This window comes from Bufo gargarizans, chromosome 5 (genome assembly GCF_014858855.1).
Source record: "Bufo gargarizans isolate SCDJY-AF-19 chromosome 5, ASM1485885v1, whole genome shotgun sequence".
Classification (NCBI taxonomy): Eukaryota; Metazoa; Chordata; class Amphibia; order Anura; family Bufonidae; genus Bufo; species Bufo gargarizans.
In genome coordinates this window covers 445,035,640-445,107,728 of record NC_058084.1, presented here as the reverse complement: position 1 = coordinate 445,107,728, position 72,089 = coordinate 445,035,640, and positions in this window count along the sequence as shown.

Below are 72,089 nucleotides of genomic sequence, written 5' to 3'. Positions count from 1 at the left end.
AGTATTTCCAGGAGTCTCAAAGATTTGAATGGTGCTGCGGACACACATGTGCGTGCAGTTCTATTCAAATGGAAAGCACTGGTCCCCATTTTTGTGATTGATGGGAACCCCATCGGTCGGACCCACCAATCAGGTGCTTATCCCCTATCTTTGGATGGGTTAAGTAGGATAAGTTGAATCCTTGAGACAAATCTTTTAAAGGGTTGCTGGGTCCCGGAAATCCCATTTAAAGAGGTATGGTATGAAGAAAGAAAAGGAGAAATATGCCAAATAATTAGCCTCAGTAAAAAGGATACAAAAAAATAATTAAAAAAATATTTTTTTTATATCCTTAGCTTTTCATTATGTCAGATTTAGGTCTAAGAATACAATGTACCCTGTGTTAGACAGTGGAGAAGACTGTAGGGACATGGAGCCTGTGGTTTATCGACACAGAAGCCTTTAACTCTACAGCTGCAAATCCGTACATGGGAGCCAGTAAATGTGCAGTCCTTTCCGTTTAGATGTGTATAGTCAGACAATAGTTGGAGGACCACTCCCTTCATCTTTAGAATTACCAAGGGATATTCAACAACCAACAATAACATTTGAACAGGAACTCACTTTAATGTGTTTTCTGGCCCGTTGTGAAAAGTCACAGCCCACTACTTTCTGGGTCAGATGCAAAATTAATCCAATAAAACTGAGCATCTGGTTTCTATCAGAAACAATTAGAAAACTTGATGTAAAGTGCATGTCACAGTCTATGGGGAGTTGTTTTTTTGCAACTGGCCTATCTCTAACAGTAAAAAAGCCTAATGAAGGGAAGAGAAAACTACTGTAAATTAAATCCAGTGAAAATATAAGCCAGAGATATGGGACAAAATTTTGGAGTATCCTTTTGGAGAATGAGACTGGGACTAGAATGATCTATAACGGGGGGGGGCGGCAGTTTTAACTCCTACACCACCATTCCCATTGACAGTGTGAGCCTAGATAAGAGTCTCACAATTTTAGACAACAAAAAATAGTACCCAGCCTCAAGTATTGTCTACCCTTTCCCTTCTACAAAGTGAAATTATGGGAGAGGGCAAGCATCTGCTAAGAGCTCCACTTTATACTTTAACAACTGTATTATTATAAATTGTGTTATATAGAGGCATGTGGATGTCATAGAGCCAGCAAATGTATTCCCCAGCATTACTGATCTCCATGGGGTTCTGAAGCCTTACACATGATGGTCAGGTGGCCACCTTTTCGCCATCAAATTATTTAAAAAGGGATTGTCTTAACAAGATGGTAATAAAATGTTAATACTGGGTACTTTCTTTGGACATAGTAACATATTGGGTTATCAAGTACTTGAAATTCTCTGAGGTTGCCCTGTAGATTCACCAGTGGCATCAGTAGACCTGAAGCTGCCACCAGTTAATAGATGTTGCAGCAGCAGCTTGTGGCTGCCATTGTTTCCCTTACCTTCTGGACCTGACTCCCACTGTCATCCTCCCGGCGGGTCCAGCAGCTGGGTCTGCCCTTGTCCTCCGTCCTGGCTGCTGGCCACTCCTCCTCTGCCCATATATACTAATAGTCTCCATCTGATGGCTTGCAACCTTGAGGTACTTGAAGTGCCTTCCTCTGTGGGATAGTGCATGAGCAACAGGTTTTCTAGTGTGCTAGTATCCTGGAAAGGTGTCTGCTCTATTGTCTGCCCATGTATCGACCTTGTCCTGTTCCTGTTCCATGGCCTGGTAGTTCCTCAGTGGCAAAGTCCAGATCCATGTATAGGGGTTAAAAGTTGAATACCAGGGGACTACCACAATAACACCCTTAGGATTAACCCAAAGTCAAATCTTTTGGTTGACACAGTGGTTCCACACCCACTGACATAATAATGAATCTGCAGATACCCCATACCATGCATTCCTACAGCTAAATTTACTAAGCGTAATGTGCCAATGTTTGTAAGCGTAATGTGACGTAATGAGTTATTATGTGTTTTAGATAATTTTTTGCATCTCAGCAGACAAGGAGCGTTGCCTAAAGGAAATGAGGTCTTTTTAGTGGAACAAGCGTGGCTTATAATGTACCACATTGAGGCAAAAGTTTGGTGCAAAACATTGGTCTAAAGCAATACAATGAAGAAATTGCATAAAGTTAGACAAAAGTGTCAAAAAATTAGCCATATACAGTGGATATAAAAAGTCTACACACCCCTGTTAAAATGTCAGGTTTCTGTACTGTGGAGAGAAGAAAAAAAAAACATGTTATGTGGTTGCATAAGTGTGCACACCCTCTTATAATTGGGGATGTAGCTGTGTTCAGAATTAAGCAATCACATTCAAAATCATGTTAAATAGGAGTCAGCATACACCGGCCATAATTTAAAGTGCCTCTGATTAACCCCAAATAAAGTTCAGCTGCTCTAGTTGGTCTTTCCTGAAATTTTCTTGGTCGCATCCCACAGCAAAAGCCATGGTCCACAGAGAGCTTCCAAAGCATCAGAGGGATCTCATTGTTAAAAGGTATCAGTCAGGAGAAGGGTACAAAAGAATTTGCAAGGCATTAGATATATCATGGAACACAGTGAAGACAGTCATCATCAAGTGGAGAAAATATGGCACAACAGTGACATTACCAAGAACTGGACGTCCTTCTAAAATTGATGAAAAGACAAGAAGAAAACTGGTCTGGGAGGCTCCCAAGAGGCCTACAGAAACATTAAAGGAGCTGCAGGAACATCTGGCAAGTACTGGCTGTGTGGTACATGTGACAACAATCTCCCGTATTCTTCATATGTCTGGGCTATGGGGTAGAGTGGCAAGAAAAACATCCAAGCCAGGCTACATTTTGCAAAAACACATCTGAAGTCTCCCAAAAGTATGTGGGAAAAGGTGTTATGGTCTGATGAAACCAAGGTTGAACTTTTTGGCCATAATTCCAAAAGATATGTTTGGCACAAAAACAACACTGCACATCACCAAAAGAACACCATACCCACAGTGAAGCATGGTGGTGGCAGCATCATGCCAAGGCGCTGTTTTTCTTCAGCTGGAACTGGGGCCTTAGTTAAGCTAGAGGGAATTATGAACAGTTCCAAATACCAGTCAATATTGGCACAAAACCTTCAGGCTTCTGCTAGAAAGCTGAAAATGAAGAGGAACTTCATCTTTCAGCATGACAACGACCCAAAGCATACATCCAAACCAACAAAGGAATGGCTTCACCAGAAGAAGATTCAAGTTTTGGAATGGCCCAGTCAGAGCCCAGACCTGAATCCGAGGGCTGTGCACAGGAGGGCTGTGCACAGGAGATGCCCTCACAATCTGACAGATTTGGAGTGTTTTTGCAAAGAAGAGTGGGCAAATCTTGCCAAGCCAAAATGTGCCATGCTGATAGACTCATACCCAAAAAGACTGAGTGCTGTAATAAAATCAAAATGTGCTTCAACAAAGTATTAGTTTAAGGGTGTGCACACTTATGCAACCATATTATTAAATTTTTATATTTTTCTTCCCTCTACCTAAAAGATTTCAGTTTGTTTTTCAATTGAGTCGTACAGTTTATAGGTCACATTAAAGGTGGAAAACGTTCTGAAATTATTTATCTTTGTCTCATTTGTTTGCATCACAGAAACCTGACATTTTAACAGGGGTGTGTAGACTTTTTATATCCACTATATATCATACACCATGAGCTGGTGTGATACATTTGGGGCATCTAGTCTTTTTCTAAGTTGTCTAAATTGTAGACAGTTATTAATAAATCTGCCTTCCTTTTATAAGAAGGAGCCAGATTTTTTATTTGCTCTCTTGATGCAGTTGGTTCTTCATTTAGGTTGCAGTCTGTTTACCATGTTTGTGTAGGCTTTCTCTTTTATAAACGTACAGCATTCTTGTAGGTCCATTCATGGCTTTCCGTAGACTTGTGACTAATGAGTATTTTCTACCCTAACGACCTTAATGGAAGCAACAATAGAATCAATGGAGAACAAGGATTTACGTAAGGCAGCACATCCACACTTCACACGGCCGGCCAGTTGGCTAATGAAGGGACCTATCTGGGGAAAGTGTTAACAGATAAGTGGACAGATCTCTCCTTATTCATGAAAGTTCAGCCTGCAGCTCATAAAATGTTCCATTGACTGAGCTGGAATGCAGACGTAAGCAGAGCCATGATCTCCTGGCACCTGTATTGTGAACGTTTCATAGAGGAGAACTTCATTTTTTTCCACTGTCTCGTCAGCACAATGTGTGTATTGAAACAACTGTACAGTTCCTGAACCTGCCGGCCCAGGATACCTGGGGAAGGCAAACAATGGAGGCATTTCTTAGGAAACATCAGAACTTTCTGCATTGCAACTTTTAAGCATTTGTATTACCTTTTGATATCCTCCGGACAAGACCTGTATTCTACACGTAGACCTATAGAATTACATGGGTGAATTGATAGCTCTTCACCTCTGCCTTGTTCTGTGGTATAACTTAAACTTGTGGCCCAATGCAAAAAAATTTCCAGGGCTTCTCAACTATCACCAGCAACACTCGTGTCTTCTTATGTAGCAGAGGGGCCTTTGTGCTTTCTCTATCAGTAAGGTTCAGGTAAAGTGTACCTGTGCACTAAAAGGTGTTGTCTGGCCTAAGAGCTAACCTATCCAATTCTCGGAACCTGTGCCCAATTAAAAGAAAAAAAAACTCACCTGTTTCCAGTCGTACCCTCATTCCCGGCCACCTCATGTCTCCGCAGGACTGAAAGTGGCTTGACTGCTGCAACCAGTCACCAGCCTCAGGGGCCAAATTTGCTAGAATGGCACATCACCGCTATCGATATGTTCTAATGACATATGTGTTAGCACGTGTGACCACTAAAGCCAGTGATTGTCACTGCAGTCCAGCAGGAACCTAAAACTGCTGGGAATGGGGCAGCAGCACAGGAACAGGAGGGCTAAGGACAAGTGAGTTTTTTTTAATATTAGGCACTGGTTCCAATGATTAAGTTGGCAGGATCCTAGGATGGACAACTCTTTTAATTGAAGCCTCAATCTAGCAAAGTAATTTTTGGGATGTAATTGAATGCTACATGACACAATAATCACCATCATGTATCAAGTAAAGGATTGTCCAAGTGCCAAATGTTGGTGCACCAGATAAGACAATTCTACTTGTACTATATTTCATCCACTTTCCAGATGGGGTTGTCATCTGCTGGACTTTATGGTCCCTGTCTGGTTGAGACTAAGAGGGACTAAGACGTCCCTGTAGACTGTGACATGCACTTTATATTAAGTTTTCTAATAGTTTTTTTAATAGGAACCAGATGCATACACATTAGATACATATTATCCCAACACAACAATTTCGGTCCGATATGTAATGTGTATCTGGATGTCCTGACTTTCCTCAGATGGTAGGTGTCAGTGAGAAAGTTGGAATTCAACCTTTTGTTTTTAAGGTTAATAAGATGCCACAAGAGGTATCTGGCAGCGAGTAATTATTATTATTATTATTATTTATTATTAAAGCATCATTCATTCCATAGTGCTGTACATATGAAAAGGGGTATACATACATAATACAGACAATTGCACTAATCATAAACAAGACGCGTTACCAACTGGTACAGAATAAGAGAGGGCCCTGCCCGTGGTTGTAGGCTTGTCTGAAGAGGTGGGTTTTCAGGTTTCTTTTGAAGGATTCCACTGTAGGTGAGAGTCTGATATGTTGGGGTAGCGAGTTCCAGAGTGTGGGGGATGCACGGGAGAAATCTTGGAGGCGATTGTGGGAAGAGGTGATAAGAGGAGAGGAGAGAAGGAGGTCTTGTGAGGATCGGAGAGTGCGTGTGGGGATGTATCGGGAAAGTAGCTCAGAGATGTAGGGAGGAGACAGGTTTCGGACGGCCTTGTATGTATTTGTTAGTACTTTGAAGTGAATTCGCTGGGCAATAGGGAGCCAGTGAAAGGATTGGCAGAGGGGAGAGGCAGAGGAGTAATAGGGTGAGAGGTGGATTAGTCAGGCAGCAGAGTTGAGGATAGATTGGAGGCGTGCGAGAGTGCTAGATAGAAGGCCACAGAGGAGAGTGTTGCAGTAGTCTAGGCGGGAGATGATGAGGGCATGTACAAGCATTTTCGCAGATTCAAAGTTAAGGAAAGTGCGGATGCAGGAGATGTTTTTGAGTTGGAGGCAGCAGGTGGTGGAAAGGGCTTGGATGTGCGGTCGGAAGGAGAGGGCAGAATCCAAGGTCACTCCAAGGCAGCGGACTTGGTTGACCGGGGAGAGTGTGCAGCCATTGATCGTGATAGATACAGTCATGTGAAAAAATTAGGACACCCTTTGAAAGCATGTGGTTTTTTGTAACATTTTTAATAAAAGGTTATTTCATCTCCGTTTCAACAATACAGAGAGATTAAAGTAATCCAACTAAACAAAGAAAACTGAAGAAAAGTCTTTTCAAGATCTTCTGTAAATGTCATTCTACAAAAATGCCTATTCTAACTGAGGAAAAAGATAGGACACCCTTGCCCCTAATAGCGAGTGTTACCTCCTTTGGCTGAAATAACTGCAGTGAGACGGTTCTTGTAGCCATCTACCAGTCTTCGACATCGGTCTGAGGAAATTTTACCCCACTCCTCAATGCAGAACTTTTTCAGCTGTGAGATGTTTGAGGGGTTTCTTGCACGTACAGCCCTTTTCAAGTCACCCCACAGCATCTCAATGGGATTCAAATCTGGACTTTGACTTGGCCATTCCAGGACTCTCCATTTCTTCTTTTTCAGCCAATCTTTGGTTGATTTACTAGTATGTTTTGGGTCATTGTCATGTTGCATGGTCCAGTTCCGCTTCAGCTTTAATTTTCTAACTGATGGTCTCACATGTTCTTCAAGCACCTTCTGATACACAGTAGAATTCATCGTGGATTCTATGATGGTGAGCTGACCAGGTCCTGCTGCAGCAAAGCAGCCCCAAACCATGACACTTCCACCTCCATGCTTCACAGTTGGTATGAGGTTCTTTTCTTGGAATGCTGTGTTTGGTTTACGCCAAACATGTCCTCTGCTGTTGTGTCCAAATAATTCAATTTTGGACTCATCTGTCCAAAGAACATTATTCCAGAAGTCCTGGTCTTTGTCAACTTTATATCTGGCAAATGTCAGTCTGGCCTCGATGTTTCTCTTGGAAAGCAAAGGTTTCCTCCTTGCACACCTCCCATGCAAGTTAAACTTGTACAGTCTCTTTCTGATTGTAGAGGCATGTACTTCTACATCAACAGTAGCCAGAGCCTGCTGTAGTTCTCGAGATGACACTTTAGGGTTTTTGGAGACCTCTTTTAGCATCTTGCGGTCTGCTCTTGGGGTGAACTTGCTGGGGCGACCAGTCCTGGGCATGTTGGCAGTTGTTTTGAAAGCCCTCCACTTGTAGACTATCTTCCGGACAGTGGAATGGCTGATTTCAAAATCTTTTGAGATCTTTTTAAATCCCTTCCCAGACTCATAGGCTGCTACAATCTTTTTTCTGAAGTCCTCTGACAGCTCTTTTGCTCTCACCATGGTGCTCACTCTCACTTCAACAGTCAGGAGCACACCAAACTAAATGTCTGAGGTTTAAATAGGGCAAGCCTCATTCAACATGCAGAGTAACGATCTACTAATTATGTGCACCTGGTGTGATATACCTGTGTGAGATCTGAGCCAATTTAAGAGGGAATACATGTGAGGGTGTCCTATCTTTTTCCTCAGTTAGAATAGGCATTTTTGTAGAATGACATTTACAGAAGATCTTGAAAAGACTTTTCTTCAGTTTTCTTTGTTTAGTTGGATTACTTTAATCTCTCTGTATTGTTGAAACGGAGATGAAATAACCTTTTATTAAAAATGTTACAAAAAACCACATGCTTTCAAAGGGTGTCCTAATTTTTTCACATGACTGTAGGTCTGTTGGGAAGGGGTTGAGCAAGATGGAGGAAAGATGATTAATTCTGTTTTATCCATGTTAAGTTTTAGAGAGCGAAAGGAGAAGGATGATATAGAAGATATACATTGTGGGATTCTGGATAGTAAGGTGGTGATGTCTGGGCCAGAGAGGTAGATTTGTGTGTCGTCAGCATAACAGTGATACTGAAAGCCATGGGACGCTATGAGATGTCCAAGGCCAAAAGTGTAGAGAGAGAAGAGCAGGGGTCCTAGGACAGAGCCTTGCGGGACACCAACTGAGAGGGAATGAGACGAGGAGGTGGTGCGAGAGTGGGAGATGCTAAACGTCCGGTCTGTGAGGTATGATGTGATCCAGGAGAGGGCCAGGTCAGTGATGCCAAGACATAAGAGAGTTTGCAACAGAGGGTCAACAGTGTCAAAGGCAGAGGACAGGTCAAGGAGAAGGAGGACAGAGTAATGTTTTTTGGTTTTGGCTGTTAGTAGGTCATTAGTGACTTTGGTAAGGGCAGTCTCAGTTGAATAGTGGGGTCGGAAGCCAGATTGTAGCCGGTCAAAGAGGGAGCAGGAGGAGAGGTGAGAGGACAGTTCCGAATGGACATATTGTTCAAGTAGCTTTGAGGCATACGGAAGAAGTTATATGGGGCGATAACTGGACAAAGAAGATGGGTCAAGTGAAGGCATTTTTGAGGATGGGTGTAATGGTAACATGTTTAAAAGCAGAGGGGAAGACACCAGAGGTTAGTGATAGGTTGAAGAGATGCGTTAGGGCTGGGATAAATACTGTGGTGAGGTTAAGGATCAGGTGGGATGGGATTGGGTCAAGTGCACAGGTGGCGAGATGTGATCTGGAGAGTAGAGTGGAGAGTTTTTCTTCTGTAATGGTGGAGAAGCGGGTTTTGGGAGAAGAGGACTGAGCAGTTGTGTAGAGGGTCTGTGGGGACTTTGTACTAAAGCTTTCTCTGATGTTGACTATCTTTTGTTTGAAGCATTTGGCAAAGTCCTCATCTGAGATGAGAGGGTGGGGGCACTGGGGGACGGAGAAGGGAGTTAAAAGTGTTAAAAAGTTGTTTAGGGCTGTGGGCCAGGGAAGATATGAAGATATGAGAGATGAGAAGTAGGTCTGTTTTGCATCAGCGAGTGAGGATTTGAATAGGAGGAGGGATTGCTTGTATGCGGTGAATTGAGAATGGGATTTCTTCCATCACCTCTCAGCAGCCCTGGAAGCTTGATTGAGTTTTTTCGTCAGGTTGGTGTGCCAGGGTTGTCTGTTAATTTTTCGGGTTTTGTTGTGTGTGAGGGGAGCGACAGTGTCCAGAGCTGTACTTATTGTGGTGTTATATAGGGTGGTGGCAGCATCTGGGTCTTGGAGGGAACAGATGGTAGAGAGTGGTAGAAGAGAGTCAGAAAGCAAGAGAAAGTCGAGATGTTTAAGGTTCCTGCGGGGGGGTGCTAGTGTGTGGACCGTGGAAGCAGCAGAAGAGACCAATGAAGAGAAGGCGAGTAGGTTGTGGTCGGATAGGGGGAGAGGCGAATTAGAAAGGTTAGATAGGGAGCAGAGGCGGGTAAAGATAAGATCCAGAGTGGTACCATCTCTGTGGGTGGGAGCTGAAGACAACTGTGATAGGCCGAAGGAGGAAGAGAATCACTCTCTTCCTCCTTCGGCCTATCACAGTTGTCTTCAGCTCCCACCCACAGAGATGGTACCACTCTGGATCTTATCTTTACCCGCCTCTGTGTTTAGAGGTGGCTGAGTGGCAGGTGTCAATAGGGATGTTGAAGTCACCCATGATGATAGTGGGGATGTCGGCAGAAAGAAAGTGTAGTAGCAAGGTGTTAAAGTGGTCAAGAAAGATGGTGGCTGGGCCTGGGGGGTGGTGGTAAATGACAGCTACTTGAAGGTTGGAGGGAGAGTAGATGCAAACAGAGTGTACTTCAAATGAGGTGAGCGTAATGGAGGGTGGCAGTGGAGTTGGGCTGTAGGAGCAGGTGTCTGATAGGAGAAGACCAACTCCTCCACCGTGTTTGCAGCTGGGGCGGGGGGGGGGGGGTGAGTGAATTGAAATCCACTATACAAGAGTGCAGCAGGGGAGGAGGTGTCAGAGGGTGTCAGCCATGTTTCAGTGAGACCCAGAAAGGAAAGAAAGTTTTTGAGAGATGAAATGTTCATGAATGTAGGACATTTTGTTACAGACAGAACGTGCATTCCATAATGCTCCTGCATGAGGAACCAAATGAGCAGGGGTCAGAGGAATGGTTATTAGGTTTAAGGGGTTGCAGAAATTTGTAGAAGGAGATTTGTAGTGGGACATGGAGGTGATAGTAGGGATTTGCTATGGGGGGGCTGGATTTGGAGAGATATCATCAGCAAAAAGGAGAAGCAGAGAAAGTGTTAATAAATGAGAATAATAGAGGGCAGGAGGTATCTGTGTGTATTTGGTAAGGAAGTATTTTATGTTACCAAACAGGTTTGTGCAAGCAGTCAGATGAGAAGGTAAGATGGCGGAAGAGATGAATAGTTCCTTGCTCGGTGAATGGATGTGGGGGTATTTCAGGAGGTTTTGGAAAAGTGGGAAGAGTAAGATCAAAAAGTGAAACATTGTTTGCAGTAACTATTTCTGTAATTACCTGTGGCCCCCTTCTGGTATAATTCTGGTATAATTCAGTATGTGCACTTAGAGAGTTGCACTTAAAGGAGGTTGCATTGAAAAGACCAAGGTCTTAAAAGACCTAAGGACTTAGATTTATACCACTCAGTGTTCCTTCACGTGTGACCAAGAGGGGAGGCGGCTACATTTGGCCTAATCAAGGGAGATTCAGATACAGGGTGAAATAGTCAATGTAAACAAATACTCAATAAATCCATCAGGGAAAGAGACATTAAAGTTCAGTGCAGACATACCAGGGATGAGATGGAAAGATGAGAGGTGTGGACAATATCAGGCTGTGGAAAAGTTGGGTGCAGCAGTTAGCTTCAGTGCAGACATACCAGGGATGAGATGGAAAGATGAGAGGTGTGGATAATATAAGACTGTGGAAAAGCTGGGTGCAGCAGTTAGCTTTATTGCAGACATACCAGGGATGAGATGGAAAGATGAGAGGTGTGGACAATATTAGACTGTGGAAAAGCTGGGTGCAGCAGTTAGCTTCAGTGAAGACATACCAGGGATGAGATAGAAAGATGAGAGGTGTGGACAATGTCAGACTGTGTAAAAGCTGGGTGCAGCAGTTAGCTTCAGTGCAGACATACCTGGAGAAGAGAGAATTGGGTGATGTTCAGTAGTCAGTGATGACAAAGTGGATTCCATATCCATAATATTACATTCTGGTAAAATTCAGTATGTGCACTTAGAGAGTTGCACTTGAAGGATGTTGCATTGAAAAGACCAAGTTAATTGGTTCTTCTTATTGAGGACATATACTCAAGTGAACAGTGCTGGCCACTCCAAGAGCAGGGCTAGGCAAGTAAGGGAGTGTCTTGGGCTGTCGATGCACAATGTGTCATAGGCCTATGGAATATACACTTACCTAAACAATTATTAGGAACACCTGTTTTATTTCTCGTTAATGCGATTATCTAGTTAACCAATAACATGGCAGTTGCTTCAATGCATGTAGGGTTGTGGTCCTGGTCAAGACAATCTCCTGAACTCCAAACTGAATGTCAGAATGGGAAAGAAAGGTGATTTAAGAAATTTTGAGCGTGGCATGGTTGTTGGTGCCAGACGGGCCGGTCTGAGTATTTCACAATCTGCTCAGTTACTGGGATTTTCACGCACAACCATTTCTAGGGTTTACAAAGAATGGTGTGAAAAGGGAAAAACATCCAGTATGCGGCAGTCCTGTGGGCGAAAAATGCCTTGTTGATGCTAGAGGTCAGAGGAGAATGGGCCGACTGATTCAAGCTGATAGAAGAGCAACGTTGACTGAAATAACCACTCGTTACAACCGGGGTATGCAGCAAAGCATTTGTGAAGCCACAACACGCACAACCTTGAGGCGGATGGGCTACAACAGCAGAAGACCCCACGGGTACCACTCATCTCCACTACAAATAGGAAAAAGAGGCTACAATTTGCACGAGCTCACCAAAATTGGACTGTTGAAGACTGGAAAAATGGTTTCTTGAGCATGACAATGAGTTCACTGTACTAAAATGGCCCCCACAGTCACCAGATCTCAACCCAATAGAGCATCTTTGGGATGTGGTGGAACGGGAGCTTCGTGCCCTGGATGTGCATCCCTCAAATCTCCATCAACTGCAAGATGCTATCCTATCAATAAGGGCCAACATTTCTAAGGAATGCTATCAGCACCTTGTTGAATCAAAGCCACGTAGAATTAAGGCAGTTCTGAAGGCAAAAGGGGGTCCAACACCGTATTAGTATGGTGTTCCTAATAATTCTTTAGGCGAGTGTATATCAGACAGGGGAATAAGAGGTTAGTTAAGGCCAAAGTGGACAGAGAAAAAAGGTAAAGAAGGAGGTATGGATAGGACAGGGAGGGGCTGGAGGGGAGTGAGTAATGTATTTAAGGTATGACAGTTGAGGGAGGGAATGGGTTAGGGAGTAGGTAGAGAGAGTGACCCAAGTCTAACGTGCTTCAAAGCGATTAGTTAGGGTAATTTATAATACTGAGCCAGTCTCTATGGGGTTAGCTGTATATTCCTTCGCTTGGATCTCTGCGACTTTGGAGTGCGAGGAGGTTCCAATGGCAAGACTTCGGGAAGCTCTGGTAACTCTAAGATGTCCTTGTATAGCTCCCAGTTCTCCACTTCCAGTGGAGGTATCTGCAGGTGTTCAAACACTCCGGCTAGGTCGGCATATGCGGAAATGGAAAGGCGGCGCCCAGCGTCGGAGAAGGTGAGTCCGAATGGGAAAGTCCACCTATATAGAATCTTGTTGGATCGGAGCCAGTCGGTCAGGGGCTTCAGGGAACGGCGTTTTTTGAGTGTTGAGGGTGCCAAATCCTGGTAGATCGAGACTGGTGATCCCTCACATGTTAGGTTCTCTTGATTCCTGACAGCCTCCAAGACTGTAGCTTTGACTTGAAAATTGAGGAATCTGCAAATCACCTCTCTGGGGGGTTCAGAGGTTTTGGGTTTAGGTTGCAGCGCTCTGTGAGCGCGTTTAATAGTTATGTCCATTTGGTGTTCCAGGCCTAATAAGGACTCACATAACGCCATCACTGTAGCTGGAATATCAGTGGCTAGGACTGTTTCGGGTATCCCCCTGAATCACAGATTATTTCTGCGTCCTCTATTCTCTTGGTCCTCCAGAGCGCAGTGAAGGTCGTTAATGTGTGTACGACATTTCTGCAGGGAGGACACAGTGGCTGTTTGGTGAGCCAGAATCGCGGTCTGGTGGGGGAGTTCACTTAAGATCGGCTCTAAGGCTTTGCCGAGCGTTTGCTTCAGGAATCAGCGGGTGATCGGGAGGGCTGTCCTGCTATGGGAATCTTCAGTGTCGGATTCCCCTTCAGAGAGGTCAGTGGCGCGCTCACTAACCTTAAGAGATGGAGTCAGCGCCATCTTGGGCTCTCGCGCCGCTACAGTAGCGGCCGCTTTTCTGATAAATTTGTCCATATCCCCGCCGGAGTTTGCAGGTTTGCTGGTGTTGGATGAATCCCCAGACTTAGGGTGGCCTATTTTGACAATTTTCCCGGCTGTCAGCTTGCGTAGGCTGGTGCTTTGTGGGATCTGTTACGGAGAGCTCCTGACTATGCTGCCATCACAGTCCGGCGCAGGCTCTGCCCCCCCCATGGAATATACATCAACTATGGGCCTAATGGTATCATTTGTACCTGGGGGACTAAAATTGGAGTTCAGATAATGGTACCTCCCCTCCTCTCCCCTCCTCCCCATTATTATTTTCTTTATTTCATGTTTCTTATCTGTCATCTATAGGTAAGCGATAATGTCATGTGCAAAACAACATGTTGCCACCAGCAACAAGCATGCACGGCAAAAGTGTCATGGTCCACTACATCAGACCATGACACAGCCATGACATAATCTGAGAATGTTCGGTTTACCTGAAGGCTCTGAAGAAAAAAATCTTGCTGAAATGATGCAGACCTTAATTCAGGAAAAGTTTGGGAAGGATCACTTTTTCCCCTCTGTTTCTGGTGGAAAGGGCACACCGGGTTCCAGTGGGAAAACCTATCCCTGGGAGGCAGCCATGGATACTCTTGGTGAAGATACTGACGTCAAGAGACAGAGACATGGTTTTGAGAAGGTCAAGGGAGTGTCCTCCTATTGTATATAATGGAAGTAAATTGCTTTTCTTTCTAGATTTGGCGGCAAAAAAATGTTTACATCAAAAGGATATTAAATATTAATTTGTCCATCCAGTAAAACTGCGAATAATATTCAATGGGGAAACTCATTTTTTTGATACCTCGGACTGCTATAGATTGGCTGGATCGGAAAAATATTTAAGCAGTTTTCTGCACGATTACTTTTTCCTTTTTCTTGTTCTCTTTTTCTACTTTAGATGGCGGTGGGAGAGGGGGAGAGGCGGTCTTAGGTGAGCGATCTGCATAGTGATGTGGCAGATCAGGAAGTGTGGGGGGGGAGGGTTGTGGGAGGGGCTGCAATGCGTCTCCTAGGATGGTGGGCTTGGGGGCGGAGATTTGGAATTTATCTATATTATGGGAATCTGTTGGCTGGTTTGATGACAGTTTTCACTTGGAATATGTGAGGTCTTGGGGATAGGGACAAAAGACAGGCGGTTTTTGACCAGGTCCAGAGACATCTACCAGCGATTGTTTGCCTGCTTGAGACCCATGCTACTGAGGAGTCGTTGTGACTCGGTAGGGGATGGGCTGCACAGACTTATCATTCTACCTTTACTAGTTACTCCAGAGGTGTTACAGCTTTGATTCATAGCAGGATTGATTTTGTCTGCAAGGCATCCTCTATGGATAAGCATGGGAGGTCTGTTTTTCTCTATGGGAAACTCTCTGGGAGACTGGCTTAGGTAGGTTTAGCGTAGGACCCACCTGACCTGAGACCACCTCGGCAGGGGTAGGTGGGCACAGATGTGTTTTGATCAAAATATATTGGCTATGAGTCTCAGAATTTATTACATCAGAGTGAGGGCTTAGTCCATATATAATGCTTGCATCTATTTTTTTTGTAAAAGTGGCCAGGGACATCCGCATATTTATTTACCATACCATGCAGGATGTTTTTATCTTAGTTTTTTTTGTGATTTTTTGTTCATTATGTAGTATATGCTTGAGGGAGTGGCACCGCCAAGTGTGAATGCGCTCCTATTTTATCTTGGGAGTAGCATTCCTGTGCACTTTTGCCCTTCCTATCAAACAAACCACCTTAATTAAGTGGTACATATAGGTGTGCTTGCTCCTCCTCCCATCAGTTTCTTGATGCACATAGAGGTGACTAGGAGCAGCACACTATATGTGCGGGGTCTGCACTCCTGAACATAGAAGCCCAAAGGCTTAGGTAGGTTTAGCGTAGGACCCGCCTGACCTGAGACCACCTTGGCGGCGTTGGTGGGCACAGATGTGTTTTGATTAAAATATATTGGAGTATATACAGTCAGGTCCATAAATATTAGGACATCGACACAATTCTAACATTTTTGGCTCTATACACCACCACAATGGATTTGAAATGAAAGGACTTTAACTGCAGACTGTCAGCTTTAATTTGAGGGTATTTACATCCAAATCAGGTGAATGGTGCAGGAATTACAACAGTTTTCATATGTGCCTCCCACTTGTTAAGGGACCAAAAGTAATGGGACAATTGGCTTCTCGGCTGTTCCATGGCCAGGTGTGTGTTATTCCCTAATTATCCCAATTACAATGAGCAGATAAAAGGTCCAGAGTTCATTTCAAGTGTGCTATTTGCATTTGGAATCTGTTGCTGTCAACTCTCAAGATGAGATCCAAAGAGCTGTCACTATCAGTGAAGCAAGCCATCGTTAGGCTGAAAAAACAAAACAAACCCATCAGAGAGATAGCAAAACATTAGGCGTGGCCAAAACAACTGTTTGGAACATTCTTAAAAAGAAGGAACGCACCGGTGAGCTCAGCAACACCAAAAGACCCGGAAGACCACAGAAAACAACTGTGGTGGATGACCAAAGAATTATTTCCCTGGTGAAGAAAAAACCCTTTACCACTGTTGGCCAGATCAAGAACACTCTCCAGGCGGTAGGTGTATGTATGTTTAAGTCAACAATCAAGAGAAGACTTCACCAGAGTGAATACAGAGGGTTCACCACAAGATGTAAACCATTGGTGAGCCTCAAAAACAGGAAGGCCAGATTAGAGTTTGCCAAACTACATCTACAAAAGCCTTCACAGTTCTGGAACAACATCCTATGGACAGATGAGACCAAGATCAACTTGTACCAGAGTGATGGGAAGAGAAGAGTATGGAGAAGGAAAGGAACTGCTCATGATCCTAAGCATACCACCTCATCAGTGAAGCATGGTGGTGGTAGTGTCATGGCATGGGCATGTATGGCTGCCAATGGAACTGGTTCTCTTGTATTTATTGATGATGTGACTGCTGACAAAAGCAGCAGGATGAATTCTGAAGTGTTTCGGGCAATATTATCTGCTCATATTCAGCCAAATGCTTCAGAACTCATTGGACGGCGCTTCACAGTGCAAAAGGATAATCACCCAAAGCTTACTGCAAAAGCAACCAAAGAGTTTTTTAAGGGACAGAAGTGGAATGTTATGTAATGGCCAAGTCAATCACCTGACCTGAATCCGATTGAGCATGCATTTCACTTGCTGAAGACAAAACTGAAGGGAAAATGCCCCAAGAACAAGCAGGAACTGAAGACAGTTGCAGTAGAGGCCTGGCAGAGCATCACCAGGGATGAAACCCAGTGTCTGGTGATGTCTATGCATTCCAGACTTCAGGTTGTAATTGACTGCAAAGGATTTGCAACCAAGTATTCAAAAGTGAAAGTTTAATTTATGATTATTATTCCGTCCCATTACTTTTGGTTCCTTAACAAGTGGGAGTCAGATATGCAAAATGTTCACCGTTCACCTGATTTGGATGTAAATACCCTCAAATTAAAGCTGACAGTCTGCAGTTAAAGCACATCTTGTTCGTTTCATTTCAAATCCATTGTGGTGGTGTATAGAGCCAAAAATGTCCCAATATTTATGGACCTGACTGTATATAAGAGTCTCAGATTTTATTACATCAGAGTGAGGGCTTGGTCCATATATAATACTTGCATCTATTTTGTTAGTTTGTTTATATTCACCCCCTCCCCCATGTATACGTTCTCAACTGTTTATTAACCTTTGTGGATCAATGGCCTGATTGTCCCTCGCCAGTTATTGGGGACTTTAACTGTGTTATGAATCCAGAAATAGACAGGATCTCATTGAGGGAGATACTTATACTCCAGCCCAAGGGTGCCCTTTGGCATATTATTGTTTGGAGTCAGAAAATGTGGATGTTTGGGGATGGGTTGGAAAAGGGAAAAGAGCTTACTCTTGTAAAAGTAAATCTGGAAATTCCATGTCTAGGATAGATCTGGCCTTGATAAATAAAAACCATCTTAGATTTATTAAATCGATGAAATATGAGGCCAGGTCGCTATCGGACCATGTACCCCTATCTCTTGAATTAACCATGGAGGGATAATGATCATAAAGTAAGAACTTTATTTAGACTGAACCCCCATTGGATTTTTATAATGGATAAGTATACTCATGTATTGGTAAAACAGGAGATGGGTTGCTTCTGGGATAGTAATGATGCTGGAGTCCAACTGGTGTGGGATGCATTTAAGGCCTTTATGAGGGGAATTTTTGTTAGTAATATTTAAAATCTAAAAAAGGGATATGGTAAGAAGGAGGGGGAGTTAAAAGAAAAGCAGTGTTAGTAGCCATGAATGAGGTTTCTAGGAATAAAATAGCAGGAAATAGGGAAATATGCAGGATGCAAGCCAGGCGTATGCTGACTTTCTCTTGGAAAAGGCCCAGCAGAGGCTCTTTTTTAAGGGACAAAAATATTTCTCTGAAGCAGGGAGACCTGGTTAACTTCTGGCGAGGGGGATCTTGAATCAAGAACAAAAAAAATGAGATATTCAGTATTCTGTCATCTGAGGGTATAATTATTGAGGCAACCTTTTTAAAGCATTTTGCTGAATTATATAATTCAGATAAGGTTATATCAGATGAAGAGGTGAATTCATATTTGGACTATATTTCTCTTCCAGTGAAGCAGGCCGGACTGCAGGGGCAACACGTGAGGCACAGTGGGGGGCGATGGGGGTAGTAGTAGTTGGTACTCACTGTTAGCAAAGCCTCCCTGGGCCGGCATGTAGTGATGAGGAAGACAGCACTAAATCCTCCGGGGCACTCTCTATTGCAGGGAACACCAGCCAGATGGTGGTTGAGGTGCCCTTGATGGTAATGGGTATTTGGGTATAAGGTGCTTTGGTGGCTGGGCCCCTGTGTTGTTCACAACGCCAGCACCGTAAGGTGCAAATGTTGAGGGTAGTAAAAAGGATGAGGAGTCGGTCGTTGTAAACAGTTGAACATTTACTTAAATCAAATGTCTCAAGACCGTTGGTACAGTTCATCAGTACAGTGCACTCGTATGGCATAAAGGAGGATTCAGAAATTAGTTTAGCTGTAATCCTTACAACAGGTCTGGCAATTGTCAGTTGAGGAGTTTTCCTAATGCTGTTACTTTTCAGGCAAGACAAAAGTTATCTTCTTAAATAGTTCTGCTTTAAGTCCAATCTCTAGCACTCAGGTACTGAATATAATGGTTTCCTTACTTTATATTGAGTAATCCAATAAAGGCATTCTCCCTCGGCAGGCATCAGTCTTTTGCTACATTATATGCTCTCCTGAAGTATTCAGGTTCAGTATGTCCTGGAAGGCATTTAGTGAAAAGGGATAATTATAGCCTTTAATCATCCAGGTGTGTCCAGGTACCTTTAAGTTCCTCCTGGTCACTGGTGCTTGTGAAGTCCCTTGGCTAGACTCAGCTCTAATCTTTATTAGACTTGCTCTATATTCGTACATAGACTCATTGTCTTGTGCTGGGCTGCAGTAACTACTTGGTCTGTCATCTCCAGGCTTGATCAGGGCCCAGAGGAAAGAAAGGCAGCTACGGTACCTTTACAATCCAATGGAACAGGGAGGGCTGAACCTTTCCTATTTTAGGGGTATGTTATAGCTATGGCTTTGTAACCATCGGGAGGAAAGTCTACTCTACATATGATAATATGTTTACATTATTAGAATCAGGGTTATTATCTAGAGTTCTTCAGGATTATAGGGAATCTAGAAAGTTATTTATTAAGACGTGGAGCACTATTAGAGATTAGAAATTTATTTTACAAATAGATTCTTTTACACTTTTGAATGATTTGATGGGAAATTTGGGGCAGAAGTTAAAAATTTCTCAACTTTGTAAAGTGCTTCTTGAAGCACTATTTAACCCCTTAAGGACTCGGCCCAATTTTACCTTCTGGACTTGGCCATTTTTTGCAAATCTGACCAGTGTCACTTTAAGTGCTGATAACTTTAAAACGCTTTGACTTATCCAGGCCATTCTGAGATTGTTTTTTCTTCACATTTATTGTACTTCATGACACTGGTAAAATGAAGTTAAAAAAAATCTTTTTTATTTATAAAAAAATACCAAATTTACAAAAAAAAATTAAGAAATTGCAAATTTCCAAGTTTCAATTTCTCTACTTCTATAATACATAGTAATACCTCCAAAAATAGTTATTACTTTACATTCCCCATATGTCTACTTCATGTTTGGATCATTTTGGGAATGATATTTTATTTTTTGGGGATGTTACAAGGCTTAGAAGTTTAGAAGCAAATCTTGAAATTTTTCAGAAATTTTCAAAAACCCAATTTTTAGGGACCAGTTCAGGTCTGAAGTCACTTTGCGAGGCTTGCATAATAGAAACCACCCAAAAATGACCCCATTCTATAAACTACACCCCTCAAGGTATTCACAACTACGTTTACAAACTTTGTTAACCCTTTAGGTGTTCCACAAGAATTTATGGAAAATAGAGATACAATTTCAAAATTTCCCTTTTTTGGAAGATTTTCCATTTTAATAATTTTTTCCAGTTACAAAGCAAGGGTTAACAGCCAAACCAAACTCAATTTTTATGGCCCTGATTCTCTAGTTTCCAGAAACACCCCATATGTGGTCGTAAACTACTGTTCGGGCACACGGCAGGGCGCAGAAGGAAAGGAATGCCATACGGTTTTTGGAAGGCAGATTTTGCTGTACTGTTTTTTTTTACACCATGTCCCATTTGAAGCCCCCCTGATGTACCCCTAGAGTAGAAACTCCATAAAAGTGACCCCTCCTAAGAAACTACACCCCTCAAGGTGTTCAAAACAGATTTTACAAACGTCGTTAACCCTTTAGGTGTTCCACAAGAGTTATTGGCAAATGGAGATGAAATTTCAGAATTTCAATTTTTTGGGCAAATTTTCCAGTTTAATCCATTTTTCCCAGTAACAAAGCAAGGGTTAACAGCAAAACAAAACTCAATATTTATGGCCCTGATTCTGTAGTTTGCAAAAACACACCATATGTGGTCGTAAACAGCTGTACGGGCACACGGCAGGGCGCAGAAGGAAAGGAATGCCATACGGTTTTTGGAAGGCAGATTTTGTTGGACAGTTTTTTTGACACCATGTCCCATTTGAAGCCCCCCTGATGCACCCCTAGAGTAGAAACTCCAAAAAAGTGGCCCCATTTTAGAAACTACGGGATAGGGTGGCAGTATTGTTGGTACTAGTTTAGGGTACATATGATTTTTGGTTGCTCTTTATTACACTTTTTGTGAGGCAAGATAACAAGAAATAGCTGTTTTGGCACCGTTTTTATTTTTTGTTATTTACAACATTCATCTGACAGGTTAGATCATGTGATATTTTTATAGACCATGTTGTCACGCTTGCTATTACACTTTTTGTGCTGCAAAGTGACAAAAAAAATGGTTTATTTAGCACAGTTTTTATTAAATTTTTTTTACAGTGTTCATCTGAGAGATTAGGTCATGTGATATTTTTATATAGCCAGTCGATACGGACGCGGCGATACCTAATATGTATACTTTTTTATTTATGTAAGTTTTACACAATAATATCATTTTTGAAACAAAAAAAAATCATGTTTTAGTGTCTCCATATTCTGAGAGCCATAGTTTTTTCAGTTTTTAGGTGATTACCTTGGGTAGGGTATGATTTTTGCGGGATGAGATGACGGTTAGATTGGTACTATTTTGGTGGGCAAACGCCTTTTTGATCACTTGCTGTTGTACTTTTTGTGATGCAAGGTGACAAAAGGGGGGGTTAGGTCATGTGATAGGTTTATAGAGCCGGTCGATACGGACGCGGCGATACCTAATATGTATACTTTTTTTCCCCCCTATTCTTTACCAATTTTTTTTACTTTATTTGGGGAAAATTACATTTTTGTTTATTTTTACTTGAAACTTTAAATTTTTTGGGGGAAACACTTTATTTTTTCAACGTTTTTTTTCACTTTATTTTTTGTCCCACTTTGGGACTTGAACTTTTGTGGGTCTAATCCTTTACAATGCATTTTACTTTACTTCTGTATTGGAATGCATTGGCTGTATGAGTAATACAGTGTGTATTACTCATATAGCTTCCGGCCTGTGAGATGCAGGGGGCTGTATCTGACAGGCTCTTCACCGGAAGGCAGCGTGATGCCTTCCTTAGGCATCGCACTGCCTTCCATGCCATCGGGTCCCCTCCACAGTCCCATGGGGACCCGATGGCACCGCCGCCGCTCCAGGTAAAAGCCGCAAACCGCAGGTCTGAATTGACCCCGGGACCCCCCCCACGCATTTAGCCGAGGTGCCTGCTCAATGATTTGTACCGCTACGTCATGGGTCCTTAATGACTCGGGAACCATGCCGTCCTGGGTCCCTAAGGGGTTAAAGATATACATTCCTCCGGACAAAAGGTTTGGGGATCTGCTTTAAGAATCCAACCAAATGATTGGGGGGGAGAAATGACTAATTTAAGATTATTGTCACACATTTTTAATCATGTTTTGGTTCAATTTAATATCATACATAGAATTTATGTCACACCAGTATGGCTTAATAAATGTGGGTTGAGAAGTGCGTCTAATTGTCCACGGTGTAATTCACCTGGGGCTGATGTCAAAATAGCCTAAAAAAAATAAAAAGTATGTGCTCTGATGAGCCGAAGTAAGTTATTCGCAAAGCCGAGTTCAGTTTCAAGTTTCAACTACCAAAGTTCTTCAACGAAGTCACGTGCGGCTTCACAAATAACTTACTTCGGCTCATCAAAGCCCATACGTTCTAATACTGTACAGAGACGAATATCCATACAGTATTATTCCGAAGTTTTGAACAAAGCAACTTCGGATAAGGCATTGGAAGCTCGTTTCACTCAACTCGAGATATGACTTCATGGCTGAGCAGCCTAACAGGAAAGTACCAGAGCATAGTGTGCAGTGAGGACTCGCCCTCTCACACCCCTAGACAGGTCAGCAAATGGAGGCAACCAGTCCTGCTTACATTCTAGGACAGGTTTCTGGCGGCCATTCTAAATTATTCCAGAAGAACCCCTTTAAGGAAGTGAAAAGAGCAGGAAGTGCTCATTGAAGAGAGGAAGTCAGAAGTGCCCAATCCCCCCACCCAGGCTGTTTTGTTAGTGGGTAGCCGCTCAGCACGTGCTGGGTTGACAAGGTCCTCCAGGTGGTTTTTAATGTATTTTTGGGGACTTTTAAATGGTTTATTGATTATTAATTTCTTAATATTTATGTATTAATTCATGATGTGTTACCCACAATAAGGCATTGTTACTTTTACCTCCATATGCAGATCTCTTTGTTGTTATTTAAATAAAATTGGTAATTGTTTTATTGGTTTATTTTATGGGGCATAAAATACCATGCACCAGACATTTAGAGAAGCGGTGCGGCCATCATAGATGGCAGAAGCGGAGCTTGGGAATAAGCTGATCTGCAGCTAAGACGATGAAAAGGAGGTCACCAGGTAAGTGTTCTGTTCGTTCCCCAGTTAATTTGATTTTTCTTTTCTTGAACTGAAGGGTTACTTTAAATATCATTATAGCAAAAAACCTCCCCATAATATCTGGTGTATTCAATCAACTCAACTGGGAGACAGAAGTCCTGGTTATCAAGATATTTGCATCACTATGCTAAAATGAATCAGACCTGCATTTAACAGTGGTTTGAGTCATCGAATTATCACTTTTATAGATACAAGCCCCTCTTTGGCCCCACCACATCTAAATGTTACATTTCGTAAAAAAATATTCCAAAACCAAGAAATAATACTGGAATAATGTGGTGAATAACAAAATACTGAGAAATAATACCGCCAATATATGAGTGAATAATACCATTATACAGCAACTGAGTAACAACTGCAATACAGCGATCACATAATACCTGAAATCTTAACTGAATAATGCCACCATACACTGGCTGAATACAACCACCATAATGTGATGGAATCAAACGACCAAGGAGTGAACAACTTATGCATTCCCAAAATACTGCCTGATCAGAATTTAAAAAGGTGATCACGGGTTGATATTCGTGGGGTTTAAGAAGCAGTTTAATTTAAAGGGGTTTTCCGCGACTTATATACTGATGACCTATCCTTTGGATAGGTCCTCAGTATCTGATGGGTAGGAGTCCAGCACCCAGGAGCTCCACCGATCAGCTGTTTGAGAAGGCAGTGGTGCTCACAGCTTTCCCTAGGCTATGTGATATCACGTTCATTGGTCACGTGGCCTAGGCGCGGCTCAGCCCCATTGAAGTGAATTGGGCTGAACTGCAATACCAAACACAGCCACTAAACAATGTACGGCGCTGTGCTTGGTGAGCTGCGAGAAGGCCACTACTACAAGCACCGATGCCCTCTCAAACAGCTGATCAGTGGGTGTCCCGGGCATTGGACACTCATGGATCAGATGCTGATGACCTTTCCAGAGGATAGCTCATCAGTATTGAAGTCTCGGAAAACACTCTTTTAATCAATCCTCCTTTGTATTTTTTTGCACCCAGCCTTCACACCTGACAGTTTACATAGCATTGCTAATTACTGCGAAAATGTGAATATCCTGTTTAATTTTACACCTTTTTTATGTATTTTACACAGGGTTAAAATGTACACGAACACAGAACCAGACCAAATGAATAATGATCTTACCCCATGAAGGGGGGGAGGGTTACATTTCAAGAATAGCGGTTTCTCACAGTGGTAGGCCCATGGGTAAGGCTACTTTCACACTAGCGTTCGATCGGATCCGTTCTGAACGGATCCGCTCATATTAATGCAGACGGTGGCTCCGTTCAGAACGGATCCGTTTGCATTACCATTTTTTGCATTTTTTTTGTTCATGATAGTGCAAACGGATCCGTTTTGACTTTACATTGAAAGTCAATGGGGGACGGATCCGTTTGAAAATTGAGCCATACTGTGTCAACTTCAAACTGATCTGTCCCCATTGACTTACATTGTAGGTCTGGACGGATCCGTTTGCCTCCGCACGGCCAGGCGGACACCCGAACGCTGCAAGCAGCGTTCAGGTGTCCGCCTGCTGAGCGGAGCGGAGGACAGACGGAGCCATACTGATGCATTCTGAGCGGATCCGCATCCACTCAGAATGCATTAGGGCTGTACGGATCCGTTCGGGGCCGCTTGTGAGAGCCTTCAAACGGAACTCACAAGCGGAGCCCCGAACGCAAGTGTGAAAGTAGCCTTAGATGCATCAGAATTCATTTTTGCAAAGTAGAGCTCTCAATATCTACCGATACTTTTGTTTCCAGATTATTAACCTATTTCTTTTCTAACAAGAAAACAGACTTGCAATTTATTTATTTATTTATTTTAAAAATCTGACCTTTTAAAGGTATAAAATGAACTGTTCAGAAATCTTCCAATGCAACATAAAGACCTTTGTTCCGAGCTGGCAAAGCTTCGTCACACAGTATGATGGGGAAGTATCTGCTTAGCCGTGTGAGTGTAAATTAGGTAACCAGAAACATGTATGAGCTATATTGAACTCTATTCTATAAATTGTGTCATGTGCATTTAAAGGGCTCCTCCACACAAAAAAATTGTATAAGCAGTAACATGGTATAGTCCTTTTATCATTAGCTCAGATCCTCTTTTATAACAATGGAGCTCACAGTCCAATTTCTATTATTTCCCAGACACATATATGGGCCACAATTATGAGGCTTGTCCCCATCACCGCCTGCCATTGGCTGCCCCCCCAACACTGGATGTTTTCATCCACGCACGAGAAGAAGCAGTGGCGGCTGTGCGGGAACCAAGAACAACATGGGTGCCGGGGAGTGAGGTAAGTACATTGTGTGTGAGGGTCCTGGGCAGTAGGGGAGGCATTTCAGGGGTCGGACAACCCAAAGGTGTTGTCTTTTTGCAATCACCTCTGTGATCAATTGATGTCAAAACAAGTGATGAGGAGAAGGGGCATCAGGAGCAATATACAACCTTAAAGTCAATTGTAAGGATTGACAGCTTCCTTCTGCTGGCATTGACGAGCCCTGACTGCTGGAGAAGGGGTGCAGGCCGGTTGGAGATGCATCAGGCTGTAACACTAAATGAGTGGCACAGTTTTCCCATGCCACTTTACAAGTGACACTCCATGTGCTGATGGGCCGTTGTGCCAACATTAGCACCCTGGCCGTGCCTCACCTTCTGCTCACACATCCTGCATACTGCCACTCTAAAATCCCCCAGTGACTTGGTGAAAAATTCCCACACTGGTGAGTATGGCATTTTCCCTCCACCACTGCATGATGCCTGGCTGCTGCTGCTTTGATGAACCTGTGCACTGCTAGTGTGTTCCTTACACGTAATGGCAGGTTCAGTAGAGACAGGTTGTCACGGACATTCCCGCCACAGGTGGCAGGAGATCGGTGAGACTGGCAACACGTGGTTTGAGCTGACAGGTTTTACTTGTGGATCAATAGTTGCTTCTCCCACAATGCTGTGCGATTTTATAGCTTCAGTTTCAGTTGTGGATTGCTGGTGTGAGGATCTCGACGGAGTTCCTAGAGCTTCCATAGCCCATTGGAAGTTAAGTCTTTCCTTTCCCTTTTGTATTTTGTTTGGGTTCTGTGTGTTTCATTTCCCTATTGTTTGTATTAGGCCTGAAGGAGACTCCTGTTCGTCCTTCCTTTTGGAGTAACAGGTAGTCTTGTCCCTGCCATTAGCACCAGGGTCCTATAGGGCTAGATAGGACTCTAGGTATTGCTGCGTATGAACACACCTATCTCTGGGATCTGTTCATACTGGTAGTCAGTCAGGATTTTGGTTAGGGTTTTACTAGGAGGTGTCCATTTTCCTTCCCTAGTTCTCAGGCCTGATTCCCTGTTCCCCCCTTACCTCTTATGCTCGGTGTGGTGTTTCCCTCCCACACCAAAGTGTAACATTATAGACCGCCTAAGGGTCCATTCACACGTCTGCAAAATGGGTCTGCATCTGTTCCATAATTTTGCATAACAGGTGCGGACCCATTAATTTCTAATGGGGCTGGAATGTGCTGTCCGCATCCGCATTTCCGGATCCGCACTTCCGTTCCACAAAAAAATAGAACATGTTCTATTCTTGTCCGCAATTGGGGACAAGAAAAGGCATTTTCTATGAGAGTGCCGGCGATGAGCGGTCCGCAAAATGCGAAACACACATTGTCGGTGTCCGTGTTTTGCAGATCCACAATTTGCGGATCACAAGCCAATTCTGATGGGACCATACAGGCCTTACAGCTGCTACACTGACAGAATCTGTTGTGCATCTCATTTTTCCTTCCTTCTGACAGATCAGGAGAAGGGTCAAATAAATGATGATGTCCGCCAGGCCGAAAGGCAAAATAGTGGCCCAGTCATGAAGGGGGGAGGGTGGGAACAGCATGAGAATTCCACAGAGTGGCACAATGACAGTGTGGAGGTGGCGGCAGCAGCATCTGTGGCAGAGTGGCACAATGACAAAGTGTGGAGGTGGTGGCAGCATCAGCATCAGGAGGAGGTCAGAGAGTGGCACAATCACAGTGTGGAGATAGCAGCAGAATCAGAAGACTACAGAGTGGCAAGGTGACACAGTGTGGAGGTAGCAGCAGCATGAGTATGCCACAGTGTGGCAAGGTGACATAGTGTGGAGTTGGCAGCAGCATGAGGAGATTACAGAGTGGCAAGGTGACATAGTGTGGAGGTAGCAGCAGCATCAGGAGACCACAGAGTGGCACAATGACATAGTGTGGAGGTTGCAGCAGCATGAGGAGGCCACAGAGTGTCATAGTGACATAGTGCAAAGGTGGCAGCATGAGGAGGCCACAGAGTGGCAAGGTGACATAGTGTGGAGTTGGCAGCAGCATGAGGAGGTTACAGAGTGGCAAGGTGACATAGTGTGGAGGTAGCAGCAGCATCAGGAGACCACAGAGTGGCACAATGACATAGTGTGGAGGTGGCAGCAGCATGAGGAGGCCACAGAGTGTCATAGTGACATAGTACAAAGGTGGCAGCATGAGGAGGCCACAGAGTGGCAAGTTGACATATTGTAGAGGTGGCAGCAGCATGAGGAGGCCACAGAGTGGCAAGGTGACATAGTGTGGAGGTGGCAGCAGCATGAGGAAGCCACATAGTGGCAAGGTGACATAGTGTGAAGGTGGCAGCAGCTTGAGGAAAGCCACAGAGTGGCAAAGTAACATAGTGTGGAGGTAGCAGCAGCATCAGGATACCACAGAGTGCCAAGGTGACATAGTGTGGAGGTGGCAGCAGCATGAGGAGGCCACAAAGTGGCAAGGTGACATAGTGTGGAGGTAGCAGCAGCATCAGGAGACCACAATGTGGCACAATTACATAGTGTGGAGGTGGCGGCAGCATGAGGAGCCCACAGAGTGGCAAGGTGACAAAGTGTGGAGTTGGCAACAGCATGAGGAGGCAACAGAGTGGCAAGGTGACATAGTGTGGAGGTAGCAACAGCATCAGGAGACCACAGAGTGGCACAATGACAGTGAAGAGTTGGCAGCAGCATAAGGAGGCAACAGAGTGGCAAGGTGACATAGTGTAGAGGTGGCAGCAGCATGAGGAGGCCACAGAGTGGCAAGGTGACATAGTGTGGAGGTGGCAGCGGCCTCATACAGGTGAAACTCAAAAAATTTGAATATCGTGCAAAAGTCCATTTATTTCAGTAATGCAACGTCAAAAGAATTGCATTAATGCAGTTTAAAATTTGAATTTTGCAAAAAAGGTTCAATATTCTAGGCTCAAAGTGTCACACTCTAGTCAGCTAATTAATCCATACCCCCTGAGCAAAGGGTACGTACCTCAAAATTAAGACTTTGGGGTTTCATAAGCTGTAAGCCATAATCATCCAAATTATAACAAATAAAGGCTCGAAATATCTTGATATGTCTATCTCATATATTAGTTTCACCTTTTAAGTTGCATTACTGAAATAAATGAACTTTATACAATATTCAAATTTTTTCGAGTTTCACCTGTAGTGTGGAGGTGTCAGTGGCATCGGGAGACCACAGAGTGGCAAGGTGACATAGTGTAGAGGTGGCAGCAGCATCAGGAGACCACAGAGTGGCACAATGACAGAGTGTGGAGGTGGCAGCAGCATGAGGAGACCACAGAGTGACAAGGTGACATAGGGTGGAGGTGGGTGGTAATACCAGTACCCGCTGATGATGGTGGGTGAAAGAAGGAGCACTTGGCATCATATGTGTGGCATCAGGTGGGTGGCAGCATCTGAATAGTAGCTGAGGCAGGTAGCCAGAAGAAACCGGTCTCTTTTGTCAAAGTGTTGGTGTGGCACCATGGATGATCTAGTCTGATGCATCAGGCATTGGTGGGTGGAAATTCTGGCTGATCCACGCCTGATTCATCTTAAGAAAGGTTAGTCTCTGGGTGGACAGGCGAGTCCTTCTTGGGGTAACTATGGCCCCCGCCGCACTAAACACCCGTTCTGATGCCACACTACTGGCCGGGCAGGACAGCTTTTCCAGGGCAAACTTGCAGCGTCCCAAATATGTGTGTAAATGGGACACTTCAAACATCTGAATATATACTTCATGTATTGAATTGCAATGTATGGTATTCTCTATTATCTGGCTGGCAAGTTAATTTACATCCATTCGTCCCTAGGTGGTGCTGGCACCACATAGTATATATAGTGGGGGGGGGGGGGTGTCTAGCTCAGAGCAGAATAAAGGAGGATTAGAATGTAGTCAGAGTAAGGAGAAGCAGGTTCATGGAGGAGAGAGACAGGCTAAAGTCACCATGTAGCTGTGTTCCTTTCCTCTGGGCCCTGATCAAGACTGGAGAAGATAACTACAGAAACCAAGCACCAGACAGTAAGTCTATACACCAAGATGCAGAGAGCCTAGCGAGGGTAAGAGCTAAACTGAGCTTATGGACCTCATTAGCACAAGTGACCAGGAGCAGCTTTCCAAGTGCCTGGACACAACTGGATGATTAAGGCCATAATTGTCCTTATCCACTACACAACCCTTCCGGGTCATAGTGGAAAAACCTATTTATAAGAGTATCCTGCCAAATAATAAAGCAGATGTGTTTGTCTGCCACAAGGGAGTTCGCCCTTAAAGGATAGCACATAGTAACTATAGATATATCAGCATCTTTATTGCCAGAGTGCTGTAAAGAGTGAACTTAGGATTACCACCGGGATCCTTGCCTGTAAAGTATCAGCATTAAAATAATCCCTCCATTGACAACTGCCATTGCCTGATAATAGGATTACAAGTCAACTTAGTATTACTTATGCTATGCAAAACGCTTTCCATTGATGAACTGTACCAACTGTCCAGAGACTATTGATTCTTCAGTAAATGTTCAACTGGTTTACAACAACCGACTCCTCATTCTTAAAACTACTACTCTCAACATTTGCACCTAACGGCGCTGGCGTCACAAACCAGGGGCCCAGCCGCAAAAGCACCTAACACCAATTACCATCAAGGGCACCTCAACTTCCATCTGGCTGGTGTTCCCTGCAACCGAGAATGCCCCGGAGGATTTTGTGCTGTCTTCCCATCCAACTTACGCCAGGGAGGCATCTGCTAACCGTGAGTACACGAACTATTGCACTCATCGGCCCATGACAAACTCTTCCAGTTGTGGCCACGAATCTAGTTTGACTGCCCAGTAGTCCAGAGGATCTTCAATGTGGGGTGGCAGGGTGCTGTTAAAGTATGCCACCACCTGCTGGTTCAGGTCCTGTAGCTGCTGCTGATGAGTAGTTTCTTCACTAGGCTGGTGAAGAAAGCTGCTCATCAGCAACTGTACACTCAAGTTGCTGCTGATGGAACTGGATCTGCTCCTACCCCCCCCCCCCTTCCCCCACCATAGCAGCCATGGCAGAGGGAGAGGATGGACTATGGCACAGATAGGCAGCGGCCAACTGACTACATAGGATGTCTCTATAGTAGTTCAGTTTGTCCTCCCTCTCAGCGGGTGTAAAAAAGGCCCCCATTTTGGACCGGTTGTGAGGGCCCAGCAAGGTGGAGAGCCACAAGTCATCCCCCTGCTGAATGGTGACAATTCGGCTGTGAGTACGCAAGCAAGTGAGCATGCATCGGCCCATTTATGCAAGTGACTCGGAGGAACTCCCTGCCTCAAGCTCAGCTGCATACTGCCACAGGTGTGTCTGGGTCCTCTGCATTGTCTTCCTCATTTCCCCGTAGCTCCTCTGGCTGCTCCTGCTCCTCCTCTCCTGTCACCTGTGTGTAAAAACCACCCATTTTGCTACACATTGCTTGTGCTCCAATGTCCTCCTTCTCCAGTTCAGCCCCCACAGGGCTCATGTGGCCATGAGATCTAGGCGCCACGTCTCCAGTCCCCTGACCAGCCAGATTTACCAACATCTGTTCCAAGACATGAAACAGTGGAATGACGTTGTTCATCCCGTAGTCCTGGCAACTGACAAATTACGTGGCCACCTCAATCGGCAGGTGTCACACATGAGCTGCCACTGGCTGACATCAAAGTTACACATGGGGGTACTCCTGTCTTGGATTCCTGGAGAACTGGGCCGACTTCTCTGTCAGCTACAGGCTCTATCGTAGGGACGGGCTGCACCACAATGGGGAAGGGGCAGCTGTGTTTGGGGGGAAAGATGGCTAGAAGGTTTAAGGAGTGTTTTAACTAGGGATTGGGGGGGAGGGTGTTTACGTTATAGGATGGGAAGATAGTGCAGATAGAGACCTGTGGCAAGGTAGTGGGACTGGGGGAGGAATGGAAGGAGGGACTAGAACAGTTCAGAAGGAAAGGTGTAGGGTAAAAAATATACATAAACCTCGTAATTGTATGTATACTAATCCCAAAAGCCTGACTAATAAAATGGGGAACTGGAATTAGTAATGTGTGAGGCGGACTATAACATAGTGGGAATAACTGAGACATGGCTGGATGATAGCTATGACTGGGCAGTTAATGTACAAGGTTACAGTCTGTTTAGAAAGGATCATCAAAACCGGAGAGGCGTCTGCCTTTATGTAAAGTCCTGTCTAAAGCCCACAGTTCGAGAAGATATAAGTGAGGGACATGAACATGTGGAGTCACTGTGGGTAGAAATATATGAAGGCAATAATAATAATAAAATACTAATAGGAGTTTATTATAAACCACCTAATATACCAAAGTCCACAGAAAATCTACTACTAAACGAGATAGAAGAGTCGGCAAATCATAATGAGGTGGTTATTATGGGGGACTTCAACTACCCAGATATAGACTGGGAAACTAAAAGCTGTACATCTCATAAAGGAAACAGGATCTTGGCAATAACCAAAGACGATTACCTTTCCCAACTGGTTCAGAACCCGACTAGAGGGACGGCCATACTAGACTTAGTATTAACCAATAGACCTGACAGAACTACAGATGTGCAGGTTGGGGGACACCTGGGAAATAGTGACCATAAAGTAATAACCCTCCAATTATCCTTCAAACTAGCGTTTCTACAGGGAGGAGAGGAACAAAAATACCAAACGTCAAAAAAGCTAAATTTAGCCAACTAAGAGAGGCTATAGGCGTAACTAACTGGGACAAAGTCCTCAAAAATAAAAATACAGCCACAAAATGGGATATTTTTAAAAGCATCCTAAAATCTAATTAGAAGAACATACCTTATGGGAATAAAGGGTTAAGGAACAAGAAGAAACCAATGTGGATAAATAGAACTGTAAAGAAAGCAATAAATGACAAAAAGAAAGCATTTAAATCGCTAAAACAGGAGGGTAGCACGGAAGCACTGAAAAGCTATAAGGAAAAAAATAGAATATGTAAAAAACAAATAAAAGCCGCCAAACTAGAGACCGAGAGATTAATTGCCAAAGAGAGCAAAACTAACCCTAAAATGTTCTTCAATTATAAAAATTATAAAAAGGATTAATCTGAAGGTGTCGGCCATCTACAGAGCAATGAGGGGGGAGTTGCAGAGAGCGACGAGGAGAAAGCAAAGCTATTAAATATTTTTTTTCCCACTGTATTCACGGAGGAAAATAAACTGTCAGATGAAATGCAGAATGTAAAAGTAAATTCCCCATTATAAGTGTCCTGTCTGACACAGGAAGAAGTAAAACAGCGCCTTAAAAACATATTAAAGTAGACAAATCGCCAGGACCAGATGGCATACACCCCCGTATCCTAAGAGAATTAAGTAATGTCATAGCCAGACCCTTATTTCTGATATTTACTGACTCTATACTGACAGGGAGTGTTCCACAGGATTGGAGCATAGCAATTGTGGTGCCAATATTTCAAAAGTGCCCAAAAACAGACCCCGGAAGTTATAGGCTGTTAAGTTTAACATCTGTTGTGGGTAAACTGTTTGAAGGTTTTCTAAGAGATGCTATCTTGGAGGATCTCAATTAAAACAAGCAAATAACATCATATCATGAGGCTTCATGAGGGATCAGTCGTGTCAAATTAATTTAATCAGTTTCTATGAGGAGGTAAGTTCTAGACTTGACAGTAGTGAATCAATGGATGTCATATATCTGGACTTCTCCAAAGCATTTGACACACATTTACCACATAAAAGGTTAGTATATAAAATAAGAATGTTCGGACTGGGAGAAAACGTCAGTATGTGGGTAAGTAACTGGCTCAATGATAGAAAACAGAGGGTGGTTATTAATGGTACACACTCAGATTGGGTCACTCACTGTCACTAGTGGAGTACCTCAGGGTGGAGTACCTCAGTATTGGCCCCTATTCTCTTCAATATATTTATTAATGATCTTGTAGAAGGCTTGCACAGTAAAATAAAAATTTTTGCAGATGACACTAAACTGTGTAAAGTAATTAACACTGATGAGGACAGTATACTACTACAGAGGGATCTGGATAGATTGGAGGCTTGGGCAGATAAGTGGCAGATGAGGTTTAACACTGACAAATGTAAGGTTATGCACAACTGAGGGGAGATTTAATTACTATGTATAAATATATCAGGGGTCAGTACAGAGATCTATCCCATCATCTATTTATCCCCAGGACTGTGACTGTGACGAGGGGACATCCTCTGCGTCTGGAGGAAAGAAGGTTTGTACACAAACATAGAAAAGGATTCTTTACGGTTAAGAGCAGTGAGACTATGGAACTCTCTGCCTGAGGAGCTGAGGAGGTGGTGATGGTGAGTACAATAAAATAATTCAAGAGGGGCCTGGATGTATTTCTGGAATGTAATAATATTACAGGCTATAGCTACTAGAGAGGGGTCGTTGATCCAGGGAATTATACTGATTGCCTGATTAGAGTGGGGAAGGAATTTTTCCCCCCTTAACCACCTCCGGACCGCCTAACGCACATGTGCGTTCCGGAGGTGGCAGCGCTGCGCACAGTCACGCATATACGCGTCATCTCGCGAGACGCGAGATTTCCTGTGAACGCGCGCACACAGGCGCGCGCGCTCACAGGAACGGAAGGTAAGCGAGTGGATCTCCAGCATGCCAGCGGCGATCGTTCGCTGGCAGGCTGGAGATCCGAATTTTTTAACCCCTAACAGGTATATTAGACGCTGTTTTCATAACAGCGTCTAATATACCTCCTACCTGGTCCTCTGGTGGTCCCTTTTGTTAGGATCGACCACCAGAGGACTCAGGTAGGTCAGTACAGTCGCACCAAACACCACACTACACTACACCCCCCCCCCGTCACTTATTAACCCCTTATAAACCCCTGATCACCCATGATCACCCCATATAAACTCCCTGATCACCCCCCTGTCATTGATCACCGCCCTGTCATTGATCACCCCCCTGTCAGGCTCCGTTCAGACGTCCGTATGATTTTTACGGATCCACGGATACATGGATCGGATCCGCAAAACGCATACGGACGTCTAAATGGAGCCTTACAGGGGGGTGATCAATGACAGGCGGGTGATCACCCATATACACTCCCTGATCACCCCCTGTCATTGATCACCCCCCTGTCACTGATCACCCCCCTGTAAGGCTCCATTCAGACGTCCGCATGATTTTTACGGATCCATGGATACATGGATCGGATCCGCAAAACACATGCGGACGTCTGAATGGAGCCTTACAGGGGGGTGATCACCCATATACACTCCCTGATCACCCCCTGTCATTGATCACCCCCCTGTAAGGCTCCATTCAGACGTCCGCATGTTTTTTGTGGATCCGATCAATGTATCCATGGATCCGTAAAAAATCATGCGGATGTCTGAATGGAGCCTTACAGGGGGGGTGATCCGTGACAGGGGGGTGATCACCCTGATTACCCTGATCACCCCCTGTCATTGATAACCCCCCTGTAAGGCTCCATTCAGACGTCCGCATGCGTTCTGTGGATCCGATCCATGTATCCATGGATCCGTAAAAAATCATGCGGATGTCTGAATGGAGCCTTACAGGGGGGGTGATCCGTGACAGGGGGGTGATCACCCTGATTACCCTGATCACCCCCTGTCATTGATAACCCCCCTGTAAGGCTCCATTCAGACGTCCGCATGCGTTCTGTGGATCCGATCCATGTATCCATGGATCCGTAAAAAATCATGCGGATGTCTGAATGGAGCCTTACAGGGGGGGTGATCCGTGACAGGGGGGTGATCACCCTGATTACCCTGATCACCCCCTGTCATTGATAACCCCCCTGTAAGGCTCCATTCAGACGTCCGCATGTTTTTTGTGGATCCGATCCATGTATCCATGGATCCGTAAAAAATCATGCGGATGTCTGAATGGAGCCTTACAGGGGGGGTGATCCGTGACAGGGGGGTGATCACCCTGATTACCCTGATCACCCCCTGTCATTGATAACCCCCCTGTAAGGCTCCATTCAGACGTCCGCATGTTTTTTGTGGATCCGATCCATGTATCCATGGATCCGTAAAAAATCATGCGGATGTCTGAATGGAGCCTTACAGGGGGGGTGATCCGTGACAGGGGGGTGATCACCCTGATTACCCTGATCACCCCCTGTCATTGATAACCCCCCTGTAAGGCTCCATTCAGACGTCCGCATGTTTTTTGTGGATCCGATCCATGTATCCATGGATCCGTAAAAAATCATGCGGATGTCTGAATGGAGCCTTACAGGGGGGGTGATCCGTGACAGGGGGGTGATCACCCTGATCACCCCCTGTCATTGATAACCCCCCTGTAAGGCTCCATTCAGACGTCCGCATGTTTTTTGTGGATCCGATCCATGTATCCATGGATCCGTAAAAAATCATGCGGATGTCTGAATGGAGCCTTACAGGGGGGGTGATCCGTGACAGGGGGGTGATCACCCTGATCACCCCCTGTCATTGATAACCCCCCTGTAAGGCTCCATTCAGACGTCCGCATGTTTTTTGTGGATCCGATCCATGTATCCATGGATCCGTAAAAAATCATGCGGATGTCTGAATGGAGCCTTACAGGGGGGGTGATCCGTGACAGGGGGGTGATCACCCTGATCACCCCCTGTCATTGATAACCCCCCTGTAAGGCTCCATTCAGACGTCCGCATGTTTTTTGTGGATCCGATCCATGGATCCATGGATCCGTAAAAAATCATGCGGATGTCTGAATGGAGCCTTACAGGGGGGGTGATCCGTGACAGGGGGGTGATCACCCTGATTACCCTGATCACCCCCTGTCATTGATAACCCCCCTGTAAGGCTCCATTCAGACGTCCGCATGTTTTTTGTGGATCCGATCCATGTATCCATGGATCCGTAAAAAATCATGCGGATGTCTGAATGGAGCCTTACAGGGGGGGTGATCCGTGACAGGGGGGTGATCACCCTGATTACCCTGATCACCCCCTGTCATTGATAACCCCCCTGTAAGGCTCCATTCAGACGTCCGCATGTTTTTTGTGGATCCGATCCATGTATCCATGGATCCGTAAAAAATCATGCGGATGTCTGAATGGAGCCTTACAGGGGGGGTGATCCGTGACAGGGGGGTGATCACCCTGATTACCCTGATCACCCCCTGTCATTGATAACCCCCCTGTAAGGCTCCATTCAGACGTCCGCATGTTTTTTGTGGATCCGATCCATGTATCCATGGATCCGTAAAAAATCATGCGGATGTCTGAATGGAGCCTTACAGGGGGGGTGATCCGTGACAGGGGGGTGATCACCCTGATCACCCCCTGTCATTGATAACCCCCCTGTAAGGCTCCATTCAGACGTCCGCATGTGTTTTGCGGATCCGATCCATGGATCCGTAAAAATTATACGGACGTCTGAATGGAGCCTTACCAGGGGGGTGATCAATGACAGGGGGGTGATCCGGGAGTCTATATGGGTGATTACCCCCCTGTCATTGATCACCCCCCTGTCATTGATCACCCCCCCTGTCATTGATCACCCCCCCCTGTAAGGCTCCATTCAGACATTTTTTTTGGCACAAGTTAGCGGAAATTTTTTGTTTGTTTTTGTTTTTTCTTACTAAGTCTCATATTCCACTAACTTGTGTCAAAAAATAAAATCTCCCATGAACTCACCATACCCCTCACGGAATCCAAATGCGTAAACATTTTTAGACATTTATATTCCAGACTTCTTCTCACGCTTTAGGGCCCCTAAAAAGCCAGGGCAGTATAAATACCCCACATGTGACCCCATTTCGGAAAGAAGACACCCCAAGGTATTCGCTGAGGGGCATATTGAGTCCATGAAAGATTGAAATTTTTGTCCTAAGTTAGCGGAAAGTGAGACTTTGTGAGAAAAAAACCAAAAAAATCAATTTCCGCTAACATATGCAAAAAATAAAAAATTTCTAGGAACTCGCCATGCCCCTCATTGAATACCTTGGGGTGTCTTCTTTCCAAAGTGGGGTCACATGTGGGGTATTTATACTGCCCTGGCTTTTTAGGGGCCCGAAAGTGTGAGAAGAAGTCTGGGATCCAAATGTCTAAAAATGCCCTCCTAAAAGGAATTTGGGCCCCTTTGCGCATCTAGGCTGCAAAAAAGTGTGACACATCTGGTATCGCCGTACTCAGGAGAAGTTGGGGAATGTGTTTTGGGGTGTCATTTTACATATACCCATGCTGGGTGAGAGAAATATCTTGGTCAAATGCCAACTTTGTATAAAAAAATAGGAAAAGTTGTCTTTTGCCAAGATATTTCTATCACCCAGCATGGGTATATGTAAAATGACACCCCAAAACACATTCCCCAACTTCTCCTGAGTACGGCGATACCAGATGTGTGACACTTTTTTGCAGCCAAGGTGGGCAAAGGGGCACATATTCCAAAGTGCACCTTTCAGATTTCACAGGCCATTTTTTACAGATTTTGATTGCAAGGTACTTCTCACACATTTGGGCCCCTAAATTGCCAGGGCAGTATAACTACGCCACAAGTGACCCCATTTTGGAAAGAAGACACCCCAAGGTATTCCGTGAGGGGCATGGCGAGTTCCTAGAATTTTTTATTTTTTGTCACAAGTTAGCGGAAAATGATGATTTTTCTTTTTTTTTCTTTTTTCCTTACAAAGTCTCATATTCCACTAACTTGCGACAAAAAAAAAAAAATTCTAGGAACTCGCCATGCCCCTCACAGAATACCTTGGGGTGTCTTCTTTCCAAAATGGGGTCACTTGTGGCGTAGTTATACTGCCCTGGCAATTTAGGGGCCCAAATGTGTGAGAAGAACTTTGCAATCAAAATGTGTAAAAAATGACCGGTGAAATCCGAAAGGTGCACTTTGGAATATGTACCCCTTTGCCCACCTTGGCAGCAAAAAAGTGTGACACATCTGGTATCGCCGTACTCAGGAGAAGTTGGGGAATGTGTTTTGGGGTGTCATTTTACATATACCCATGCTGGGTGAGAAAAATATCTTGGTCAAATGCCAACTTTGTATAAAAAAATGGGAAAAGTTGTCTTTTGCCAAGATATTTCTCTCATCCAGCATGGGTATATGTAAAATGACACCCCAAAACACATTGCCCAACTTCTCCTGAGTACAGCGATACCAGATGTGTCACACTTTTTTGCTGCCAAGGTGGGCAAAGGGGCACATATTCCAAAGTGCACCTTTCAGATTTTGCAGGCCATTTTTTACAGATTTTGATTGCAAAGTTCTTCTCACACATTTGGGCCCCTAAATTGCCAGGGCAGTATAACTACGCCACAAGTGACCCCATTTTGGAAAGAAGACACCCCAAGGTATTCCGTGAGGGGCATGGCGAGTTCCTAGAATTTTTTATTTTTTGTCGCAAGTTAGTGAAATATGAGACTTTGTAAGAAAAAAAGAGAAAAAAATAAAAATCATCATTTTCCGCTAACTTGTGACAAAAAATAAAAAATTCTAGGAACTCGCCATGCCCCTCACTGAATACCTTGGGGTGTCTTCTTTCCAAAATGGGGTCACTTGTGGCGTAGTTATACTGCCCTGGCAATTTAGGGGCCCAAATGTGTGAGAAGTACCTTGCAATCAAAATGTGTAAAAAATGGCCTGCAAAATCTGAAAGGTGCACTTTGGAATATGGGCCCCTTTGCCCACCTTGGCAGCAAAAAAGTGTGACACATCTGGTATCGCCGTACTCAGGAGAAGTTGGGGAATGTGTTTTGGGGTGCCATTTTACATATAACCATGCTGGGTGAGAGAAATATCTTGGCAAAAGACAACTTTTCCCATTTTTTTATACAAAGTTGGCATTTGACCAAGATATTTTTCTCACCCAGCATGGGTATATGTAAAATGACACCCCAAAACACATTCCCCAACTTCTCCTGAGTACGGCAATACCAGATGTGTCACACTTTTTTGCTGCCAAGGTGGGCAAAGGGGCACATATTCCAAAGTGCACCTTTTGGATTTCACCGGTCATTTTTTACACATTTTGATTGCAAAGTTCTTCTCACACATTTGGGCCCCTAAATTGCCAGGGCAGTATAACTACCCCACAAGTGACCCCATTTTGGAAAGAAGACACCCCAAGGTATTCCGTGAGGGGCATGGCGAGTTCCTAGAATTTTTTATTTTTTGTCGCAAGTTAGTGGAATATGAGACTTTGTAAGAAAAAATAAAAAATAAAAAATCATCATCATTTTCCGCTAACTTGTGACAAAAAATAAAAAGTTCTATGAACTCACTATGCCCATCAGCGAATACCTTAGGGTGTCTACTTTCCGAAATGGGGTCATTTGTGGGGTTTTTCTACTGTTTGGGCATTGTAGAACCTCAGGAATCATGATAGGTGCTCAGAAAGTCAGAGCTGTTTCAAAAAGCGGAAATTCACATTTTTGTACCATAGTTTGTAAATGCTATAACTTTTACCCAAACCATTTTTTTTTTGCCCAAACATTTTTTTTTTATCAAAGACATGTAGAACAATAAATTTGGCGAAAAATTTATATATGGCTGTCGTTTTTTTTTGCAAAATTTTACAGCTGAAAGTGAAAAATGTCATTTTTTTGCAAAAAAATCGTTACATTTTGATTAATAACAAAAAAAGTAAAAATGCCAGCAGCAATGAAATACCACCAAATGAAAGCTCTATTAGTGAGAAGAAAAGGAGGTAAAATTCATTTGTATGGTAAGTTGCATGACCGAGCGATAAACGGTGAAAGGAGTGTAGTGCCGAAGTGTAAAAAGTGCTCTGGTCATGAAGGGGGTTTCACCTAGCGGGGCTGAAGTGGTTAAGTAAGGAAAATTGGCTTGTACCAGTTTTTTTTTTTTTGCCTTCCTTTTTTTGCCTGGATCAACTTGCAGGATGACAGGCCGAACTGGATTGACAAATGTCTTTTTTTCGGCCTTATATACTTATATACTATGTTACTATGTTACAATGAAGTAGTTTTTTCTATCGCTATCTCAAGCGCCTGCGGACGTCTCTCCCTGCACTCTACACTGGAAAATGGCAAAATCTAAGATGGCTGCCCCAATTTATAGGGCTGTGACATCACAGGGCTGGCTGGCTGCTGATTGGCTGCATGCATGGCATGACATTACGGGTAATCCCGCCTTACCAGAGTTACTTTCTCCATGTCCTCACACGTGCAGCAGCCATTTTAGGAAATAATTTGATTTGTTACCACGAAGCACAAGGAAATTCAGCTTTTTTGCTAATCGAATTCTTCCTGAAATTCGGATCGAATTCCATTTCGTCAACTTCGATGCGCTCATCTCTAGTTACCAGGCCTGACTTGAACCTAAGGTTGCTTTCCCGGACAGATTCTTTGGGGGATGTGATAATTTCATTTTGTTTAGGGAGTCATGCAAACTGTATTTTAGACTACGTCCAAATACACATCTGGGCAAATACACATCTGGGGATGAGAAACAGCGAGTCAGTGTGGTTATTTCCTTGCTTAAGGGGGATGTGCAGTCATGGGCTTTTTCTCTGCGGCCCGGATCGCAGTCTGTCCGGTCGGTAGATTAATTTTTGTCACTCGCTCCTGTCATGGTGGACAGTTTGGAATTTCAGATCGCCAAGATAATTGACTCTCGAGTTCTCCGTAGATCTCTTCAGTATCTTGTTCATTGAAAGGTTTATGGACCAGAGGAGAGGATTTGGGTAGCGGCATCTGACGTGAATGCCAGTTGTTTGGTGAAAACTTTTTACAGGTCTCACCCGGATAAGGTTGGTCCTGGGTGCCCAGAGGTCACTAGTAGAAGGGGGGGTACTGTCACGGACGTTCCCGCGACAGGTGGCAGAAGATCGGTGAGACTGGCAACGCGTGGTTTGATGTGACAGGTTTTCCTTGTGGATCAATAGGCGTCTGTGTTGTTTCTGGTAATGGCCACACCCCTTGCCTCAGGTGTTGCTAATGTGGTCATTTAACCTTCCTTATTTATTGTTGTTTATCCCATAATACTGTGCGGTTTATAGCAAAAAATATAGGCAAGGCATAGGGCTGGCTTCTCCAATCTCCTGCCTGGCAGAAGAAGGGTTTGATGCTGAGAAAAGGCCTGAGCTAGCTGGCCAAAGGCTATAGGCCCATGGTCTGTAGTGCAGTAGACTGGGTGGCTCCTTGGTCACAGGGCTGGTGACCCATGGTCTGTGGCTCAGCGTCCCCATCTCACCACCTTCTTCTGGTCACTCATGCAGACTGGCATGAGTCTGCCCCCCAAACACTGGTCCCTAACTGTAGATCCCTAGGGGCTCTGACTGCTCTCCTTATATACAATTTCTAGCTAGACTGGAACCTTATAGTGGGAGGGGTGGAGTGGAGAAACTCACCACAAACAATTTCAAAGTTACCATTCTCGTCTGTCATAGACTTACATTAGAGCTTCATTGATACTCAATGGCAATGACACAGCAGTTTTTCCAGACAAGAATAAGTTTCCAGATATAACAACATAGCTAAAACCAGACATTCAAAAGCAATCTATCTGGTTTTGGTGGTAAACAAGTCTGGCTTTTTCCCTCCAAAACATGCTCTTCTTTAAACTCTATGGTAGCGGTGGAAAATTACCAGCTTCTCACTCATTCAAAGTCCCAAAAGCCTTTCAGTATTCATTAACCCTTTCCACAGAGCCCTGCAAATACAGAGATAATGAACAGGATATATATATCGCAACATATAAAATGCAGTTACACAGTAACAGTGAAAGTTAACCCTTTTAAGTGAAATAAAGTAAGAAATGTATAACTTTGCATAAGGGAAACCGTGGCAAATGTCCACAAATGTCCATACTTCACAGTACCCCGCTACAGGGCATTACATATGTATAATAGAATAGATTAAGTATGAATGGTGCATCAGGTGAACAAGATAAATGCACTTATATACAGTATTAGACCGCCCTTTAATAATGAGTCTAAAGTATAGTAAGTCTATGTGTAAAATGATAGATTAACTATGAATGCTGCAGCAGTTGAACAAGATAAAGGCGGCGATTGCACTCAACCTGCAGTCGCCCTATGCTCTACCTACTGCTCATTTTTTTACAACACTGTCCCTAGCACATGAGCGCTTTTCACACCTCTCCCTGTGCTCAGCTCACAGTGAAATGGTAGAGACCGCATAGGATGAAGGTTTTAAAGGGCTGTGACATCACATGGCATGGCTACCTGCGGATTGGCTGGCTGCATGGCATTATGGGTGATCTCGCGGTCATGGGCTTCTTAAATTTACTTTGTTACATGTGTAGCCACCATTTTAGAAAAATAAAACTATTTGTTGCCACGAAGCATGAGATAATTCGAATTTGTGGTGAATAAAATTTTTCTTCTGATCGAATTCACTCAACACTATTTATCATCATCCAGTCATTGAGTTCATCATCGGGGTTCCTACTTCCCGGTTCCCCACCAATGTTATTCAACATGCCTGAATGAGGATGCTAATGCTTGAAAAATCCCTTTAGAGATAGATATACTGTAAGGATTTCTTCTGCATTAAAATAGATCGGTAACAGCCTGCCAGATCCAAGAATATAGGGCGCTCCCGTGCACTGCCGAGGTTCCGTCCTGTACCATTCACTATAATGGGGACCGGCGGAGATCTAGCTGCAACCCAGCAAATATGCTGAGGACCTGCTGGACAAATACCGCTGTGCAAGGCAGTTTTTTCGTCCGGTCACTCTTCGGCATATTTGCCCGGTTGCGGACGGATCTCTGCCAGTCCCTATTATAGTGAATGGGGCCGGCCCAGTATTCACGGATCCAGCAGACTGTTCCCAGGCCGGAACAGCCTGCCTGATCTGTTTTAACGCAGATGTGAAACAAGCCTAAGGAAATATACACAAAATCTTCTCCTGGACACTAACGAGGAGCCTGCAGTACTTCGCACAGAGAGCGCCAATTCTCTAGACAGCTGCTCTTATTAATATGTGATTGATAGCATTATCTGTGTAAGTGTGTATGCAGAGATAGCGGTCAGTCACTAATAAGACGCCAAACCCAACAAAGCACTTCATGTGAGTAAAAAAATGCCACTAAAAAATTCTGTCTCCCTCGATGCCTTAATTAACATCTGGCTACAAAATTGTGGCAAAAAAGCATCAAAAATGCTGACACCATTCTTAATAATATCCTTGCGTCATCAGTTCTTGTAGTAGGCCCCCTTCACACACGAATATGCTTTGGTGGGGTTTTTTTGACACAAAAAAATAACAGGTAAAGCCACATTTTTTTTAGGTTATATGCATTTTTATGTCGTTTTTAGTACTGTTTTTATCTTCACATATGTTTGTACGACACCATCCGTGCGGTTACGGCAGACAGGTGCACACCCATTTAACTTGAATTGGTCTGTGATTCGTATGCACCATTAAAAATAGAACATGTTCTATTTTTTTGTGGTGCAGAGACATGGAGAGAAACTCCACGGAAGCACTCCGTGGTGCTTCTGTGGGGTCCCGTGCCTCTGTTCCACACCGGACTTACCGGATTGCTTGAATGGGTCCATGATATAGTGTGCACAGGGCCGGTGTCCGCATATTGCGGACCCGCTATTTGCGGTCCTCAATACCGGCACAGCTGGACAACAGGCGTATGCATGAGCCCTAATGCTGCAGCTAAATGCATTAGCTGAAATTTAATTTTCTCACTCTTTGGGTCCATGACAGAGGTATGGCTAGCAGGGGTGCAAGAGGGGTGTCATAGGAGTCCGGGCCAGATAGAAAAGATGGGAAAAGTGAACCATTTCAATCAGAGATGTCCACAATAAATCGTTATGTATTAAGGCAGATTGCCTGGATTTGTGGGAGGGGCTGAGGTCCGCCTCCAGCCTATTTAGGGCACTCCCCTTACCTGGCTCCTGCATCATTGAGGTCTGAGCTTTTGAGAGAGGAGGTCGCTTGTGGAGTGTCTGGAGAGTTGCCTGCGAGTCGCTGAATTTCTGGGAGTTTTTCGTTGCCATCAGTTCTGGATTTGGAGCATTTCGGTTCTATTTTTCCGGCTTTACTCAGGTTCACTGGGGGTCACGTTTTGCCCGTTAAATTGCGAGTCATCCATACGGTGCAGCCGGGGCCTCACGGTTGCCCCCTGTACCGGTTCAATTCATTTCACCAAACGCTGCACCATGTCACTGTGTTCTCATACAAGTCACCAGTATTTCATTTCTGTCACGCCTTGTTCATGCACAATTTGTCTACACCGTACCACTATTCCGGTCAGCACCCCTGCGGCAAGCATGCAGTTGTTTCCTGGGCAATCCCCCATTTCTGTTAATTTCATTTCACCAAACGCTGCACTAATGTCACAGCTTTCTCGCCCAGGTCACCAGCATTTCATTTCTGTCATGTCTTGTTCATGTATAAATTTACCTACACCGTATCACCACTCCGGACAACACCCCTGCGGCTGCAGGCAGTGGTTTCTGAGTCATCCATACGGTACAGCCGGGGCCTCACGGTTGCCCCTGTACCGGTTCATTTCATTTCATCATACGCTGCACCAATGTCACGGTTTTCTCATACAAGTCACCAGTATTCATTTCTGTCACGCCTTGTTCATGCGCAATTTGTCCACACCGTACCAATTCCGGTCAACACCTCTGCAGCATGCGGCATGGTTTCTGGCCTAATCCCCCATTTCTGTTTTATTTCATTTCATAGACGCTGCGCAATGTCACGGCTTTCTCACAGTCACCAGCATCTCATTTTGTCATGTCTCGTTCAAGCAATCTTCCCACAGGCAACACTGCGGTCAGCACCCCTGTGGTTTCCAGGCTCGTTCCCCATTTCCTTTTCAGTCCATATCACCCCACAATCATCCACATTCATGCCCCCCCCCCCCAAATGCGTATGAGTTATTTCATACGGTACAGCAGGGCCTCACGGTTGCCCCTGTACCGGTTCATCTCATTTCATCAATGCGCACCAATGTCACGGTTTTCACACAAAGTCACCATCTTTCATTTCTGTCGCACCTGTTCATGCGCATTTGTTCACAAACCGCACCACCATTCCGGGCAACAGCTCTGGCAGCATGCGGCCAATGGTTCCTGGATTAAATCCCCCAGTTCTGTTGTTCTTTTCACACACGCTGCACCCATGTCACGGCTTCTCGCAGCAATCACCGGCAGCTCATTGCTCTCATGCCTATTCTGGCGTCTCCCCACAGGACCGACACTCCGGTCAGCACCCTGCTGGTTCCAGCCCCATTCCCCATTTCTGGTTTATTTCATTTCACCCCTCAACATCCAACATCCAACATTCATGCCCCCCCCCCTCCTCCTCGTATTCATGTGCACCGCACAGGGGCCAGCTGCGGGCGCCCGGCACACCCCCTATTAATTTCAACCTCCACTGGGCTTACCGCTGCACAGACATCCCCTCCCCACCGCCTCCTGCCTGTTTTGCCGCTCCTCCTGCCGCGCGGCCGATGGCGCCCGGCCGCTTCCTGGTGCCGGGTCTGCGCATGCGCGGCCGGGGTTCTGCGCATGCGCGGCGATTCCGTCGGCGCATGCGCGGTGTCCCGGCGGCCGTGGTGGGACTCCGGATGGATGGGAACAGAAATAAATGGCATTTCATTCTTATATGTTCTAAGATGTTACTCTTCACAAACAATCACATAAACTTCCAAGCATGATCCACACGATTCACACAACTTCGCCAGCAACGTTCATGCCCCCCCCCGTATTCACGTGCACAGGTACAGGGGCCAGCGGCGGTGCAACCGGCACACCCCCTATTCATTGCAACCTCCTCTGGGCTGACCGCTGCACAGACATCCCCTCCCAAACTGCCTCCTGCCTGTTTGCCGCTCCTCCTGCAGCGCGGCCGATGGCGCGCGGCCGCGTGCCTGGTCTGCGCATGCGCGGCCGGGGTTCTGCGCATGCGCGGCGATTCCGTCGGCGCGTGCGCGGTGTCCCGGCGGCCGTGCGCGCCGCATCTGATACGGGGGGCCGCCGTCGGACGGTCCGGCCCGGCTGGTCGGCTGAGCTCAGGGGGCTCCGGTCACACAGGGGGCCCCTCCTGCGCAGGTTGCAGGGGGGCCTTCCAGCACGCCCCTCCAAAGTCAAACATCACCACAGCAGCCCCACACAAAAAAAAAAAAAAGCTAATTAAAGGACACAGACCAATACGTTCCATTGGATTGCAAAACGCACATTCCCACTTGTGCATGGCCATGCGCCACGCGCTGGTCTCTTCTCACACCAGGCGCAAGCTATCATTTCATGAACAACCGTCATGATCCTCCGGGTCATGCATATGTACCATGTACATTGTCACATTTCATAACACTATCTTATGTCTACCCTCCCCCTTTTTTTCAGGCGGTCAACTTATATTGTATTTTGCACTACCATATATCCGGAGAATTTTTCCTTACCACCAGGTATGTTCACCTGCTCATTAACAAAAGTCTTCCTTACATTTCGAATAATCCCGTTAGGGTCAGCGTGCTGGCTTTAGGGGCATCATCATCCCACTAGGTTACCCCCTTCTTGGCTTCGCCAGCAGTTAGTGGTCCCGCGAGGCCGACACCCCGCCTCAAACGTACAGAGGCACCCGCCCAACGCGCCACCTCGTTAGTAAGCCGCCTCGCGTGTTGCATAGAGAGGGCCTCACCTGTCACTCCCTTCCCCTAGTCCTGTCTTACAGTCACCGAGAGGCCAACGCTCCTGCCACTACCACAAGTGGCCTCATTAACCCCTCGCGCCAAATCATAGGTAGAGCCTCTCAAGCCGCTTGGCAAATTAGCAGGGCCTCATCTGTCACCATGCAAGTATAATTTTTCGCCATCCGGCCTAGCTAGCTTGCCAGCACGATCCTGTGTTTCCCCAAGCTAATCAACTGTTTTGTTTTACCATGTCTCTGGAAGGGATAGAGAACTTCTCCCTACCTGGCACCCCTGCTAGATCCGTCACTGCTACCCAGGGAGACGGTCTAGCCAGTCCAGCACCCATCAGATCCTGGACAATCCCGCGCATAACGACGGAGTTAAGGTGACTGCATGTTCCCTTCCCCGCCACGGCGAGGGAAGCAGAGCTTTTCCGGCTGCTGCGCACGCCAATCGATAACAGGGAGGCAGGGGAAGGACCTAGCCAGTCCAGCACAGGGGATATACATACCATGCTGTCCTCCCTAAATGTCATCCATGTCTAAAGTCAACGCCAGGTTGGAGAGGCTGGAATCAGTCACCGTGACCCTCTCCTTGGCAGGGCCACCACTGGCAGCGTCACCGGCGCCGGCCGGATTGCCAGTGATCACGTCGACCGTTAGCCTGGAGGACCAAGAAGTCAGCCCGGCGCACATAATACCGGAGGAGGAACCTAGGGTACCCATCGCCACCAAGAAGACAGAAGGGCCAGACACGGTCATCACTTTTCCTGGGTACCCAGTTGGATTCAGCTTCAATGCAAGCCAGTTTGCCATCCGGGAAGATCCAGGACATTCTCGCCCACATAGACAACTACCTTCAACTCAGCACCGGCAACCGCAAAGAACTGCAGTCCCTGTTGGGCTCCCTGATCTTTGCCATGCGCATCCACCTCGGGGTCGCTCATTTATATCACGGCTCCTGCACCTCTCCCCTTTCTCCTACACGACTCGCACGGGGTGTCCCTGGATGCCCACGCTGCAGGCAGCTCTGGGCATGTGGGGGAGATTTCTGTCCACCTGGAGTGGCGGGGGCTTGTTTCTCCCTCAGCCGTCGGACTCTTCCCCCTCTATCTGGTCAGATGCGGCATCTACCACAGGCTTCGCGGCCATTTTTGGGAACGATTGGCTGTGGGGCAGCTGGCCTCCTGCGGTCCGGGGTTTGGAGGGATTCTCCGCTGCCTCAGCGCTTTTCAAGTTCTACCCCATCGAGGCGGCTGCCGTAGCGTGGGGTCATTCAGGGGCAAACATGTCGGTCCGGTGCTATTCAGACAACCATACGACCTGCCAGTTCATCAACAGGATCGTTCCAAATCTCTCACAATCGTGAGGTTTCTGCGGAGACTTCCTTGGTTGGCCGCTTGCAATAATTTCTTCTCACATTGTTTCCATGTCCCGGGGGTGGGCAATACGGCAGCTGACAGTCTGTCTCGCGTCAAATTTCAGGCATTTCATCAAGCTCTCCCATCAGCGTCACCCACGGCCTCCATCACTCCATCATTTCAAACAGCTCATTCTGGATTAGAAGGCATCATGCGGCATAGCCAGTCTTTGTCCCGCTTAGCACTATCAGACGATACACATAGAACACACGACAGAGCGTTCACACTATTCAACAGGTCCTGTTGGAACACAACATCACGCACCCTTTTGTCATGACGTCTCTTCCGGGGTTGGCTTCTTTTTGCCACCTCAAAATCATGTCATACAACACCATCAAACTATATCTCACTGGCATTTCAACATCATATGCTAATCACACACCCCAATAACATCAGCTTCATGTCCTCGCACCAGATCAAATCCATACTCAGAGGTATTCAGGAAACGGAACCCGCACGTCCAGCCCAGAGGCTACCCATAATCAATCATATCTTCAAAGCATTATCCGACTTACTGGACGCCACGCTTCTTGAAACAGATACCAACTCCATCATCAAAACGGCAATTTACTTGGCCATCTACGGATTCCTGAGTTCCTGGAAATTCACTACAGCCTCCACGACCCGAACCTCACCTTGTCTTCTTGTCTCCCACTTGTCAAAACACATGGTTCACTACATCCTGTCCTTACCTCACTCCAAGAATAGTCAGCACTTACCCGTCAACATTTCATTACCCCACGCACAACAGATGGTGTCCAGTCAGGGTCCTGGATGCTCACAATCAGCGTCACAAGTTCTACCCTCTCAACCGCTACTTCAACTACATGGTTCGGTACTCACCACCACCACCTTCATGACCCATGCCGGGTCATCCCTCACACAACTAGGCCTCAACGCAGCAAACTACTCAGGGCAACATTGGAGCCACGTCCACGGCCTCCAGTGCCAACATCCTCACTCATGTCATCAGGGGATTGGGGCGCTGGGAGTCATCCGCTTACGCGCAATACATTCCCAATCCAACACAAGAGTCAAGAGTGGCTTTCCAAAACATGTCGGGTTAAGCCATTGATACATCAATTGGTTACAATAAACTGGTTATTTCCATTTTTGCCCTCTTCTTTCTCAGGCCTACCTCATCCTCGGTTTCGGCACACCACAACCGACTGCACTCATTCCCTGCTTTCCCAGGGCTCTTCACTGTACTACCTTAAGCCCCTTACACAAATATAACTAAATTGAAATCACTTACTGTAAATATTCGCAGGGCGCCTGTGTAAAAGTAATTTATTTATTTTTAATTTTTTGGGGAAACACTATGAAGGTAACATTCAGTCACTATTTACTGGAATTTGTCATGGTGTGGCGGTCCTGGGTTGGGGGCCCAGTCATATGTTCATTGTGCTTTGCCACCTCTCTCCGTGCTGAACCTCTAGCTACGCCTCTGGTCCACAGCATTTATTTTTTCCTTCTAAGCACAGCTTGCTTGAGGTATCACACTTTTATGTGTTTTTCCAGAGGTTTCTCTACAGAAAAAAAATAAAATAAAATGGATAAGCACATCCAAAATGTGTAAACACCAAAAATATTCTTGTAAAAAATGCATAAAAATCATGGCCTTTTTCACAAGCCAGGAAAACTGCCACAAAAAAGTATGTGTGAAGGAAGCCTTTATAATAGAAAATGTTTGCAGCTTCTATGTTTTGAACCCACTACTGGTTTGGGTTTACAATACGGATGCAAAATACTGGCCAGAATACTGACAGTGTGAAAGTGAAAGGAAAAACGTAGTAAGTAAAGAAAGTCTTTTATAGTATATGTTAAGTTTTAAATTTTTCGAATCAGTAGTTAACCCCTTAGGGACACATGACGTATCGATACGGCATGGTCCCGAGTCCTTAAGGACCCATGACGTATCGGTACTTCATGTGTTGTTCCGATCACCGCCGCCCGGCGGGCGGTGATCGGAACAAGGTGCCTGCTCAATGCCTGCTCGGCTAAATGCGTGGGGGGGTCCCGTGACCCCCCGTGTCGGCGATTCAGAAACTCAGGAAACTGTATATATCAGAATCTGCACTAATTGAGAGTGCCACCGTTGAATACCTCCAACTTTGGTTTTTTTAGTGACATTTTAAGTCTATGTACTTTATTTTATTTGTATGTACTTTATTTGCATATATTGAATTTTTATACACTAAGTGATTTTATATATGGTTTTATATTGTGTGATATCTTGCACTAATAAAGTGTTGCATTTTCATTTGAGTGTTTCACATTCTTCCAGAAGATGGTGTTGCCTGCTATCTTCTCTTATCCATTATTTACTCCCAACTGGGTGGGTGATCCAGTTAGCAGTGAACCCACCGCTATCCGTCCATTCAAGTGTTGAGCCTCCCTACCTTGACAGTTTTTCAATGATATTATTTAAATCGCATATTTATCGCGATAACTAGAATAATGACGAATATTCGATTTCAACGAATATGAGACGAATATTGTAGCGGTATTTTGTGGAAGCAGGTATATCTCAGCCCTCAATCAGTATTTTGTGGAAGCAGGTATATCAAATCTGTGACGAATACCACACCTCGTGCCCACTTGACGTCACCTACGTCAAGCTCACTAGACGCGGTATGGTCACGGGTTACCAAAGCATGATGTTACGCCCTCCAGAGGAGCAGGTAAGGTCAGCTTGGTACAGTTTACACATACACCTCCTATCCATGTGGGCACAGAGAGGCAAAAAGCAGAGAGAACCTTTTCACTGCCGCAGTGAAAACAGCGCTGTCTCAGCCCGGGTATCTGCCACCAGCTTCTCATTGGATATAAGCCTGGTCCGCTAACGGGATTATATAGGGTGAGAAACCAACCCACAGTAGCTTATAACTAGGCCAAAACACGGACATGGGGATTCGTAATCGAGATACAAGATAGCACAAGATTAAATTACGTTTAATCGCCTTATGGCCACACTAGATATAACACAATACACAGAGAATATATACAGTGGTCTGAGGTTACATTTACAGGTGATATAGGTACAACAGGGTTAAGCAGAGCAAAAGTCAGTTACGGGGTATTTGAAAGTTCTATGATGGTGGATGAGTCCTTAGCTGCAGTCACGTGGGGGGGCGGTGATGTCAGCGGTTTCCAGGTCTCTCCAAACACATTTGCACGATGTGACCCCCTTTCAGAGAATGACGACGCCCGCTGGCTTGCATGGGCTTATGACCTGTAGCCGGCCGCTCCCCTCCCTGCCTATGGGTAGGGTCCACCCCTCCTACTCTGGTGCTGGCAGCAAATGACCCATAAAACCCCTTAGGGCTCATAGCCCGAGACCAGAATGTCACAGGAAGATGGTTCCAGGCCCAATTGATCCGCCTGGGTTCCGGCTACAACTAGAATCCAAACATGGTACCGTTAGTTGGTTTCTGTGGGGAGATATGGATATCTCCCTTTCCTGGCATTGCATCCTCAAACAAAGGTCATGGGCATGTTCATCGTGGCCACCGGGACACAAATATGTATCCGGTTTGCGCCTGCGATGGCCGGGCGATTCATAATTCCTTATGAAATGTAGATGCCAACATGTCTGGGAGGTATCATTGATCCTGGCAAGGGCTGATACCTCCTGCTGGGGGTTTTCCTGCAGGATCTGTGCTGTCTGACTGGAGATGTGAAATGTAATAAAATGTGGCATGCTAGGAGTTTTCTGCTATCTGGCTGCAGCTGTGAATCAGGGCCCCCCATGTGGAGCTTGATTTCCTCTGCCATCTTTCAGAAAATGGTGGGTGTAAGGACATGGCTGACAGTAAATATTAATCCATATTCCTCACAAAATCCCTTAATCAGTATATTGTGAAAGCATGTATATTGCAGGCCTCAATCAATATTTGGTGAAAACAGGTATATTGAACCCCTTAATCTGTATTTTGTGGAAGCAGGTATATTGCAGGCATCAATCAATTTTTGGTGGAAACAGGTATATCAAAACCCTTAATCAGTATTTTGTGGAAGCAAGTATATCGCAGCCCTCAATCAATATTTTGTGGAAACAGGTATATCAAACCCCTTAATCAGTATTTTGTGGAAGCAGGTATATGAAACCCCTTAATCAGTATTTTGTGGAAGCAGGTATATTGTTGGCCTCAATCAATATTTGGTGGAAACAGGTATATCAAACCCCTTAATCAGTAATTTGTGGAAGCAGGTATATCGCAGCCCTCAATCACTATTTGGTGGAAGCAGATATATCGAACCTCTTAATCAGTATTTTGTGGAAGCAGGTATATCACACCCCTCAATTATTATTTTTGCCACAACAGTTATATCACACCCCCCTGTTTATTTGAGGCAACAGGTATATCGCAGCCCTCAATCAGTATTTTGTGGAAGAAGGTATATCACATCAGTTTTTTGGGGGCAACAGGTATATCATACCCGTTGTAAATAGTTGTTCCAATAGTGCTTGTCTCTACATATAGCTGCGGTATCACAGCAGAACCGCACACAACTGCTGCACAATACAAATGCACTATATACATTCTATGTTAGAAAGTATATTATAGGTATATCGCACCCCTCAATCAGTTTTTTGGGGGGCAACAGGTATATCACACCCATTGCAATTAGTTGTTCCAATAGCACTTTTGTGGCCCTATTAGCTAGCGTTTGGTGTCCCTAACAGCCTGTCCCTGATCCACAAGGCAACCTCTCCCTACACTGGCAAAACGCAGAATGTAAAATGGCTGCCAGATCAGGTTCTCTGATAGGGTGGGGGTGTGTCCATGTGCTGAAATGTCTCAATTGGCTGTCCTGTCCCATCTGATGGATGTGTCATGGGTCAAAGTTCGGCGCAATGCAAAAGAATATGGCACCAGCGGACATCGCCATATGTTTGCATGTTAGGCGAATCGCGAACGTGCAAAGTTCGCCACGAAACGACCGCCGGGAGAACCGCAAGGCCATCTCTAACGGACGTTGCCATGTCTGGAGACAAAAATCAGAGAAGAAACACCCTGCAACAATTGCTAGAAGAACACAAGCTGATGGTGGCAGCGTTATGGTCTGGGGAATGTTTTTGTGGCATTCTCTGGGCCACTTATCCATGTGAAAGGCACTCTCAACCAATTTTGGGTATGAATCCATACTTGCAGATCATGTACACCCATACTTGATGATTGTCTTCCTTGGGTCACATGGGCTCTTACTGCAGGACAATGCTCACAGCGGCTGTTCTACTTTATACCAGTTTAATAAATACCCACTACTGTCATGTACTATATGATGTCTGATCGTCATTTTTTACATCAATCATGGCATAACACCTTTAATAGATATTTGGAGTCATATGCTCTAAATGTATTAAAAGACGCATACCTATTAATAAATTTGACACATATGGCAATGATGGAATGAAATCCTATGCCTTCTATGAACAGATTGGATTTGACTCAATATTGGCCATGTTTACTCCTTTTCCATATAATACATGCATTTTCAATTATGAATCCTTTGGAGACCACTCGAAAGTCGCTAAATACTAAAATGCTGTAGCTCATCCCTGGCAGAAACCGCTTTAAAAGTGATGATGTCTGACTTTTTGGGTGGCCTATGCTAATATTTACCAATAAAAATGAGATCACTTCAATAGGATATGAAGACTGTCCTTAAGTTTAGGATTACTACTAGCTAGTAGATATGATATAGCCCCTTCGCGACCACCAATGCTCCTTTATGTGGCGGTCACTAAGGGACCTTTTTTACGGCGGCCCAGTGTAAGTGCTGCATGGAAAACAGAGCCAAGGCTCTAACATTAGAGCTGCGCTCCTGCTCTAACAGTCTGGACACTCATGAGCGCCGATCCAGGCTGTTTAACCCCTTATATGCTGCGAGCAGTAGTACAGCGGACTCTCTCTGTATCCCATTGGCACCCTGCAAATGAGATCGCGAGGTGCTAATATCAGTGCAGGCAGGCAAAGGCCTAGAGAAGGCCCCAGGCCTGCTTCCAGGTAGTCCCAGCAGGCTGCCCCTCTCTAGCGCAGCCTGCTGGTGAATGTCAGGATAAAACTAACATTAAATACATTGCACTATATGAATTTTGGATTCCCTTGTTGGACTATTAAATGGGTAAATAAAAACTCCAACCTAAACAATACACCTTTTTCCATAAAAAAAAACACTTTTCAATGGAAAAAATTGCAAAAATAAAGTCTCCTCCAAATATTTGGTAGCTGCATCCATAACGACCCGCACTATGCAATCATTATGTAATTTATCCTGTATGGTGAGTGTTGCAAGATTTTGCTTATTTACTTAAAAAATAACAGAATTAAAAGCAATCAAAAAGTATTATGTACCCCCAAATGATACCAATGAAAACTACAAGGCATCCCACAAAAATGAAGCCCTCACACAGCTCCGTAGAAAGAAAAATAAAAGTTATGGGTATGCAAGAAAATGTTCTTCTTTTAAAAAAAAGGGTTTTTATTGTGTAAAAGTAGTAAAACATAAAAAAAAAATATGTATTTAGTATTGCGGTAATAGTACTGACCCAGAGAATAAAGTTATTGTGTTATTTCTTCCGCCAAATGTATAACATAAAAACTCAGTGGCAGTATTGCTGTTTTTTCCCATCTCCCTCCCAGAAAGAATGAATAACAGTAAGCTATGTGTACCCCGAAATGATGCTATTAAAAACTACAACTTGCCCCACAAAACAAGCCTTCATATGGCTACATAGATTAAAAAATAAAAAGCTCATGGAATGCAATGATGAAAAAAAAAAAAAAACATCTGGTCAGTAAGGCAGGCCAGGTCAGGGGTTTAAATATTTTTTTTTGGAGGAGTGTGCCATTTGCAAATGATAATGCCCATTATTCGATTTGTTTTTACATAACACAGAATTCTAAGAAAAAGATGCACCAGGATTGTTATTTCATGGTGAGTACAAGCAATTCCTCAAACAGACATGACCTGCTCATGGAGATGCTGAATGAATGCTGCAGGACTGGAACCATTATTTTTGAGTAGGAGATAGGACATGATGACTATTACACTGTGTACAGTGCAAATGTTAATACACCGCCTTGCAGAAGGTACAGTCATATGAATATTATTGGGGTAAGTCAGACAGAGTAAATATCATTAGTAACAGTTTGATTTATAGTTCAGCAGCATGAAATGTAACAAGCAGGGTAAGAACACAATTTCCTCATTCCAGCTTCCTAACGAACAACATTTTAATGATTTTCTTATCTGCCTCCTGCAAGTTTTACAATGGTGAGAACAATGGAAACATGCAGATTGTGGAAATGATGTCACATTTGGATGGATCCACCAGACATTGCTATGTGTGTATGAATAAATTAGACACAATCAAATGTTACATAATATCAACAGGTTCTAAACATAGACACCAAGTGTTCAATTTTTATTTATTTTTTTAAACAGAAAGATGAAAAAATATAGGAAATAGAGATGTGAATCGCACAAAATTTGATTCAGGTTAGATTCTGCCAAACTGGTTGGCCGATTCAATTGGTTCTAAATCAGTTCTAAAATGTGGTAGAGTTCTCGCCGACGTACGGCTCGTCTGCTATACCACCTAGCATGTAAAATTGGGAATATAAACTCAATAACCGGCCCTTTATAAAATATCACAATTTTTTATAATGCATATAACAATCAAAAAACTATATAAAACCATATAGCCCTATAAAAAGAAAACCAATAGTAATAAATGTTCCATAGCGTTATTCTGTGCACAGTTATAAAGCTTGCTGCTTTCAATTGTATAGCAGTCCTGGTATCTATAGTACCACGGAGTTCTCCAAACAGTCTTTCATATTTAGGCCTCTTTCAAACGGGCAAGTATTCTGCGTGGGTGCAATGTGTGAGGTGAACGCATTGCACCCGCGCTGAATTTGGACCCATTCATTTCTATGGGGCTGTGCACATGAGCAGTGATTGTCATGCATCACTTGTGCGTTACGTGAAAATCCCAGCATGCTCTATATTGTGCGCTTTTCACGCAACGCAGGCCCCATAGAAGTGAATGGTGCTGCGTAAAAATCGCAAGCATCCGCAAGCAAGTGCAGATGCGGTGTGATTTTTACGCATGGTTGCTAGATGACGATCGGGATGGGGACCCGATCATTATTATTTTCCCTTATAACATGGTTATAAGGGATGGAGGGGTTAAAAAAATAAATAATAATAATTTAACTCACCTCATCCACTGCCCGACTCGTCTTCTGTCATTTTTGATGACCTGGGAGGAAAAGGACCTTTGGTGATGTCACTGCGCTCATCACATGATCCATCACCATGGTGATGGATCATGTGATGGACCATGTGATGAGCGCAGCGACGTCACCAAAGGTCCTTTTCCTCCCAGGTCATCATAGAAGACAGAAGACGAGTCGGGCAGCGCAAACAAGTGGATCAGGTGAGTTTATTTATTTTATATTTTTTTTAACCTCTCAATCCCTAATTCTGTATTAAAAATGCTATTATAAAATATAAAATCTACACAACACCTAACCCAAACCCAAAATTCAGTGAAGAAGTCCGGGTTCGGGTCTGGGTACCAAACATGCCGATTTTTCTCACACGCGTGCAAAATGCATTAAAACACCTTGCACTTGTGTGGAAAAATCGCGCATTTTCCCGCGACGCACCCACATCCTATCTGGCCCTCACACGCGACGCCCGTGTAAAAGAGGCCTTAAACTGAAGTGCAAATATGATATATCCAGCTTGAATATAAAAAATATCGGTCTCTTACCGCAAACTCGATGTGTCAGTTGTTTGCAACATACATACAAGTATATACGGCTTTTGGATTCCAAACTATTTTCTCTTTATATATAGTGTCGATGGTTACATCGAAGACCTGGATTTTCGGGATGTTGGAAACTCTGGTAGGAATATAACCTTTTACATATATAAAAGATGAATTGCCAAATGTATAATATATAACTTAAGTAACATTCAACTTTATATTCAGTAGTTATTTCAAAGAGAAAAAAAGAAGAAATGAAAATAACCAAAAAACGCATATGCGTTTGTATTGCGTTTTTCTTGCGTTTTTTCTTCAAATTGCGTTTTTTGGCTTATTTCATTCCTAAGTATACCATGACTCCATTCCCTGCATTTCTATATTGTTTTATATACACAATGTACAATATATAACTTGAATAGCTTTCAACTTTATACTCAATAGTTATTTCAAAGGAAAGAGTGAAAATACCCGAAAAACGCATATGTGTTTATATTGCGTTTTTCTTGCGGTTTTTCTCCAAATTGCTTATTTCATTCCTAAATATATGATGACTCCATTCTATACATTTCTATATTGTTTTATATATACAGGTCGATTACATATCACCTAATTAAATGGTCATTGATCAAATACAATAGTATGATCATTTTCTATATTTCATAATATAATAAAATAATCTAAACATATATTAAATAAGGATAAAATACTTCTTTATTATTTAAAAATTTATTAAACTTGAATATATTGTTAGATGATGTGATAAAAATATATAAAAAAAAAGTGAATTCTTACTTATTTTGACTTATACTGTGTATACTTGGCGTTTTCTTTTTATAGTGCTATATGGTTTTATATAGTTTTATGAGTGTTATATGTATGCATAATAATAAATTGTGATATTTTATAAATGGAAGATAAGATATTTTATATTCTCTCTCATTCTTTCTCTCTCTCGCTCTCTCCCTCTCATTCTCTCTCATGCTCTCTCTCATTCTCTCTCGTTCTCATTCTCTCTCGTTCTCTCTCTCTTGTTCTCTCTTATTATCTCTCTTATCTCTCTCTCATTATCTCTCTCTTATTCGCTCTCTCTTGTTGTCTCTCTCTCGTTCTCTCAATCTCTCGCTATCTCTGTCTCTCGTTCTCTCTCTCTCTTGTTCTCTCTCTCGTCCTCTCTTTCTCTTATTCTCTCTCTCGTTCTCTCTCTCATTCTCTCTTTCTTGTTCTCTCTCTTGTTCTCTCTCTCTTTTATTCTCTCTCTCATTCTTTCTCGCTCGGTCTCTCTTGTTCTCTCTCTCGTTCTCTCTCCCCAAAATACAATTACTAATCGCCGATCACCAAAAATTAGGATTCGGATGCAACTCGAATGTTTACAAACTTTGTGTCAAATCCCATTAGTTTAGAATCAATTCACTCATCTGCACTGTCCCACTCTGTGATATTCGTGGGCACTTTAAACTTTGGTATATGCTACTTTAATTTATTGCTGTATGTAAACTGTATTTCCTGATAACAGGCTGTTAGGGTGTCGTTTGAACTATTCACCCCTAGGTGGTGCTGGCATCACTTAGATATAATACAGAGGAAGTAGGATAGAAGAGAGTGACGCTAGTAGTAAGTGGATGGAGATGAGGATCTGCAACTGTCTAAGATGTAGCTGCCATTATAGCCCCTCGGCCCTGATCAAGCTGCGGGGGCATGTAGAACAGCCTTACAGCTATCTAGCACGTACTAGAGAGTCACTACATGGATATAGGGTTAGTCTAGTGGAGATAGAAGCAGCATTAGCTCATGGACTTCACAAGCACCAGTGACCGGGAGAAGCCTAAAAGCGCCTGGACACAACCGGACGACTGTACGCCTGGTTGTCTATTACCACATACCTCTATGGACATTGTGGATCAGAGTATATGAAAGAATCCTGTACAAAGAATGGAGCAGAGGATTTTGCCTGCCGTTAGGGAGACCGCCCTGTGGATTGCTAATTACAAGTAAGAAGTTTATTATATCCAGTACTTGAGTGCTAAAGTGTGGACATCGTGTAGACAGATATAAGAAGGAATCTCTCCCACCTGTTAGAAAGGAAATTCTTCAAGCTACAATTGCCAAGCCTGGTATAAGGATTACAGTGGATATTTGGATTACAACTGAACTGTACTGATGACTCTGAGACTATTTGATCAAGTAAAAGTTCCATTGTTTACAACCATTGACTCCTCATCCTTCCTACCACCTTCCTTTGCACCTAACGGTGCTGGCGTCACGAACACGAGGGACCCTGCCTCCACGGCACCTTAAAGGGACACTGACAGGCCCTATAAACACATTTAGTTATTCCTATCAAGTCATAGATCTATTAAAGTGTATTCCAATGATATAAGAGTACCCCCTGTCCGCATTGTAAACCATGTAAAAACAATTTTATATTCATCTGTCAATCACATTTCTTTATGCCCAAGGGGCGTTTTTTCTTCGTGCCCAGCCGCGCCTCAACTGTCGATTCCTAGCGCCGCCCAGCTCATTATTATTCAGTGCGCTGGGCGGCTCTTACATTCCCCGATCCTGTCACCCGAAAGAAGAGTTTCTTGGCCGGCGCAGGCACATTAACCATCTGAATTTCTGATGACATCAGCGCTCTGAAGCGCTGGATACGAGTGCCTTGGAGGAGAGATTGGACGCAGGCGCATTCAATTACAGGCTTGGGAAGGTGCAGGCGCATGTGCAGATGGTCCGATTGAGGCCGAGGCCCATAAGTATCTATCAGGCATGCGTGGGAACTGACAGGATCGGGGAATGTAAGAGCCGCCCAGCACAGTGAATAATAATGAGCTGGGCGGCGGTAGGAATCGACAGTTGAAGTGCGGCTGGGCACAAAGGTATAAGAAAAAACGCCCCTTGGGCATTTAAACCATTCCACCAAAGACACCTCAACCACCATCTGGCGGGAGTCCCTGGATAAACAGAGTGTACCCAGAAGGAACTGGTGCTGTCATTCCCATCGCTGCACGCCGGACCCAGGGAGCGCTGCTAACCGTGATTAAAACTACTACTACCCCCATCGGCCCACCGTACCTCACGTGTTGCCCCTGCGGACCCTATCTCTGCACATCTCTATAAAAAAATTTAAAAAATTACTATAAAATGAATAAATCACTGATGTTAAAAAATATATCACCTACTGCAGCTCAGATGCCATTGAAGTGAACAGAAACTGAACTGCAGTAACCTGAAACGGCCACTGCACTGTGAATGGCGCTGATTCCACAGGCTGCCGATAACAGTGGGGGTGCAGGGCATCTGATCCTCACCAATCTGGAGGATATGTCATCTATATCAGATCATGCTGTGCTTTAAAATCTCCTCACAAAACAAAACAAAAAAGTTACAAAAACACCAAAAACTAAAATGCTGGTTTATTTGCTATATACTCTAAATTAACACTTAAAGGGGTTTTCCATATTTGGGGGCTTTTTTTTAACAGACCCCTGCAGAATGTTGTATCTGTTGAACAACTCGGACTCACCTACTTCATGTCGCCTTATTTCAGCTCACGGCCTCCCTTCAGTGGTCTTTAGGTCCCCATCCTGTAAATTTCCGAGTGGACAGGGTCATGTTCCGCTTGGGAAGACATCACCACTGACACCAGTCATTGGCTTCTGTGGCGCATTTGTCCACATCCATCCAAAAGTTTATGGAATACCAGTTAAGGAAGCCAGGGAGCAGGAATGGAGCAGCAGGAAGCAGGTAAGTATGAGTTTTTCAGCAGGTGTAGTAAGCCTGTGCAGGAGTCTGTTAAGAAGGTCCCCATAGCTGGACAACTGATTTAAACTAAACATCTTAACTAAGAACAAAAACACCAATGAAAAACACTACTGAAGATGCCACAAAACAATTTCCCTGTATGTAATATTCTAGTACTTCCCTTTCCATTAACAGGCATAGGCCTCATGCACACGACCGTTTTTTTTCACGGACCGCAAAAACGGGGTCCGTGGGTCCGTGATCCGTGACCGTTTTTTCGTCCGTGGGTCTTCCTTGATTTTTGGAGGATCCACGGACATGAAAAAAAAGTCGTTTTGGTGTCCGCCTGGCCGTGCGGAGCCAAACGGATCCGTCCTGAATTACAATGCAAGTCAATAGGGACGGATCCGTTTGAAGTTGACACAATATGGTGCCATTTCAAACGGATCCGTCCCCATTGACTTTCAATGTAAAGTCTGGAGTTCTTTTATACCATCGGATTGGAGTTTTCTCCAATCCGATGGTATATTTTAACTTGAAGCGTCCCCATCACCATGGGAACGCCTCTATGTTAGAATATACTGTCGGATATGAGCTACATCGTGAAAATCAGATCCGACAGTATATTCTAACACAGAGGCGTTCCCATGGTGATGGGGACGCTTCAGGTTAGAATATACTGAAAAACTGTGTACATGACTGCCCCTGCTGCCTGGCAGGTGCTGCCAGGCAGCAGGGGGCAGACCCCCCCCCCCCCCTGTTTTTAACTCATTGGTGGCCAGTGCGGCCGCCCCCCCTCCCTCCCCTGTAGTTAACTCATTGGTGGCCAGTGCGGCCGCCCCCCCCCCCCTCCCTCCCCTGTGCGGCCGCCCCCCCCCCCCTCCCTCCCCTGTAGTAAACTCGTTGGTGTCCAGTGGGCCCCCCCTCCCTCCGCTGTAGATAACTCGTTGGTGGCCAGTGGGCCCTCTCCCCTCCCTCCCCCTCCTAATTAAAATCGCCCCCCTATCATTGGTGGCAGTGGTGAGTACCGATCGGAGTCCCAGTGTAATCGCTGGGGCTCCGATCGGTAACCATGGCAACCGGGACGCTACTGCAGTCCCGGTTGCCATGGTAGCTTAGCAATTTGTAGAAGCTTCATACTTACCTGAAGAGCTGCGATGTCTGTGACCGGCCGGGAGCTCCTCCTACTGGTAAGTGAAAGGTCTGTGCGGCGCATTGCTTATAGCACAGACCTGTTACTTACCAGTAGGAGGAGCTCCCGGCCGGTCACAGACATCGCTGCTCTTCAGGTAAGTATAAAGCTTCTACAAATTGCTAAGCTACCATGGCAACCGGGACTGCAGTAGCGTCCCGGTTGCCATGGTTACCGATCGGAGCCCCAGCGATTACACTGGGACTCCGATCGGTACTCACCACTGCCACCAATGATAGGGGGGCGATTTTAATTAGGAGGGGGTGGGAGGGGAGAGGGCCCACTGGCCACCAATGAGTTATCTATAGCGGACGGAGGGGGGGCCCACTGGACACCAATGAGTTATCTATCGCGGACGGAGGGGGGGGCCCACTGGACACCAATTAGTTAACTACAGGGGAGGGAGGGGGGGCTGGCTACCAAGAAGTTAACTACAGGGGAGGGAGGGGGGGGGCGGCCGCACTGGCCACAAATGAGTTAAAAACAGGGGGGGGGGGGTCTGCCCCCTGCTGCCTGGCAGCACCTGCCAGGCAGCAGGGGGCAGTCATGTACACAGTTTTTCAGTATATTCTAACCTGAAGCGTCCCCATCACCATGGGAACGCCTCTGTGTTAGAATATACTGTCGGATCTGAGTTTTCACGAAGTGAAAACTCACCTCTGAAAAAGCTTTTATGCAGACGGATCTTCGGATCCGTCTGTATGAAAGCAACCTACGGCCACGGATCACGGACACGGATGCCAATCTTGTGTGCATCCGTGTTCTTTCACGGACCCATTGACTTGAATGGGTCCGTGAACCGTTGTCCGTCAAAAAAATAGGACAGGTCATATTTTTTTGACGGACAGGATACACGGATCACGGCCTCGGCTGCAAAACGGTGCATTTTCCGATTTTTCCACGGACCCATTGAAAGTCAATGGGTCCGCGAAAAAAAACGGAAAACGGCACAACGGCCACGGATGCACACAACGGTCGTGTGCATGAGGCCATATAGGTAGATTTATCATCTCCCTTGCGGTTAAAAAATGGTGTTAAAATGTTGCCACTTTTACAGCACCATTGCGACTTTCCCAAAAGGGGGCATAGCAAGGGGCGTCAAGCGGGGGTGGTCAGCTGCCCCGACAAATTTATCTTCATTTACCCCAGTTTTCTGGTGCAAACGAAGCCAGAAATCTACAACAGATTTCTGTTTAGACGCACGGACTGACGGGTGATGCGGCAAGTTTATGATGAGGTCTACGCCTTGTCAGACTGCTGGTACCAAAATGAGGATGGGGCAAGGGAAAACTAGGAAAAGGAAGCCACCGGCCCCCTATTAACTTTGAACAAATAAAACTCGGACAACTTAGTTTATAAACCAAACTTTTACTGGATGGTGATCGGCCACAGCAAATTGTTTCCTTATTACAAAAACGGTATCAAAAACCCCACCTCCTCCACGAATCACTTCTCCGATGCGGTATACCACCCTGGGGCCCCAGGGCGTACGTTCGCCAATAACTGTTTACCACGATCTTTCCTTTCCAAATTCCGCCACGGAGGAGGACCGTGTCACACGGGATTCCGACCACCACCCAGCAAACTAAAAGCTTGTTCAATGCCATCCTGCAAACCCGACAAAAAGATATCCAGACCTATATCTGTGAGATGCACCCCATCCGGCCTCATCAGAGGTCTATTATCGCCCTCCAACTGCCAATGCCGGACCACTATTCCTCCCTTTGAACGCACAAATCGGGACATTTGGGCATTCAATGTCCTCCTGCATTTCTCCATAGCCTCCCCGTCCCTGGCGCCGTGCCAAACTATTCTCGGCACAACTTCCGACCATACAATCACTAGCTCCGGGAAGAACGCCGGGAAGCGCTCCAAATCAGACCTCATCAAAGCCATTAGCTCCAACATTCTCTGGGAACACAGGTCATTTCCCCCCGCATGTAACACCAGTACAACCGGCCCCACCGATCTACGCCCAATCTCCACCACTTCTGGCAACACTTGCGCCCATCTCAGCCCCCGAAGACCTCTCCATTGCACATCTACTTCCCTGAATCCCAGGCTGCGACCTCCGGGCCTGCATTCCGCCCTCTGCGCTGCCCAGAATATGTAGGAGTGCCCCACCAACCAAATCACCGGACGACCGACTCCTGCGAAGAAAAGAATCATTAAAAACACCATAAGTCAAACACATCATATATATATTCATCCATTTTTTTTTTTTTTTTTTTTTAATTATACTAACCCACCAACAAATCCGGCCTCACATAACGCGCAAAGCAGGCCGACCTCCACCGCCCAATTCGCATAACTTCCGATTCCGGCAATCCTGCCCTAGCCGCTTCCGTCGCCGCACCTATCCTAAAGGAGTGAGTACCGAATTCCCCCGGATCCAACCCCAACTGCTCCAAGCATCTACGCAACACTGAAGCGAACTGGAATTTCGTCAAGGGAAACCCGTCGGCATGAACGAAAAAATTCCTCCCACTCCCCCTAACAGCCATGTACTCCGAAACCAATCTAATAGGGCACGCCCCGCTATCAACCGGGTGGATAGGTAACCATACTCCATTACCGAACTGATCGGTCTTCGAACGACGAACCCGGACCCGCAGCGCATTATTGTTCAAAATCACATCCGACCATAACAAACCTCCCGGCCGCGAGCTGGAAGGAGCCACCACTTCCCCCACCCGTAAAGCTGCAAAAAAGGCCACGCTAAAACACGCCGCCACCAAAGCACTCTCGAACCCTGAAGAACACACGACTCGACACACCTCTACCAATCTCCCCAGCAAACTAAACGATATTGGCCGTCTACTCTCCCGCACCACATATTCCTTCTGCCACCCTTTCAACGCCTGCCTGATCAAGAAATTCTTCGTCACATCCGGCCACCCCTGCAGCTTGAAATAAAAACCCACACCGGCCAATTTACGCCGGGCCACTGGAGCAGAAACCCCTTGACCCCGTAACCATAACAGCCACTCTATCGTAACCTCCAGACACACTCCCCCCCCTGCCGACACTTCCCTATTACCTTTCACCGTCAACCACTCAGCCCAGGCCTTACCATGCGCCTGCCAGGTGGCCGGAGTCACCGAAGAGCTGACCAACGGCATCAATTGTTGAGCACCAGACGCCATAGGAAATCCGGGAACACTCGTCCATCCCTGTCCGCCTCCGGAAGAAGATCCCGAAAAACCTGCCAACGGAACCGAGAAAGAGCATCAGCGATCCTGTTATCCACCCCCGGGACATGGCGCGCCCTAAAATAAATATTGCGCTCCAAGCACCTTAGCACCAAATGTCGAAGCAACGCTAAAACCGGCAACGATGAAGAAGACAACCTATTAATACATTGAACCGTACCCAAATTATCCGACCAAAAACACACATGACGATTCTCCAGTCTGTCACCCCAAATCTCAACCGCAACCACAATAGGGAACAACTCCAGCAATGTTAGGTTACTTACCAACCCCAAATCTCTCCACTCATCCGGCCACGGAGATGCACACCATTCCTTACCCAAAACCGTACCAAATCCACAGGAGCCAGCCGCATCCGACCACAGCTCAAGCTCGCAACTAGATATCTCCTGCGAAATATAACACGTGTGGCCATTGTAAGAACACAAAAATTCACGCCACACAACCAAATCAGCCTTGAGCGACTTGGTCAGTCGAATGCGATGCCGCGGGGATACCACTCCCCTTGTTGCCAAAGACAACCGCCGCGAAAAAACACGCCCCATAGGCATAACCCGGCAAGCAAAGCACAACAAACCCAAAAGCGACTGCAGCTGCTTAAGAGTCACTTTCCTCACCACCAAAAACCCCTCAATCAAAGCCTTCAACCCAACCAACTTCTCCTGCGGTAAACGAAAGACCATGGCCACCGAATCTATTTCAATACCTAAAAAAGACAACCGCGTCACCGGACCCTCCGTCTTCTCAGCTGATATGGGGACCCCAAAACGCTCCATCAATGACAAAAAGGCAGATAACAGAGCCTGGCAACCCCCCCCCACCCTCGGGCGCCACAAACAAGAAGTCATCGAGGTAGTGAATCACCGACGAACAACCGGACTCAAAACGCACCACCCACTCCAAAAACGAACTAAACAACTCGAAATAGTGACACGAAATGGAACAGCCCATAGGCAAACAGGTATCGTAATAGAAGAAACCCTCAAAACAGCCCCCAAGCAAATGGAAACAATCCGGATGAATAGGCAGGAGCCGAAACGCCGATTCCACGTCCGATTTCGCCAACAGAGCCCCTTTCCCAGCCTCCCGTACCAACGCCACCGCCCGATCAAACGATACATACGACACTGATGCCTCCTCCGGAAGTATAGCATCGTTCACAGATGCGCCCTTCGGATGGGACAAATGATGTATCAGTCGAAATTTACCTGGTTCCTTCTTCGGAACGACCCCCCACGGTGAAACCCGCAAGTTAGAAAAAGGGGGTTGCACGAAGGGACCCATAATCCTACCCGCTGCCACTTCCTTCAGCAGCTTATCCCTGAGAACCTCCGGATACTCCCTAGCCGTTTTGAGATTTTCGGAAAACAACGGGGACCTATTGAGAACAAACGGTATGAAAAAACCTTCCGAAAAACCCTTCCGCAAAATGTCCGCTGCCCCCTTATTGGGGTACCGGTCTAACCAAGGGGCCATCCTTACCACGCTGACCGGGGTCCTTCTGTTCAAATGGGGTATGGGGTTTACCTCTCCCCTGGGATCTAAGGCACCGACCCGCGGGATGGGGGCCCCCGCATGCTGAACATTCATGCCTGTACCTACACAACCCAGCGTATTTACAGTGCCCCTCGTTGTACAACCAACAAGCCCCCGGGCGTCTAACGGCCACTGGCGCCTGGGCGACTGAGGCCCCGACTCCAGCGGCCGCCCCTGGAAAGGAAGGCGGCCGAGACGCCGTCATCAAACGTAGCCAAACATCCGTGGCTTTCACCCCCCAACCCATTCCCGGCTGCAAAGCAAGACGCCTCCGAAATTCTTCGTCATACTTCCACCAAGCACTACCCCCATGCGCCTTGTACGCACTATAAATCGTGTCCATATAAATAAACAGTTCAGCGCACCGCTCCGGGTGCCGCTGACCCATTACACACCCCAAAACCGCAAACGCCTGTAACCAATTATTCATCGTCCTAGCCACCTTCATCCGTTTATCATAAGGCTTGTCCACGAAACGTTTCTCCTTATCCACTCCATGCTGGTCCACCGACACCAGGGACCATATATCCACATATTGGTGGGACCAGATCTTCTCCCTCACCGAATCCTCTAAATGAGCCCCCAAAGGACTAACGCCACAGAAACAGGAATCCTTATGGATCCCAGCCAAAACCACTGAAGGCTTCGTCACCTGACCAGAAGCCGTCACTGGCGTCTCCGCCACTCCCGTTGCCGGAACCGCAGAAGGGACAGGGGGAACAGACAACCTATCTAACAAAGCTTGCAATAACGGCTCCACACTCACATTAACACCTCCCCCTCCCCATGCCCCCGCATAATGACACTCACCAGAAGCCGGAACCGCCGGCGGAGCTATTGCAGGTACAGGCACCGCATCCCTGTGTACTGCCACCGAAGCCAGGCTAGGTGCCCTTGAACTCTCACCAATCGCCAGTCGTCTACGCCCAGACCGCGGTGTACAATCAGACTCTTCCGAGGATCCCTCCGAAGATGACGGGGAACGCCACCGGGAAGATCTGGACCGCCTACTGAACCGGGATGACCTGGATCGCCGACTTGAACGCCGCCGTCTGCGGCTGCGCCTCCCCCGACGCCTATCCTCTCTGGAGGGGGTGGGGGACAAAGATCTCTCCCTGCCTCTGCTCCGGCCCACCGAAGAAGCCGCTGTAGGAGGGGTGGGATGAGGTTGTAAAAGCGGGGGGGGGTACCAGTGCTCAGAACTGCAGCACCAACCGCCAAAGAAGCACCCCCACTAGGAGGGGCCGGGCTAACAGCCGCACCACCCATATAAGAGGGGGCTAAGGAAAGGACCGCTGCAGGTAAGGGGGGAGGAAGGGGGGGGCAGCCTGTGATGGCGGCGGGGTAATGGGGCGGTCATCCGCAGACAGCGCGCCAGATTGATTAGCCCCCATGACCGCCAATGCGCTCGCCTGCCACGCCGAGACTCCTATTTCCCGGGGTGAGGGGGGCGGAAGGGGAGGAGCTACACTGCGGCCTACTTCCGGCTCCAATCCCCGGCCTGGGTCACAGCCACCGCGTGAAGCGGCCGCACCGGAACGGCCAGAAAACACTTGCCGCAATTTAGCAGGGGGGCGGCGACTACGCGCCGAGCGCCGCAGACCCCGATCCCTCCCAGCGTGACACTCACCCAGCGGCGTCTCTGGAGGAAACGGCGGAGCAGAAGCAGGAGGAGCGGAGGCAGAGGAAGGATCAAAGCTGCGCAAAAAGGAGCGCAGCCATCCTTCCCCCTCCGCCTGAAAACGCGCCAAGAGAGAAGCGCGCAGCGCCTCATCACCCGCGGACATCCTGGAGAGTCAAACCGGAGGTAAGCACTTACCAACACGGCTTACCCTGTCAAGAGGAAGTGACAACCACTGTCCTCCCCTATATAAACCTGCCTTACTCCTCCTACCACCGTCTCCTCCTCCATACCCTCTCCACCTACATTTCCTTAACCCCTTACCTCCCTCTTCACTACCATAACCTAGGGGCCTATTCCTCAACCCCAACCAGGGAAACTAAGGGAGGGGAAGGGGGGACCAACAGTCCCTCATCACCCTCCATACCCAGTCGGGTGCTCTCCATAAATTAGGCACAGCCTCCGGCAGCGCAGAGGGGATCTGGAGATAGAAGAAAGAGCCTGTCTTGATAAATGTCCCCATAGAGAATATCTTACATGATCTAATCCTTTGAAATCTTAGAGAGGGCTCACCCGCTGCTCCAGAATGGTATGGGTGCACCTGCAGGAGGATTCACCCAATCCTCTAAGTAATTTAAAAAAGCAGGTAACAAGTAGGGCACACCAGACACTTAATGCCACACAAAGAGTTAATTTGCACGTTATTTATTAGATGTAGTACATATGATGAATTAATATTAATAATTAAAATGCATTAAAATACACGAAAATCTAAAAACTTGAAAATAATTTAAAAATTAAAACAAATAAAGTCCTTAAATATATCCAGTGATGAATAAATGAAACGTTGTAAATATAGTAGTCTTTTTTGAGAGTTATTATAAACTCGCTATTTGTGACCGGAATCAGTCAGTTCGAATCCCTAAGAGGATTGAATCCTTGGATAGTAGTAGCGGTACCGCTAACTTTTTTTCACAAGTTTTTTACTGCCTATTTGCAAAATGGCCCGAATTGGTGTACTCACTATTTCAGTTGGTATCAGGCTTCTTAACCTCACTCGTGGCGTCCCACGTGCAGTGAGGATAATGTAGGCAGAAGTAGATGCGGTTTAACTTGTTGCGGTAAAATGTTAAAGTTGTTTCGGGATCCTCGGTGGTCAGATGTTAGCTGCGCTGTTTTCAAGGTGCGCTGTTTATGAGATGGTCTGGTCACTCTAATCTTCGGTGCAGTGACAGTCCAGATTTGCAGAGTTACACCAGATTACCAATCTCGACAGCAAGTATCCAGCTTTCCTGAGTGTCAGCATAAAAGAACACCGATCCCTTTCTTCAAGCGCTTTTTATCCTCGGGTGCCGTATTTGTTTCTCATGGGATTAGTTTACCATACGCGTTTCAGAGCTTATTCCAGCTCCTTCTTCAGTGGTTGTCAACCACTGAAGAAGGAGCTGGAATAAGCTCTGAAACGCGTATGGTAAACTAATCCCATGAGAAACAAATACGGCACCCGAGGATAAAAAGCGCTTGAAGAAAGGGATCGGTGTTCTTTTATGCTGACACTCAGGAAAGCTGGATACTTGCTGTCGAGATTGGTAATCTGGTGTAACTCTGCAAATCTGGACTGTCACTGCACCGAAGATTAGAGTGACCAGACCATCTCATAAACAGCGCACCTTGAAAACAGCGCAGCTAACATCTGACCACCGAGGATCCCGAAACAACTTTAACATTTTACCGCAACAAGTTAAACCGCATCTACTTCTGCCTACATTATCCTCACTGCACGTGGGACGCCACGAGTGAGGTTAAGAAGCCTGATACCAACTGAAATAGTGAGTACACCAATTCGGGCCATTTTGCAAATAGGCAGTAAAAAACTTGTGAAAAAAAGTTAGCGGTACCGCTACTACTATCCAAGGATTCAATCCTCTTAGGGATTCGAACTGACTGATTCCGGTCACAAATAGCGAGTTTATAATAACTCTCAAAAAAGACTACTATATTTACAACGTTTCATTTATTCATCACTGGATATATTTAAGGACTTTATTTGTTTTAATTTTTAAATTATTTTCAAGTTTTTAGATTTTCGTGTATTTTAATGCATTTTAATTATTAATATTAATTCATCATATGTACTACATCTAATAAATAACGTGCAAATTAACTCTTTGTGTGGCATTAAGTGTCTGGTGTGCCCTACTTGTTACCATGATCTAATCCTTGTCCAGTTACGAACATGCAAACATTGTCCATAGGGAGAACGTCTTATCTTCCATGAGAACAAAAGGATCAGGTGTGTTGAAATTCAACTGCCCGATCCTTATTTTCTTCAACATATGCAGTCGGGAAGAGTCTGGAGGCCTCCATACGCATTAGATGGTCACCTGGTCCTGCCAAAATATGTTTGTTTGTCTGACAATCATCTAATGCACTGGCGTAGCTAAATGGGTCGCAGCGGTCGCAATTGCGACCAGGCCCCTAAGTCAGGGGGGCCCACGAGGCCCCCTCAAGCCAGGAGAGCCACAGTAAAGCCGTGGCTGTGCGGGTGGCGGTGCGAGTGGCGGTGCGAGTGGCGGTGCGATAGGGCCCCCTCATTGGTGGCAGCGGCAGTTCCGATCGGAGTCCCAGCAGTGTAATGCTGGGGCTCCGATCGGTTACCATGGCAGCCAGGATGCTACTGAAGTCCTGTCTGCCATGGCCAGTTACTCTGCAGCATACTTACATGCGCTGTGGCCGCCGGGCGCTCCTCCTTCTTGTAACTCGTCACAGGTCTGTGCAGCGCATTGCTATAAGCATAAGCAATGCGCCGCACAGACCTGTGACAAGTTACAAGAAGAAGGAGCGCCCGGCGGCCACAGCGCATGTAAGTATGCTGCAGAGTAACTGGCCATGGCATACAGGACTCCAGTAGCGTCCTGGCTGCCATGATAATTGTTCATGATAATGCAAACGGATCCGTTTTGACTTACACTGAAAGTCAATGAGAGGCGGATCCGTTTTCAATTGCACCATATTGTGTCAGTGAAAATGGATCCATCCCCATTGACTTACATTGTAAGTCAGGACGGATCTGTTTGGCTCCGCATAGTCAGACGGTCAGACAGTGTTTTGGTGTCCGCCTCCAGAGCAGAATGGAGGCTGAACGGAGGCAAACTGATGCATTCTGAGCGGATCCTTATCCATTCAGAATGCATTAGCGCGGAGCTGATCCGTTTTGAGCCGCTTGTGAGAGCCCTGAAACGGATCTCACAAGCGGACCCAAAAACGCCAGTGTCAAAGTAGCCTTACAGTGCTGGGACTCCGATCGGAACTGCTGCTGCCACCAATGATCGGGGGGGGGGGGGGTCTGCACTGCCCACCAATGATTTAAATACATGGGAGGGGGGGAGAGCACACTGTCCACCAATGATTTTAATACCTGGGGGGGGCACACTGCCCACCAATGATTTTAATACAGGGGAGGGCACACTGCCCACCAATGATTTTAATACCGGGGGGGCACACTGCCCACCAATGATTTTAATACGGGGGGCGGGCATACTGCCCACCAATGATTTTAATACGGGGGGGAGGGTGCACTGCCCACCAATGATTTTAATACAGAGGGGGGGTGCACTGCCCACCAATGATTTTAATACTGAGGGGGGGGGTGCACTGC